The sequence below is a fragment of the Ornithodoros turicata genome, unplaced genomic scaffold, assembly GCF_037126465.1.
Source record: "Ornithodoros turicata isolate Travis unplaced genomic scaffold, ASM3712646v1 Chromosome53, whole genome shotgun sequence".
NCBI lineage: Eukaryota > Metazoa > Arthropoda > Arachnida > Ixodida > Argasidae > Ornithodoros > Ornithodoros turicata.
The window spans coordinates 171,638-243,726 of record NW_026999381.1 but is presented as its reverse complement, the minus strand read 5'-3'; the positions used below and the strand labels follow the sequence as shown (position 1 = coordinate 243,726).

General features: G+C 46.6%; 2 protein-coding genes and 3 long non-coding RNA genes across 5 annotated transcripts; 3 read left to right on the top strand and 2 right to left on the bottom strand.

Annotated features, from left to right (window-relative positions):
- Nucleotides 1–14,469: 14,469 nt before the first annotated feature.
- LOC135374305 (uncharacterized) lies at nucleotides 14,470–15,528 on the bottom strand. The gene has a single exon (XM_064607288.1). The coding sequence runs from the start codon at nucleotides 15,526–15,528 to the stop codon at nucleotides 14,470–14,472; it is 1,059 nt and encodes a 352-aa protein (XP_064463358.1).
- Nucleotides 15,529–24,453: 8,925 nt separating this feature from the next.
- LOC135374332 (uncharacterized) lies at nucleotides 24,454–28,116 on the bottom strand. Its single transcript, XR_010416847.1, has 4 exons — nucleotides 26,189–28,116; nucleotides 25,584–25,656; nucleotides 24,777–24,824; nucleotides 24,454–24,707 (listed from the first exon to the last, which is right to left on the bottom strand). It is a non-coding gene; the product is annotated as an uncharacterized LOC135374332 (long non-coding RNA).
- Nucleotides 28,117–49,132: 21,016 nt separating this feature from the next.
- LOC135374295 (uncharacterized) lies at nucleotides 49,133–50,339 on the top strand. Its single transcript, XR_010416837.1, has 3 exons — nucleotides 49,133–49,242; nucleotides 49,303–49,392; nucleotides 50,268–50,339. It is a non-coding gene; the product is annotated as an uncharacterized LOC135374295 (long non-coding RNA).
- Nucleotides 50,340–50,535: 196 nt separating this feature from the next.
- Nucleotides 50,536–54,751, top strand: LOC135374338 (uncharacterized). The gene is made up of 3 exons (XR_010416851.1): nucleotides 50,536–50,662; nucleotides 54,017–54,126; nucleotides 54,680–54,751. It is a non-coding gene; the product is annotated as an uncharacterized LOC135374338 (long non-coding RNA).
- Nucleotides 54,752–59,389: 4,638 nt separating this feature from the next.
- On the top strand, nucleotides 59,390–63,643 carry LOC135374304 (uncharacterized protein K02A2.6-like). Its single transcript, XM_064607287.1, has one exon. The coding sequence runs from the start codon at nucleotides 59,390–59,392 to the stop codon at nucleotides 63,641–63,643; it is 4,254 nt and encodes a 1,417-aa protein (XP_064463357.1).
- Nucleotides 63,644–72,089: the final 8,446 nt, after the last annotated feature.

Genomic DNA, 72,089 nt, shown 5'->3' with positions numbered 1-72,089 from the left:
CTTCTCTCTGCCCCCATCTGGCCAGAGTAGCTTGAGAACATCGTTTACGAATCTATAGCTACGGTACCATGGTTTGTTTTCTCGAGTGTTCAACTCGCTAGCAGATAAGGACTCTGGACCTTCGATTATTAAGTTTTCCAACAAGAAGATGTGCCACGTAGCGACCGCAATGCGTCCGTCGTCTCATCCGCAGCAGCCCATATTTGGGCCATTAGCAACAGAGCGCCTTCCTTCATTCATGTCTTTCTCGTACACAAGAGACAGGTAATTCTTTCGGAGAGTTGATTCTGCCGGTATCTTCCTGGGAGTATACTTCTCGAGGCATTTTCTTAGTGTTGGGTTTTCGAGCTTCCACCACGGAATATATTAGTTGTGACGAGCGCTTCAGAGAGGTCCTCCGCACAAAATTCGTCAAGCTCAAGACGAGAGCTCACGGCGTGGGGATGTAGATGTTGTGAAGTTCTGCTCCCCTTTGCTTTTTTCAGAATTGTGCGACATCACATGCTGGTCCACTTGAAACTTCCTTTCTGCATTGACCTATAAGAGACAGAAAAAAAAAGGGAAATAACGGAAAAATCGAGTCTCGAAACAGCCGGGACAGTTGAATTTCTGCGAAGTAAATAAATACCAAGGAACGACTTTGATTTTAGCGTCGTTAACAAGCGTCCTTGCGCGTACATTGTATCGCAAGCGAGTCCCCATTTACGCTTATTTGCTCTAAACATTCCCGTTCGTAATCCTCCCCAATGCATGAAAGCCCATGCTTTGTAATGCGTGTTTCTTTCTTACCTTCTCGCAAATCCTCCAGAATAATATCTTTCCGTCGGTGCACAAATCTGGGTTCTCCGTCGTCCATCTCTTGTAGAGGTAGGAAGTTGATGGCTTAGGTCTCGGCATAGTAAGGAAACGACGTAAAAGCGACAGACGAACGGTAGGCGGCTTAGAAAGGAACGCGTCATACTCTCTGTTGCAGATAGAGAGGGCACAGTCTGCATTCAGCGCAACCAGAGTGGCGTGGACACCCGCAGGGACGGAATCTCAAGAAGACGTCACGATGCCGAGTGTCTAATCGGCGGGTTGCAATGCGAAATATGGATTGATACGTCATATGTGACGAGCAGGGGAAATATGCAGCAACGTATGAAATATGCACTTACATGCACTTAAGACTTACTGCAAATCGTTTGGGACAAGTCTCAAATGTGCTTTTTTGTCACCACCAGTGTAAACCATGTTCAGGAAAGAATATGGAGAGCTGAGCGCGGGTGCGGGTATACCCGCGGGTACCCGCAGTTACCCGCATATTGTCACGAATTGCGGGTAGGAATTCGCGAACACTGCGGGTAAAGTGCGGGTTACCCGCAATGCGCGACCGCGGGATGACCCCAACTAAGTGATCCCTCTCTGTCACACGCGAGCTCAGCAGTGCCCTATGTTGTTGGCAATATAAATCAATTTGCCACACAGCAGCAGGCAATTGCTGGCTGGAGAGTTCGATTATTAATGCAGACATACATGGCTCTCCCGTGAATTGCAGTTTGTTGTTGTGATGTTGCGGTCCCAGCATGGAACCTTTAATGGAAAAGTGGTAAGATGTGCTAAATTTTGAGCTCACTTCGGAAAACTATACCATGCTTTGTAAAGGTAGGTTAACTAGATGAGGGCGAGTGGCTTTGATAACCCAATAAACTTCAGTTAATTCGACCTGGGCAGCAAACTTGATAACACAGTGAACTACCATTAATTCGCCCGTGAGAGGAATGCGAAAGTTTATATCAATCTGTATCAAGATCGAATTGAAGAATAGGTTAAAAAATGAGCGAGATCAACTTCCCTTTTATGTATTAGTGTGTGCACTTGAAACGCGCATCTGAAAACATGCCGTCGCATGTTATAGAACCGCAAGGACACAGCAAGTTGACATCCTCCGAGAAACCATCCTGACAAGCGAGCTCTGATCGTATGTAATAACTTCTCCATGACCATTTTATGGCACTTTCAGTTGGCATTCGACTAGCGCTCGAACTCACAGCTGGTGACCCCAATTTTATAACTCCATCTCTGTGTGTATTGCCCATTACTATCATCCGCAGTAACTGATAACATATGTGCACCAGCGTAGTACACAGTAAGCAGTAGTACAGGTTTGAGGTATTCGAGGAATATGAAGATATAATAAAATTGCACAACCGAGTACAGGCATCACTGACCTCAGAAAAATAAGTGTAACCTAATTATATGACACCAAAACAAAAATAGCAAAAATACTCATACGAGAAAAGAAACGAGTCCCGAATCGAGATCAGCTTGTTCCGTCTGAACTACACTTTATCTCTCGGCAAATACTGGAGCATGGTGCAAGCCCAAACAGCACAATGTACTGAAATTCAAGTGCAGGGGGGTGGCCGGGTAGGTGGAGAGCCTTGAACAGACCCGTCAAACTAAAGAACACTGATAAGACACATACCGTCCACCCCCATTGCAGTCGACAGTCAGTACATTGTGCTTGTGCATCGTGCAATCGTGCACAATAGGAATTATTTGTGGAGTTGGAACGCGAACAGTGTGACAAGGCATTGCGAATGTGGTGCCATCTAGTTTTTCAAAGATCGAGAATCAGAGATGCGCCTGGACTGGTATGCCCTCAGAATGTCCTATTTATGTAATTTCAGACGCAATAAGAAGTACTGATACGCACCAGTAGTGCCAGCTTGTCCATGACCCTATATGTTGACGCTGGAGAGGCTAACGACAAACTGCCAGATGAGAACGGCGAGTCTGAGGCGGTGATGGGGGATGATCCTCGTCTCATTTCAGGAAGCCGTGTTGCGCGCCTACTGGAGCCCAGCTTTTCCTCGACTTGACATCCACCTGAGTGAAAGAGCAGGACACGACACGAACACGGAGGCATTACTGTGGAAAGAAGTGGAGCATCACTGTGAAATGAAAGAAACCACCTGCGCTGTATGAATCACAAGAACCACAGCCTTAGTTATAGTTGATTCACCTCTTTCCCCCATAGTCTTTGTTCCACTTCGTGAAATTGTGCCTGACTTCGTGTTTTGCTGGCATCCGCTACCACATCTACTACTCGTACATCTCCCTTGAACGCTTTCGTATTGCATGCTTCTGGCTTATGCCTGTGCTCGCGTTTCAGGTTTCTCGGATGCCTCAGCACTGCGCATCTTGAGGTCAGTGAAGTACGTTGGCCGCGTCGTGAATATTGTTGGAAATTGTGTCAGAGCGTTGTCTGCGAGCACCAGTTAGCATGCAACGCAAAATCAACATCAGTAATAATAAACCTCTACCCGATAAACGTCATCATGACTTTGGTAGACAGACTGAAACCGAAACAGATTGGAAAGGGAGAGCTGGGTTCCACGAATGGGCACATGTTTGCTGCCTCTTATGGAAAGAAAAGTAGGACCGAAGGTAGCTTCCCTTTCAGAGACCATCGTAATCCCCTCAAGACCGAAGCTTTAGTGCGCGACCTTGTTCGCCACTATCTTTGAAAGTAGTTCAATTCTATCAAATTGGTGCCAGTGTCGAACATTATGACGTCATTTGTTTACAAACAAATAGAGGTCTATTATCGAACCCAAGTTTTGCACAGAAAATGCATAAGTATTGCACATTTTACTTTTCAAATTACTCGAAAATTGCTTATTTATAAATAGTGCATAATCTTACTCAATGCAACACTTGTCGTAGATTTTGTTTATAAAACTCGGGTTGTAGAAAAATAATAACTAAAAAGATAGAGAGCAGACACAGAGGAATAATTTATTTGAAAATCGACGACGCCATCTCGAAGAAATCACCCCGGTGCACGAGGGTTGCAGGGACAGACCTGTGGCAAAAGAGTTGCAAGGCATCACACCAGATGGCTCCACCGATGTCGGTACGCATGAAAGAGAGAGACAGAGCAACAAAATACTGGAGGGGAATAAACATGGCAACAAGAAAGACACTGTTGAACAAGTATGAGATCATGTACAAAATATTACTCATTGGGAGGGAAAAGGACGAGCGCGAAGCTAGCCATCGGGGCGCTTAGGCCTAACTACAGTGTTTGGGCTCATTCTGATTTGCTTGGAACACAGAAAAAGTACTAGGTGCGGGTAAAAATTCAAGAAGACACTGCAAATCAACTCTAAACATGGGGCAGTGCATACACTGGTCATGTTCGCATAAAACGAACTCACAGCTAGGCAAAAATGTGCCAAGACCAGACACGTCGGGGAAAAGGTTTAACCACTACGGCAAATGACTCATCCTTTGCCCTGCAGCCATGGAGCGTCCGCTCGCGTCGACAGCCAGACCAGGCTCCCACAGCTCCCCATAGAGCCCATAGTTTGAGATAATTCATGCAACACTGGGCATGCAAGCAGTGAAAAAGCACGGTGATGCGTACCATTCGGCAAATCAGGAGTCAGTTTGGCTCCCCTTTCGGCCGGTCCTGACTACCATCGACTTCTCATCGTTTTCATGTCTATTCGCTCGTTATTCCGCATTTCAAAACAACTAAGACAAGTTTTGAACAAATCACATACGTTTAGTGCACAGTATTAACTGAGAAGTCCCTCAGAGTCCAAAGCTCCTTGCGTTCGTTGACAGACTGCAATCAAACCGTGAAGTGGGCGGAGCTAATAGTGACCAATCAGATGGCCTAGAACTGGATTTTGGCTTAGAATTGAATTAAAATAGGCTTCTCTTGGATTCGAGAGAACTCTTGGCTGTAGGACCTCTCCGTCTACTACTAAGCTCTCTGTGCCGTTCCTTGATTGGCCTTGTCCGTGCCAAAGGACGCTCACCGATTCGCCTTGCCCAAGTGACGTCTACAGGAAGGGTATTCAGGAATGCTCTCAGTATCCGCCATCTGCTGTTGCCATTTCATTACATTAAATTGTAGAGAAGGAACTCCACCAATTTCCCTCGCATTTTCGGCGCCATTGTCTGTGATGAACGAGGAATAGAATGACAGTACTGTTCAGGTACCCACCGCGACGAATGCGATGCTCCCCTTAAGTTACACTCACATGCATTTGTTTACTCACTGTTGCCGCCCACCTTGACACATACCGATTCAGTACAAGCAGTTATCTTATTGGAATGCACTACCTTCAGAATTATTTTCCTTTTACACGGTGCTTTAAATGCATGTGCAACTGCAATTTAACTGCAATTTAATTAACGTCCCTAGCAGAAGACGGGGTGTTTAAGCAAGGTGTACCCTGCCACCAAGTTGCTGGCGGCCTCGGTTGGCGGGTTCGAACCCGCGGTCTCAGGATCAGAAGGCGAAGTTTATGTATTTCCCGTAGTCGATCAACAACCTGTTAGATAAGTTACACTTAAGAAGAATTATATATGTATATCTTGCCCCTAAATTGTTTTTTATTAAACAAAGTTATCAAGTTATGCTTCAAAATACTTTCAAATGACTTTTCGGTAGAACATAGACTATATGAAGGCAGAAAAAATAGGCGATTTCAAGGTGCCGGTGGTGAGAAAATCAGAAAGTGATATTTATACGGTAGGAATGACTGATTTATTTACACACGGTAAACATTACTTTCGTGCACGAGACTGCGCTTCTTCGGGTTACAAAAATATAAACATGGTTTGGTAGAAATCCAGCGAACCGGCAGAGAACTCCCTTCGTGGTTTCAGTAGAAGAGTTTTTTTTTCCTGGCTTTTTTAACGCTTTTGAAGAGAGGATTCGAAAGTTGCGAGATTTGTAACTCTGTCATTTACCAGGGTGAATGATTTTTATTTATGATTGGTCGATTTTCATCATTGATAATGTCGATTTGGAGCGTACGATATATCATACGTTCCTCCTTCCTCATGGCGAGGTATCAGTCTTTGAAGATCCGCTAGTACACAGCGCACACGAAAAATGTCGTCCGTAGATGGTAGGAGTGCCACGAGTATTCGAGTACCCAGTACTGTTAAGTCTGTATATTACGCCAGTCCTATGTGGTTTCTTCTCTCCTCGTCTGCTAGCATCCGTCAAACTGCACACTTCATATATGTTGGTGCCCGGTATTGCAGTTTCCACGTGCATTCGGACCAAGCTATGCGTGCAGCTTGTATATCGCCAGCTGTCCAGCGCTGCTTTCTATCCGTTTCGCGCGGAGGAATTTTTAAAGAAAATTCCTCGTTTGCGCCGCGAAGCGACTGTGGCTATGAGCAGCGTACAGACATGGACAGATGGAAAGAGGACAGCAGGAAGGAGTGAGAGGCAGAGTGGTTGGTATGCGTCCTCGGGAAAACATCAGACAGCAGAGATGGTGCGGGGATTGGAACCCGTTTCACCTCACAGTCTCGGCATTGAAAGCGGCCACCCTAATTACTTGGCCACGCCAGCTGGTCCTCATAGTGGAACATCGTTGCGACCACCTAATTACTTCAGCCCAACACGCAGTAATATATTGTCACGGATGAAAACAGACGAGCGAGACGGCGAATAATAGGCTACCGCTTTATTCTAGCTGCTTAGCTGGCTAACGCGAGAGCGGTAGCTCTTAGACAGGACTAAGGTAAAAGAATAATGCTCCGACTGGGAGCTCACAAACTTTTATGCACAGCGGCGAACATTGTAGAAAGCGCGCGTCGGTGGAGAGGAGGAAATACAGAACCCAGGCAGTACAATGTACTGAAAGTTGAGTACAATAGGGGTGGGCCTTGAACCACCTAGGGGTGGAAGGCCTTGAACAGACTCTTGAAACTAAGGAACATTGATAATACACGTACCGTCCACCCCTATTGCACTCGACTTTTTGTACAATGTGCTGCTTGGGAAGCCTCGTCGGCCGGTCCTTGATTGATGTGAGCGAAGGAGCAGATGCTTCCAGGAGGACCGCTTGCAATGCAGCGCGACGTGTCGCGAGTCCCAGCCCGTCGTTCGACGCCTCGGTGCCTGTTGTTGTTGTTGCGTGTGTCGCCCCAAAGACGATACGTGGCAATGTTACTATGGTTTCCTAGCAACAGGTTCGGCTCTTGTTCTCTATCCTGGGGACATGGAGCCAAGCGAAGTGCCTCTCGTGCAGGTTACTTACGCCCCCTGGTGCCGAGCCGTGGCGCTGGTGGTCTTATGAAAGCGTCGTCCTGCTAGGGAGTATGACACCCTGACGGGTCCGGCTATAGACAAGACTGTAGTCGAAGTCACTTTAAGTGAACGTTGCATCTATTCAAATCAGCCTGATGGTAAAGAGTGCCTGTCACGACCTTAACGTTCACTGTCTCTATTACGCATTATCGATATGTAGTATGTATAATGCACCGACACGCCGAAATAACTATACGGGCTTCAACATCGCCGATGAATTAGTTACATTTCTGTTCCATTAACTTCAATTCTAACAGTTCCACTTCTGAGTAGGTTCGCAACCTCTGACTCTTAATTGCGTGACAGCGAAAATAGGTGAGGATAGTGAAATAGCGAATTAGAAAATGGTGGAATTTTGTGGCAAATATATCGGAATGCATGTGTAATCACATACTGAGGGCACACGATATCGATCCATAGTGTGTAATTCCAAGTGAAGGCTCCGTGCGTTCCTATCGCTTTATCAGTCGTTTTCGTGCCGACGGCGCACAAGAAGAGGCCTTATCTAGCCAAGAGGCCGTCAAATATAGCGTTTGCAACAGGTTCTGAGAATTGATAAGCACCCGCATTGCATTGAACACTTTGGAAGCCGCCGTTTCTTAGTATTATTTCTTGACAACTCCAAAGACAACTGTTGCCCTGTACGGCGAACAGGCCGCAACAACTGGAGAGGAGGATTGCTCGTGATTGGCGGACGAAGTTCTCACGTGATCAACTTAAACCAGACGTCACTAATCCAGTGGCTAAGTTGGAATGGTGAATACGGGCAATTAAGTTTAAGAAGAACAATATGGCTATATTTTCTCCTGAAATTCAAAAATCATTTAATTTGTTTTTCATTAAACAAGGTATCATAGGCTGATTCGAAACAATTTGCTATATATTGTTTTTTCCTGGTTTCTTAAACCTTTTTTTAAAGAAATGATTGGAAAGATTCGAGTTTCGTATGATTCAAAGAACTTTCCTTGGTTTTGGATTCGAATTGGGAACCATCTGGATTCATCCCACCTCTAATATGAATGCGTAGTCCTAAATAGTTTATAGTTACCTATTTATCCTTTCTCACCATTAGTTTGCTTTTTGAGTCTTAAGTTTGGCCCAATATTATCATTCACTCTAATTTACTTGTTATTGTCGTCGTTGTTTCACGTCGTTGTGCGAACTTTGAATGTTGGTGTCTTTTATAAAACATTCATCGATTAGACCACTCTCGAGTGGAATTGTTCTTCATGGCTTCGTGCATTCTTATCGCCTTATCAGTTGTTTTCGTGCTGGCGGGACCCAAGAGGAGACCTTATCTAGCGAAGAGGCCATGAAACACTCCGTTTGCAACAGGTTCTGAGAATAGATAAGCACCATCATTGCATCAAAGTCTTTGGAAGCCGCTGTGTTATTTTTTCTATTATACAACTATATATTACAACGGCTGGCATTACGGGGAACAGACGGCGACAACTAGAGAGGAGGATTGCACAGTTTTCCTGGTTTTAACTAGAGAGAGCACAGTAGGACTGGCTAGAATGTCTGCTCAGTTTATTAATATATCTGCATCGTCGAAGACTTTAGAGCAGCGAGGAATGAATTTACGAAACAAAAGGAAACACATCTTACACGCGCGCATGACACGCATGCATACAGATATAAATGGATGCATGTAAACAAACTCTAGTTGTACGACAACATAATCAGAAAACAAAGCGCTATTCGATTCACAGGCAACACTATTTGACAAACTCTTCCACAGTGACATAGTGCAGTTGAAGGAAGACATCTGTTCCGAAGTCATATTCTCCAAGTTGTCTCGAATGATGGACTACAGAAGACATATTGTAGGGAGAAGCAAATACCCGGAAGGTTTTAAAGCAGTTCCATTATAATACACAATCTACAAACACATTTACCTCGAATATCATCACTTAATCATCATTTCAGGAACATTTCCGTCGTCAGTAATACAGAGACAAGGCAAATATGGCGTCACCATTTCAAACGTTCTCCATTGGAGCATTCTACAAACGAATAACCTTCGTGTGGGTAGCGTTAACTTTACAATTTATAATCTCCTTCGCATTACCGTCTATTTAGGACTTGTGCCTTATGCGTACTTCGTCTCGAGATTTTATCGGCCACATCGAGCACATCGACTGACTCGAATCTTCCCTATAACGCCAGAGGAGCTGCAAAGCTGTTTGCCTTCTGTAGTCCAGGAAGGGTAGAACAGAGTTGCATAAGGTCTGGGAAGACAAGAGGGATTGTACCAAAGAGATTGCGTAATGTCTTCAATCCAGAAATTTAAAGAAAAATGCTTAAAAGGGAATCTCGCCCTCACTGTGGGGGAAAGTGACAACAATATCCTCTCCTCTATTAAATTTCCCCCGCATTAGACCACCTTCATTTACTAAGGTACTCGCTCCAAAGCAACTATATGTGATGACGTCATCTCTGCTCTCTCAAATAAAGCATAGACTATGAATGTGAGTTCACCACTTTCTACACTACTATACTTCAAAGAAGGTGAGGTGAGGTCCCCGATGCGTATATTTTTCACTATTATTTATGCTGCGTTGTAGCGTTTCACTGTGTAGTTGCGATTTTTTTTACTGTTCTCACAGGGTTCGTAAATTATTTTTTATCAACTGTATAGCGTATTTTTAGAAGCGGAATTTTCTTGCGTTTATCTTCCCTGATCCTGCAAGTCCTCTGCGACTCATTGTATATTAATATGTATTGTCACAGTAAATAACGTACGCTGCGTCCGGAAGGTGATTACTTAAAACCCCCAGGGATCACCGCGGAGCGTGCCCTTGCTTCTCCTCGGATTAATGTAAAGCGTCACTCTCACCGATGGTCGCTCAGAATTCCCACCTATTTGTGCCGTCTGACATTTTTTTCCTTTTTCGTTGGGCGTGTTACGGTTAATTCAAATGTTCCTCATTAATGCTACTATCCCTAAATATCTGCGTAGTTTGCCCAGCATTGCCCGCCCTCTTATCGTCTCACGCGATGCGTAGCATCCGCAGTGGGAAACAATCTCACTTGCCATCCCTTCTCGTGTCTGGTGGTGTCTTTCTGAACAATTGCTGTCGTCTTTTTCTCATAGTTCGTTATATAAAGTGTGAGTTTAATGATGTCCTCGCTAGGAAAGGTAACCTTAGGTGGTCCGCAGGTACGAAAACAACTGATAAGACGATGAGAACCCATGAAGGCATCACGTGAAGTATCCTCTCGAACCTTATCTATTTCTTAGTCACCGTGCAGTGAATGTGTGTAAGTGTTGCTCAGATAGGGTATAAGACTTTGTAATATATAATATTTTTCCCTTCTAGATTAATTAATGCAAATTATGATACACATTTTTATATTTGTGTAGTTTTGTTATGTATAAGATATTACAATTGTAACGGTCATTCATGAATATAAACGTAATGTGATGATGATGATGATTGGAGTTTTAATGGCGCATTAACTACATAGGTCATAATGCGCCAACACTGTGATTAAAATAAAACTAGCAAGAAGTAGGTGCAGTACTTAAAAAAGGAGAGAAGTAACATCTAAACTACAAGACTAAAACTACACAAGACTTACAATTCCAGTGTCTTTTAAAAAATTAAAAATTCTGCTGAAGGGGATAATAGCCTCATCGCCAAGCAAGAGCGCTGGATGAAGAGGCAAAAAATGCGTATAAAACTCTGTAAAATGATGCTGGCGATGGATTTCGTGGTGTGGGCAGGTGATAAGAATGTGGATGACAGAGAGGAGTTCGCCACAGTGCTCACACAGTGGCGGCTCTTCTCCACAGAGTAAGAATTTGTGCGTGAGGAAGGTGTGGCCTATCCGCAACCTCGTTCGCAGAACACTCAAGAGACGATTTTCCTGGCGGTCTCCGTAACTTTGGATGTGTTGCTTAACTAAGTGTAGTTTGTTGTGTGTCTGAGTGTTCCAGAAACTCTGCCATTTTGAATACAGTGATTTCCTAAGTGCTGACCTAATATCATGCATCGGTATCTCAAAAGAACTGATGTCTTTTGAAGCTGCGGCAGCAGCAGCGCGGTCAGCAACCTCATTGCCTTGTATGCCTGTGTGGCTAGGCACCCAGCATAAAATAACTGAATATCCTCTCTTTTGTGCCACACTCACTAAGGACTGTGCACGCTGAATCAGAAAATTCTTTGGTTTGCGTATGCAGCAAATAGCATTTACAGAACTTTAAGAATCTGTATATATAACTGCAGACTTGATACAGCCTTGAAGAAAATGCATAAGTGCAAGGATGATTGCATAAATCTCTGCGGTAAAGATAGATGCTATATTGTTTAGACGATGTGACCTCACACATGTGCCACAGGTCATGGCACAGGTCACACCTGCACTAGACTTTGATCCGTCCGTGTAAATTTCTGTGTGAGTCCCAAAACTCTCCCTCAGATGTGCAAATTCTTGCTGTAGTACATGTGTAGAGGTGTTGTGTTTGCTGTATTTAGTCAAAGAGGTATCATGGCTTGGAAGTGGTTCCCAAGGTGGGACCACCTTCCCATATTCAACAACTTGGCAATTATAGGAAGAAAGATTGTGATCCCCAATATCTCGTTCAATTCTCATTGAAAGAGGGGGGACTACTGAAGGCCTGTTAATAAACAGCTGTTTGAAACGTGTACTTTTAACACAAGTCAGTGCGGGGTGTTGTGCATAACTCCTTATTCTTAGAGCATATGATACTCCAAGATAAAATCGTCTTCTGTTCAACGAATATTCATGGGATTCCACGTACAGACTTTCGACTGGAGATGTTCGGAACGCACCAAGGATAAGCCTGAGCCCTTGGTGATGAACAGGGTCTAGGGCTTTCAATACAGATTGGCGGGCTGAGCCGTAGACGATAGACCCATAATCTATCTTGGACCGAATGCAGGCACTATATACACGGCGGAGTGTCTCCTCGTCTGCACCCCAAGATCTATGAGAGATGATTTTCAGTAGATTCAGTGACTTCACACATTTTGCCTTCAGGTTTTGAATATGGGGCTTGAAAGTGAGCTTTGAATCGAACGTAATGCCAAGAAATTTGCATTCTGATTTCACAAGAATGTCCTGTTCATTAAGTTGCAGCGCAGGAGACGGAAACACTCCTCTGATTCTCGAGAAATGAACGCAGATTGTTTTTTCAGGAGAGAATTTAAACCCATTATGTGAGGACCATTTTGCCATTTTATTTATACACAGTTGCATCTGTCGTTCACATCTGGGTAAGCTCGCTGAACAACAAGATATCTCGATGTCATCCACATACAAGGAAAAGGATATAGAGGGTGGGATGACACTGGCTATAGAGTTGATTTTGATAAGGAATAACGTGACGCTCAGAACAGAGCCCTGCGGGACACCATTCTCCTGCACAAACAAACGGGATAAGGTAGTTCCCAGCTGAACTCTGAATGTTCTGTGTTGTAGGAAATCAGCAATACATTTAAAGAGACGACCCCGTATACCGAACGAATGGAGATCCTGTAGGATGCCATATCTCCACGCAGTGTCGTATGCTTTCTCCAAATCAAAGAAAACTGACAAGCAGTGTTGTCTCCTGACAAAGGCTTCACGGATTGTTGTTTCTAGACGAACGAGGTGGTCCATTGTGGAGCACCCCATTCGAAAACCACATTGAAATTCTGATAGGCACTTATTCATTTCAAGAAAATAAACCAGACGGTTATTGACCATTCGCTCAAAGGTTTTGCCTATGCAGCTTGTCAAAGCGATGGGACGATAACTGGCAGGACAAGAAACTTCCTTTCCGGCTTTCAGGAGAGGGATTATGGTGGCAATTTTCCATGCAGACGGTAGTGTCCCCTGTACCCAAACGAGGTTGAAGAACCGAAGTAAACATTTTTTTGATATGTCAGACAAGTTCTGTAGCATTGAGTATGCAACACGGTCTGGGCCAGGAGCAGTCGCTTTTGCTGACAACTAGGAGCGTGACAATTCTATCATAGTGAAAGGCTGATTATATCCAAAACAGTCTCCACCATTTGCTGAAATCTTTTGTTTTTCGGACCTTTGTTTAGTTTTAAGGAATTCACTGCTATAATGGGAGGAACTTGAAATGCTTTGGAAGTGTTCCCCAAGTGCATTAGCCTGTTCTTCTAGGCTTTCGCATACCTGACCGTTAACTTCTAAAAGAGGGACTGAATGACTGATATGTTCTCCTCTGATTTTGCGAAGTCTGTCCCATACAATTTTGGATGGAGTATTGCAAGATAGAGAAGATATGAAGGTTCGCCAAGAGGACCGTTTAGCCTGTTTTCGTGTCCACCTGGCCTTCGCTCTTGCCTTTTTGAAAAGTAAAAGATTTTCTGAGGTGGGGTATCTCCGAAATGTACCCCATGCACGATTTTGAAGTTTGCGAGTTTCCTCGCATTCATTATTCCACCAGGGTTTAGGTCGCTTTGGGAGGCGACCAGATGTCTGGGGAATAGATACTGTTGCTGCATCAAGTATGACGTTGCTGAGAAGACAATTAGCTTCTTCTATCATTATACTATCAAAGGGAATTAAAGATAGGTCACTTCTTTCTGAAAACTGCTTCCAGTCGGCTAGTTGGAGTTTCCATCTAGGGGGGCGTGTTGTTAGAGGGTTCACTGGCGCAAGATATTTTAACACCACAGGGAAGTGGTCGCTCCCAAGTGGGTTTTCATCTACAGTCCATTTTATCTCTTGAAACAAAGATGGACTGCAAAAGGACAGGTCTAAGGCTGAGAGAGATTGACTTGACGAGTGTATGTATGTAGGTGCCCCTGTGTTTAAAATACAGATGGATGTTGATAACAAGAACTTCTCTAACATTTTCCCTCGTGTGTCCGTTCTTGTACTGCCCCAAAGTGGGTTGTGAGCATTGAAGTCACCCAGAAGTATAAAAGGGCTAGGAAGTTGGCTGCACACATTTTCTAAGTCTCTTTGCGTAATTGTGCCTGATGGTGGCAAATAGATTGAGCAGATGGTGACTATCCTGTCTAGACACACCTGCACAGCTACAGCTTCCAAGTTTGTAACTAGGTGAACAGCTTTGGTTGGGAGAGATCCTCGAGTGACGATCGCAACACCACCGGATGCACGGGTGGCGTCAGTTCGATCTCTTCGAAAGACATTGTGTCTACGCAGTGGATTTTGTGTTTGTGTATTCAAATATGTTTCTTGAAGACAAAAACATGATGTGTTATACTTCTCGAAAAGATCGTTGACGTCATCTACATTAGATAGTAACCCACGGCAATTCCATTGGAGAATTGTGTGCTGCATAATGATTGCAGTACTAAGAAGAAGGACATGTGTCAGGAACTTTTGCCGACTAGGAAGAGCTTTCATTACCTATTTTTTGTTGGGGGTGTGACCCGTGGCCTCGTGGGCTTTTTCCGCGCGGCCGCAAGCTCCTTGTCAGATATGTCAGGCAGTGACCCACTCCCCGACAGACTAGCCTTATTCTTTTGGAGGACTTGGGAGCTCGTGCTCGCAAAGGAGCGCTCAGAGCTCGTCTCGTCCTCGCAATCCATGGATGTAACCTCCGTGGACTGTGAGGACAGGAGTGGCGCCGGTGTTAGCGACGCCACAGGAATTTCGGGAGTTGGAGGTGGATCTGCACCTCCTTGGATCTGACTTGCGTTGGTCTGGGTGAATATTGACTGCTCGGTCTGGGTGTACTGTGTGACTAGTTTTACTTTCTGTTTTACAGCTGTGGCAAAAGATTTCTCGAAAAAGATGGGAGCTACTTTTTTCCTGGCTTCTGGGTAAGTGAGGTTCTGCGTGACTTTAACATGTAGGACTTCCTTTTCATATTTCCATTTTGCACAGGATCTCGAGTAGGATGGGTGGTTAGAAGAGCAGTTGACACAACAGTCTGGCCCTTTGCATTCTTTTGTTTCGTGGTCAGGCTTCCCACACCGTGCGCAACAGGCGGAGCCACGGCACGAGTCGGCAGCATGACCGAATCTGTTACAACGGAAGCAGCGCAACGGATTTGGGATGTATGGGCGAACTTCTGCTGACAGATATCCTACTTTTAACTTTTGAGGCAGAGTCGGGCGATCAAAGGTAAGAATAATATTGCGGGTTGTAATGTACTCATTGTTCTTTCTTATTTTTATTTTTCGTACATCTATGACGTCCTGGTCTTTCAGGTTTAGAAGAATTTCCTCAACGGGCACGTCGATGAGTTCAGATAGGGCGATGACGCCACGGCTGGTGTTCAGTGTCTTGTGTAAGGAAGCTGATATTCTTTTTCCCAACATTTCATTTGTGTTCAGAATGACCTCACAGTCTGTTTCAGAAGTGCACTTTACTAACAAGTCGCCAGATCGCATGCGCTTGATCTCAGGTATATGTCTAGACAGAGATGCCACCGCCTTCTCGATGAAGAACGGCGACATCTTACCCAGGGGGACTATCTTTTCTTTGTCATTTCCTGTTGCTGAAAGCACGATGTATTTTGCTATGAAGTTGGTAGACATTCTTGTTTCAGATACTTCGGTCCGGGGACGTTTGCCGCCCCCGATCGTAGAGGAAGAGGAATTTTTAACCATGCGCGGTTTTAGAAAACGGACGCTCCTAAGAGTCGCTCACGTTTCACGTCCATACGCGTGAGAAGGTCCCGGACTTTTAAGGAAAACCCATCGGCCGAGGCTTGACCAAGACCCCGACCGCCACCGTTCAAGGCTTCTACCCTTCGCCTTTCATCCCCTCGGCACGGTACGGATAACACCTTGGGACTGGGGGCTAGGGTCCGTGGTGGCGCCACTCACCAAACATCAGCGTACGCTGATGCCCCCTGCGGGGCAAGAGCAGAGATGACGTCATCGCGTATGGTTGCTTTGGAGCAAGTACCCTACACTCTTAGAAATGAACTACACCACATAGCACGCTCCTAGCCAACCATAATCCCGAATGACAACGTTCTCGACCCTGATTTGTTTAAAACCACAGGAGAGGCCGGTACAAACTATGCTCCTCCTCCCGTTTTCAACAAATCTATGACGAGAACGTTGCCATTCGCGGTGATGGTTGGCTAGGAGCGTGCTATGTGGTGAGGTTCATTTCTAAGAGTGGAGTAAACGAAGAAAGTCACTGAAAAGGTTAGCCAGCTGTAGGACCGGAACTTACGGGCGTGAAGGCGCGCGGCACCCAAGGGGAGGCGGGGCCGGGAGAGGGGGCGGAGTCAAGGGAGGGGGGCGTGGTCACGCTGGATGATCAGGATTGTGAAGCGCCTGAAAGAGAGCCCGGATCTGCAGTGCTAGAGAGCGCTCCGTGATAGCCGGCACGGCTAAACCGCCCCGATCACGCGTGAGATACAGCTGTGACCTCCTGACCCATTCAACTCAACCAGCCCTGACGTGTTGCGAGTTATGGCGACCCGAATGACTGTAGGTGGCAGACATACACTCTTAAAAATGAACTTCACCGCATAGCACGCTCCTAGCCAACCATCATCTCAAATGATATCGTTATCTGCCCTGATTTGTTGAAAACAGGGGGCGGACGCCTTTTTTGTGACAATTATGAACAGCATAAGTGTTACAGAAAAGGCGTGCGCTCCCCGTCCGGCCAACCATTATCTCGAATGATATCGTTATCTGCCCTGATTTGTTGAAACCGGGGGGCGTACGCCATTTCTGTGACACTTATGCTATTCATAATTGTCACAGAAAAGGCGTACGCCCCGTGTTTTCAACAAATCAGGGCAGATAACGATATCATTCGAGATTATGGTTGGCTAGGAGCGTGCTATGAGGTGAAGTACATTTTTAAGAGTGTAAGCTTACCCACATTGTAACTGTTACCGCGGCGATCACCGCAAACGCGAGATCCGAGTTTGGCGACTGTTACATAACCTCAGCGCCAGTCGTTCAACTTTGCTGGTGTGGCGGATGCGTTTATGATAAAAATGTTCGTCACGGGTGCTCCCCTAGCTGAAGGCGATGACGACGACGCATGAGTTAACTGGTGCCGGTGACACAATTCTGTGAAATATTCTGCCTAGGATCATACCTAGGAAGGAACGCGACCATGTGAGGGCGACAACGGCAAGCCCTTTTACCACCACCACCACCACCACCACCACCTAGGAACGCGTGCCTTGCGGTGGCAGTTTGAATCAGTGGTGTCGGCGTGACCACCACTCCTAGGAACCACAAGCCACTGTAGCACCAGGTCACTACCAGGTAAGCGGGAAAGTGGTGGGAAAATCAACGAACTTAAAGGGACCATAATGATTTCCGTGAATAGCGAATACTCTGCAGGACAACGTTCTCACGATGCTTTACTATCGAGTAGATACATCGACCTCTAACTGTATTTAGTACAACTGGGGCGGAGTTATCGGGCAAAAATAGCAGGGCGTGACTGCTGGATAATAATTGGCTTTGAAAAGGGCTTACGTCACAGCTATCCAATTCTCTGAGCCAACTGTGAACGACGAGGATGACCGCGGGACCATGTGGGTGCATGGTTTTGGTTTGGACAACAACGACGTGGTATATCTGCCGTCGAAACCACTCGAAATACGGCGAAAGGCAAATATCATAAACTGAGGAAGAGACTATGCGACACACACAGCGTCTATGAAGCGTTCGGTACTATGGAGCGATCACTGTGAGGCAGTTGTGTGTTGTATGAGAGACTAAATGTGGTTGTGATGTTTGTTACATGAGACAGCGCTGGCTTAATTAATGAATAAATGTTCTCGTGACTGACGCTTCAGGTACAGTTGAGAAACGTTCGTTACGGCAGTTACAACTAGTCCCGCCTTGCGAGGAGAAGGGGCTTTTTAAGAAAGGGCGCAATGATACAGCCGCCGATGGGGCTGTCCGACGTTCTATCGCTGGTGTCCTCAGTCTCGGGGGAACGCTTTTTATGCGAGGGAGTAACTGGACACCACAACTACTCCCCTCTTACTTGACGTTATTGGATTATCCTCAGATCTGTGCAGTGATTGGCCTTGCGTGTGTCGCGCGGTGAAGCTGTATCCGGTTTGTCCTCAATAATCACTCATCAGTTGTATAATTCGTATTTTCTAATATTTTCAGCTCAACGTAATACATTTACTCGAAATAAATCAGACCTGTTAACTGCATCGCCTCTGTTAGGGATGCACTCGCAGATGAGGACGCAGGAAGGAGTTGACAGTATGTGTCGCAGGTAGTAGTCATCCATTTTGTCCCACGCTATCGTCGAATGAGACTCGAAGCAGTCTGCAGTCAGGAGTACAACATGTCCGTGCTTATTATACTCCGCAGATAAGTGTGATTGAGATGAGGACTGTATGGGGATCACTCCTGTGCCGAGATGAAATCACTGAGACTTCCTCTGCTCCAGCCGCGCACCATCGTTGCTTCGTGAGCTTGCGCCGAGTGTCGTTGAAACACGTATGGTTCGTTACCGAAAATGGAAATTGATCCGAGGGACCAAATGCTTCTTTAGGATGTCGTTCATGTCATTGTCCTGGTGGATCTTTACTCCTGGACCCACGAGCTCTCCAGCACATCTGACGCTTCTATTCCATCATCGCCGATCAGGACTCGAGTTCCAGTTGAGTTTCAGGCGTCTACATCTCTTTAACGCTGGGGCAGTATCCATCGAAGAAGGAAACGCAAGGAGCGGCTCTTCCTTCCAGACTGGCATAGCCGCCCTCTAGCGGTCGCTCGGGTCAAAATCGCCATTACGTCTGTAGAGCGAGAAATGAGGCGACCAGGCTCTACTGAGGTTGATGGGTTTAATGTCGGTTAATGGCGATGAACCGAAAACGAAAGCTCGGGTCACGCGCAGTGCTGCGCGTAACCGATGGCGGTGCTGGTGATGATTATGACGCTGCTGCTACAGGGCTCCCCCCCGTGGCGGATGACAAGGCTGACGAGGAGGGCCGAGGTTGGCGGAAAGGTCGGGCGCCGAGGCCAAGGAGTGCAGGAGCCGGACCCGAGGCGGCGGGCGGCTCGTAGTGTGCGAGCTGCGGCGCCCAATGCACTCGACGTGGAGGGGGAGGAATGCTGGAGACAGGAGCTGAGCACGGACGTAGGGAGGGCTGGTCGGGCGATACCAGAGGTGCCGACTCTAGGAATGCGGGCTTGAGCCTGTCGATGGCCACAGTGTCAGGTCCCCGCGGAAGATCGAGGCGAAAAAACTTCGCGGCTCGCGAGAGGACCCTGTAGGGGCCGTCATAGGGAGGCTGCAAGCTGGAGCGCACAGAGTCCCGGCGGACGAAGACGTGGGTGGCTTGATGAAGGTCGGGGCTCACGAACACGCGTGTTGCGGGAGCGGAGCGGGTAGGCGTGGGCTTGAGGTCCCGGAAGAGCTGGCGGAGACGGTCGATGTAGGAGGAAGGTCGTGCACGAGCGGGGCCGATGGGGTGAAGAATGCTCCGGGAAGGCGGAGCGGGCAGCCGTAAACCATGTGGGCCGCGCTGCAGTCATCCTGGCGGATCGCGGCGCGAAGGCCAAGCAGGACGAAGGGTAGACGCTCGGGCCAGGTTGTGTCGCCGTGGTCAGTGGCGCGGAGGGAAGCCTTGAGCTGCCGATGAAGGCGCTCGACCAGGCCGTTGGCAGCCGGATGGTAGGCCGTGGTTCGGATGTGATGGGTTCCGAGGGCGCTGCACAGGTGACCGAAGAGGGCCGATTCAAACTGGCGTCCTCTGTCCGTGGTTACAGTGGACGGGACGCCGAATCGGGAAACCCAGGAGAAGAGGAATGCGTGGGCCACCGTCTCTGCCGTGATGTCAGGGATCGGCGTTACCTCCGGCCAGCGGGTAAAGCGGTCGATGCACGAGAGCAGGTAGCGGTAGCCTTTGGCCGGAGGAAGCGGGCCGACCAAGTCGATGTGGACCTGGTCGAAACGTGCATCTGGCGGAAGGAACCGCGATGGAGGCGAGATGGTGTGGCGGTAGATTTTGGACCGCTGGCAGGCCAGGCAGGCCCGCGCCCAGTCACGGACATCGGCATTCATGCGAGGCCATATGTAGCGCTCTGCGACGATCTTTTGCGTGCCGCGCACGCCAGGGTGGGACAGTGAGTGGAGGGCGTTGAAAACATGCCGGCGGAAGGCCAGGGGAACGAAAGGGCGCGGGGTACCAGTAGAGGTGTCGCACCATAGACTTGCCGTCGAACCGGGGAGCGAGATCTCCCGAAAAGTGGTGGATGAGGCGGGGGATGAACGAAGGGCGGCGAGCTCTTCATCTGCCTGTTGCGCCTGGGCGATGCCGTCCAAATCGACCGCGGGGGGCGGATGGAGAGCATTGACGTCCGGCCTCGAGAGTGCGTCGGCAGCGGCATTGTCTTCGCCTGCGACGTGTCGCACATCGGTCGTGAACTCCAAGAGGTAGCACATGTGGCGGGTTTCACGAGGCGAGTGGTTGAGGGAGGCCGATCGCAGGGCGAACATGAGAGGCTTGTGGTCGGTGTACAGCACAAACGGGCGGCCCTCGAGAAAATGGCGGTAGTGTCTGCATGCCAGGTAGGCGGCGAGGAGCTCACGCCCGAAGGTGCTGTAGCGTGTTTCGGCTGGCGAGAGGCGTTGGGAAAAGAAACCGAGAGGTTTCCAGTGGCCATCCTGACGCTGCTGCAAGACTGCGCCGACAGCAGCAGTGGAGGCGTCGACGAACAAAGCTGTCTCGGCGTCAGGACGAGGATGGTGGAGCAGCACAGCATCTGCCAGGGCCTGCTTGACCTCTTCGAACGCGCGTTCTGCTGCCGGTGTCCACTCCAGAGTGGCAGCACGGGCCTCTTCCGGATGGTCAGCGCCGAGAGCTGCGTAGAGAGGCTGGAGCAAGGCAGCACAGCGAGGCACAAAACGTCGGTAGAAAGTCACGAGGCCGAGGAATGAACGAAGTCCTTTGCGAGAAGTGGGGGCAGGAAAGTCTCGGATGGCCTGGACCTTGGATGCGAGTGGCCGGATGCCTTGCGGGGTGATGGTGTGTCCCAGGAAGGTAAGGGTGGTAACGCCAAACTCGCACTTCGCTGCATTGATGGAGACTCCGTAGTCCTCCAGGCGCGAGAACAGGGCGCGCAGATGGGCGCGATGAGCCTCCGGAGATGGACTTGCGACGAGGATGTCATCCATGTATGCGAATGCGAAGTCCAGGCCGCGGAGCACTTCGTTGATGAATCGTTGGAATGTCTGCGCAGCATTACGCAGGCCAAAGGGCATCCGCACGTATTCAAAGAGGCCAAAAGGGGTGGTTATAGCAGTCTTCGGGATGTCAGGGGGATGGACGGGAATTTGGTGATAGGCTTTGATGAGGTCTATCTTGGAGAAGATGGTCGCTCCGTCAAGATTCGCGGTGAAGTCCTGAATATGGGGAAGCGGGTATCTGTCCGGTACCGTGACGATGTTGAGTGCACGGTAGTCCCCACATGGGCGCCAATCACCAGGTGTTGCTTTGGGCACCATGTGGAGAGCGGAAGACCATGGGCTGGAGGAAGGCCGAATGATCCCCAGTTCGAGCATGTGCTCAAATTCCCTCTTGGCAATGACGAGGCGCTCCGGAGCCAGCCGTCTGGGGCGAGCGAAGACAGGGGGGCCCCGTGTCACGATGTGGTGAGTGACGCTGTGGCGAGGTGGGCAAGAGGCGTGCGATTGGCGCAGGACAGCGGGGAACTCCGTGACAATGTCGGCGAAAGCAGTGGGCAACGGTAGCCGTATGGTGGGACTAATGGCGGCTATATGCGCTGGGGCTCCATAAACGTGCAAAGAAGTAGTGTTGTCGACGAGGCGCTGGCGTCTAATATCCACAAGAAGGTCGAAATGGTGGAGGAAGTCGGCGCCAAGGATTGCGAAGGGGAGGTCGGCGATGGTAAAAACCCAACGAAATACTCTGCGCAGGCCGAGGTCAAGGGTGACGGAGCGTTGACCGTAAGTTAAGATGGTGGACTTGTTGACGGCCTGCAAAGCCAAGTCTGGTTGTCGGTGTCGTTTTTCTGCGGGGGTTGGTGGAACGACGCTCACGTCAGCCCCGGTATCCACCAGGAAGCGACAGCCGGACACGCGGTCCGTGATCCGGAAGAGCCGGCTGTTGTCGCCCCCAGCCATGCCAGCCGTTAATGGTTGGGGGGAGCGTTTCCCGGCCACGAGCAAGGGGCCTGGCAGTTCCTTGCGGCATCGCCGAATTTTCGATGATACCAGCAGAAGTGGTGCTGAGAGGGCGAAGGAGACCGTTGACGGGATGGCGAGCAGCGACGGCAAAACGGGCGCCGAGGGGAACGTGGTCGCTGCGGGGGAATGGCGTCCACCCGGTTCACCAGGGCCGCCACCGTAGTCTGGAGTTGCTGGAGCGACGTGCTGATGGCATTGATTGCAACGTCCACCGGTGGAGGGGAGGTGCGGGGGGCCAGGGCGGCAACGGCTCTTGGTGATGGAAGGCCAGCAAAATCCAGAATACGGTCCGCCATCTTCGCCAAGTCATCCAGGCGGGAATTTTCGCCGGCGGCCAGGATCATGCGTACGTTGTGGGGCAAACGTTGTAGGAAGAGCTCGCGTAGTAGTGAGTCGTCCGTGGTAGGGTTGCCCGCGAGGTCGCGCATGCGGCGTAGTAGCTGTGTGGGCCGTCGATCGCCGAGCTCTTCCCTGTTCAGAAGCTGCTGCAATCGCCGCTCCTCCGAAGCAGACGTGCGGCGAATTAACTCGTCCCTTAGGGTGTCGTAGGGTAATTCGGGGTGAGGGCGGATGATTAGGTCGCGGACTTCCGCCGCAGCTTCGGGAGGAAGGTTTGCGATGGCGTGGCCAAACCTTGAGGCTTGATAAGTGACGCGGCGTCCGTCGAAGAGAACCTCCGCCTGCGCGAACCACAGCTGAGGATCGGAGATGGAGAAAGGCGGCAGGCGGAGCGGTGCCACAGAAGCCTCGAGCGGTGGAAGTGGCGGTGGCCGGCTGGGAGGCGAAGAGCTGGTGGAGTGCTGGTCACCGTTCATGATGGTGGAACGCTAAGACATCACGTCCGGGTCACCAGTTGTAGAGCGAGAAATGAGGCGACCAGGCTCTACTGAGGTTGATGGGTTTAATGTCGGGAACCGAAAACGAAAGCTCGGGTCACGCGCAGTGCTGCGCGTAACCGATGGCGGTGCTGGTGATGATTATGACGCTGCTGCTACACGTCCTGTCCACCACGTGATCCTCTCTAAAGTTTCGGTTTTGCGAGACTTTGTTTCTCGCGCTGCTCTCCGTGTGATTTCGCTTTTCGAAAGTCATTTATTGTGGAAATGTGAGCACCTTCGTAGAAACGACGTATATGGTAACGTGTTTCTGTCCCGATTTCGGCTCTCGTCGAACAGAAAGCAGCTCTGTCATGGGAACACGTTTTATTCGTAAGTACACGATCAGTTATTTTAGTCGCCTGTGTGTGTTCGAGTCATGTTGAATCGGGACCTGGCACTGTGCCGCAGATTCATTTCATATGCTCTGTTGTTGTACAGCTTTGTGGCAAAAGTTTACGGAACACGGCGCCTGCCCATTTCTTCATAGGAGCGGCCCCATGTGAGCTATCACGAAGAGATCGAATAAGAAATGGGTGGCCGGCTATTCCTTCCATCTCTCAGTATGTGTGCCCGCTCCAGCTTGCTGCTAGGTTGTCGCTCCATTGGAGAAATACTGCACACCGGTGTTGCGTAAACTTTTGTCCCAAGCTGTAGGAATCTGATTAATGGTGTGCTGGGCTGTTAGTTACACGTGTGGTAGTGGGTCAGTTCGTGTAGAGCCTTTCAGAGCCTTTTGTGTATTTCAGACGTCGTGGAGATGGTCAGTTCACGTAGAATATGCACCCGTCTAGACTGACCAGGGGTAGGTTACTAGAGCCTTCTATATTTTTCATGCGTTGTAGATTGAGTCACTTCACGTGGGATATGCACCCGTTGAGACTGACCAAGTTTAGGCCTCTACACCCTGTTACGTATTTCACACTTGGGGTGGGTCGGTTCATGTAGAACATGCACCCGTCGAGACTGGCCAGGGTCAGGTAAGGACTGCCTTTTATGAATTTTTTACACTTTGGCGAGTGGGTCAGTTTATGTATAGATATGAACACGTAGAGACTGACCAAGGTTAGGTCAGGTGAAGATTTTCCTGACCTTACCTTGGTCAGTCTCTACGTGTTCGAGTAAATGTATACGATAATCCTTAGAAAAAGGATCCACTCTTCTGTGAACCGATAAATGTATCGTTCGGCAAAATGGTTGATGGCGAGAGTGTTACGCAGTAAAGCTGGGCTTTCAGACGGCATGTGTTGTTATCGCTGCACGGCGTGCAGTTGTGCAGGCGCACGGGATCCGATGAAAATGCAGTCGTAGAGAAAGTCGAAAGAGAAATAAACGAACGCAACGTCTGCTGCTTAGTACAATTTATTGCCCTCAAAAGTTCCCGCCACCCATGATCATGTTGGTGAAAGAGAATGCCAGGGACTCTTATTTCATATACGTGCAGTTGATCGTTTCGTTGTTAAGGGTTGCCGGTCAGTCATGTTTTAGTCCACCGAGAACGAAGCATTTCTTACACTCGCTAAACTTTGTGCAAGGGATGTTATGAGGGCATGTAATACCCTGAACACAAGTGCAGACACCGAAGTCATCGTCACGACCTGCAAAGGGAAACGTCCTCACAATGATGGCTATACGGTAACATCGTTAATAATTCCAAAGGAACTTACGTTCAAGCTCGTGTCCTTCAGGTGCAGCTTCACTGGCGACAAATACACCTTAAAAAGAAAGGGAAGTTTTCGAGTTTCTCGCACTCTCAAGTTCCCCGCAACTTGGATCGCACCAGGTGAGCTGTTACGTCACGCGCTTTCGACAGCTTGTTACGCGTCCTGGGCACCTGTTCACGTGACTACCTCATCTCTCTGAACGTGTTACCGAATGACGAGGAAAGCCTTCGTGTAGAAAACTTTCTGCTGTCTTAGGGCGAAGGACATGTTCAAGGAAAAAGGAAAGGATAGGGGGGGTGTATATCGGTGTTTTTCAGTCAGTTTCGCCATACTTTTCAACCTAACTAAAGCTGAATTATCCTGGAGCAATCCGCTAGGGGTAAAAGACGGGGACAAAAACCCTAGTTCGGAACCCGCCAATGTTTCCAACACCGTGTGTTCTTTTCAGTGGTTTACCCAGAATTCTAAGCGTGGAGGGGTGTTGGAAAAAATGGGGGGTGCGTCATTATTATGGTTACGTTATCATAACATATCATCACTGTGATGTATCTAAACCAGAATCCTAAGGGCACTCTCTGTAGGGGATACACACGTCGAAAATGTAGGGGGCGTCACAGAACATTTGGGGAGTTTTAGGGGGGTGCAGAGGGTCTGGATAAATTACTGGTTCTTGTACTATCCTAGGACATCCCCACATAGTAGACATGGTAGAATAATTGTCGGTTGCAAACTACCGCAGCTCTCGAAGTGGAACTTTTGGTTTGATCAAACTTTCACAACATCCTATATTAGATCCCATATTAGTGTTACCAAAGAGGAGGACGAAGACAACAGCGAAACGTAGAGGCGTCATTGTGTCCACGAAGAGATCGTTGAAACTTTCCTGGAGAAAGAGAATAAAAGAGCTTGTTTGTTTGAAGTCCTCAGAAATAGTTTCGGTAGAAACCTCGCTTCCTCCGTGAAAGTGAAAAATGATTAAAGAAATGATGAACACGTTTGTGTTTGTCCTTCTAGACATGTGTTCCAGCCTCAGAACATGAACTGTCTCGTGTGGAGAATGAGTTGCGAGTTTAGCATTTAAGGTTAGGCTTCTAAAACTTTGACGTTGACGCTGAGAATACGCTTTTCTGGCGATAAATGGATACTATTACAGGAGTCTTTTTTTCCAACGCCCTCGTTTTTCAGAGTCATCTTTGAGTCGAGATATTTTGAAGGAGGAACAGACCGACATCTTATCATATCACAAACGTGGTAGGGTTAGAACTGTGCCAAAGGAGCCGTGGTTACGAAGTGATTAGATGTATTCAATTGCATTACACCACATAATAGTCAACGCACAGCACTGCAAACAGAGAACCATGCTAGTCCAGTACAGGAAGTAATAAAGAGCGGTTATCTCTCAAAGAAGTGCTTACCTGTATAGAGAGGATATTTCAGATGTATGTACACTATCGGAACTGCCTGGCTTTTATAGGACACTCCATACAGGTGTACGTGATTCCTTCATAAATATCTGTATCAATGAGATTTCTGAAAAGTCCCCGACGAGAATTGACTTTCCAGTAAGTACCTTGTACATGGCATTTCCTTTGCAAGCACGCGTTCACAACCACATGTGCACGTAAAATACAAAAACTAACCTACCTTGTACAACTACAACTAACCTACCTGTGCCTTGTACATGGCATTTCCTTTGCAAGCACGCGTTCACAACCACATGTGCACGTAAAATACAAAAACTAACCTACCTCGTACAACTACAACTAACCTACCTGTACCTTGTACATTGCATTTCCTTTGCAAGCACGCGTTCACAGCCACGTGTGCACGTGGGATATCAAAAATAAAACAAAATTCGACATCAACCGTAAACAAGATGACAAGGTTATGGCCATGAACGAGACGAGAGGGATTCAGATTATACAGCGCGTGGAAATTGTTGCGTGGTGCATTGATTCGCTGAATACGCACGTACAAGGGGATGTATTTATTAGAACCAAAAAAAGAAAAAAGAAAGGATGAAACACAGCATGTTATATCAGACAGAAAAAAAAGACGCGTGTTGCTTACTACGTATTCCAAGGAGAAGAAGTAGAAAGAAACAAGGATGGCAAAGTGTAAAATACGAAGCGACGCCGTGCACAACTATGCGCTATGCGGTAACCTCATAAGTGCGGTTTCTCGTTTCCTGTTGTTTTACTTTCCGATGCATTCCCCATTCAAATCAGGGAGAAGAAAGAAAGAAGGGTGTGAAAAGGGGGTAACTTCTATAGTTGACACCGTGGTCAACATGGCGTCTAATAAAGGGTGTAAAATGTGGTGGTAAATGAAATCATCATTTATCCAAATCACTACAGAAAGGCGTACGCCCCCGTGGTTGACCGAATCAGAAGCGGGAAAACGTGTTACGCGTGGAAGTTCTGTTTTGAGAGTGAGGTAGCAGATAGAACTTCGCAACCTTTTAGTCACAACATACAGTGACAACCATTAACAGGTGTAACTGATCCACCCATTTTTCTAAGGGTGTAGGGAGAAAAATTAACCATCTCCCTTGTGGTGCAACGAGAGATAACATATCAACGTGGAACAAAATGCTGGGATAATTTTAAATTCGGAGTTTACGGTTTTCACGTTCGGGTCAAATGTAGGAGCATAACAGCAATGAGTTATCATGTAATGCTAGAGGAGAGGACAACGCGCTTTGGAGTTTGGCCTAAGAACAACTATTTTGGTGACACAATGCGTTTTGGTCAGATTCCTTCCCTGAAATAAGGCAACTTTCTCGAGGGACTGCACCGCTCATACGGTGTATCTCCCTGGACACAGACAAAAGCTCACCGGACAAACGCTTACGCTCGTAACTTTCAAGGCGAACATGAGGTCACCGTTTTACTTGCTTCTTGTTTTCCAGCTGCTTTATTTATACATTGGGCACTAATAAAAATATTTAAACTTTTGCAGCACTTTTGCAAAAGGCTCCCCACAGGGGAGCCTTTTACGTATTTGATGGGTGTCGGACCGGTAAGTTCATGTAGAATATGCACCCCTCGGGACTGACCAAGGTTAAGTCAGGAGAGCCTGCTTTGTATTTCAATTGTTGGGGAGTGTATCAGTTTATGTAGAATATGCACCCGTTGAGACTGACCAAGGTTATGTTAGGGGAGCCTTTTACGTCTGTGACAGCATTGGGGCCCGGTGTGAAGAAGGACGACGAAGGGGAAGGAGGAGGAAGGAAGACGATGAAGAGTATATGATGATCATTATTGTGCGAGCTACTAAAGGCTGAGGTGGTCAAAATAAAACCTTTGGTAAAGTCTATTACGTGACATCGTCTTTGATGGTCTGTGGAGCGGGTCAGTTCATGTAGAATATGCACCCCTCGGGATTGACCAAGGTTAAGTCAGGAGAGCCTGCTTTGTATTTCAATTGTTGGGGAGTGTATCAGTTTATGTAGAATATGCACCCGTTGAGACTGACCAAGGTTATGTTAGGGGAGCCTTTTACGTCTGTGACAGCATTGGGGCCCGGTGTGAAGAAGGACGACGAAGGGGAAGGAGGAGGAAGGAAGACGATGAAGAGTATATGATGATCATTATTGTGCGAGCTACTAAAGGCTGAGGTGGTCAAAATAAAACCTTTGGTAAAGTCTATTACGTGACATCGTCTTTGATGGTGTGTGGAGCGGGTCAGTTCATGTAGAATATGCACCCCTCGGGATTGACCAAGGTTAAGTCAGGAGAGCCTGCTTTGTATTTCAATTGTTGGGGAGTGTATCAGTTTATGTAGAATATGCACCCGTTGAGACTGACCAAGGTTATGTTAGGGGAGCCTTTTACGTCTGTGACAGCATTGGGGCCCGGTGTGAAGAAGGACGACGAAGGGGAAGGAGGAGGAAGGAAGACGATGAAGAGTATATGATGATCATTATTGTGCGAGCTACTAAAGGCTGAGGTGGTCAAAATAAAACCTTTGGTAAAGTCTATTACGTGACATCGTCTTTGATGGTGTGTGGAGCGGGTCAGTTCATGTAGAATATGCACCCCTCGGGATTGACCAAGGTTAAGTCAGGAGAGCCTGCTTTGTATTTCAATTGTTGGGGAGTGTATCAGTTTATGTAGAATATGCACCCGTTGAGACTGACCAAGGTTATGTTAGGGGAGCCTTTTACGTCTGTGACAGCATTGGGGCCCGGTGTGAAGAAGGACGACGAAGGGGAAGGAGGAGGAAGGAAGACGATGAAGAGTATATGATGATCATTATTGTGCGAGCTACTAAAGGCTGAGGTGGTCAAAATAAAACCTCTGGTAAAGGCTATTACGTGACATCGTCTTTGATGGTGTGTGGAGCGGGTCAGTTCATGTAGAATATGCACCCCTCGGGATTGACCAAGGTTAAGTCAGGAGAGCCTGCTTTGTATTTCAATTGTTGGGGAGTGTATCAGTTTATGTAGAATATGCACCCGTTGAGACTGACCAAGGTTATGTTAGGGGAGCCTTTTACGTCTGTGATGGCATTGGGGTCCGGTGTGAAGAAGGGCGACGAAGGGGAAAAAGGAGGAAGGAAGACGATGAAGAGTATATGATGATCATTATTGTGCGAGCTACTAAAGGCTGAGGTGGTCAAAATAAAACCTCTGGTAAAGGCTATTACGTGACATCGTCTTTGATGGTGTGTGGAGCGGGTCAGTTCATGTAGAATATGCACCCCTCGGGATTGACCAAGGTTAAGTCAGGAGAGCCTGCTTTGTATTTCAATTGTTGGGGAGTGTATCAGTTTATGTAGAATATGCACCCGTTGAGACTGACCAAGGTTATGTTAGGGGAGCCTTTTACGTCTGTGATGGCATTGGGGTCCGGTGTGAAGAAGGGCGACGAAGGGGAAAAAGGAGGAAGGAAGACGATGAAGAGTATATGATGATCATTATTGTGCGAGCTACTAAAGGCTGAGGTGGTCAAAATAAAACCTCTGGTAAAGGCTATTACGTGACATCGTCTTTGATGGTGTGTGGAGCGGGTCAGTTCATGTAGAATATGCACCCCTCGGGATTGACCAAGGTTAAGTCAGGAGAGCCTGCTTTGTATTTCAATTGTTGGGGAGTGTATCAGTTTATGTAGAATATGCACCCGTTGAGACTGACCAAGGTTATGTTAGGGGAGCCTTTTACGTCTGTGATGGCATTGGGGTCCGGTGTGAAGAAGGGCGACGAAGGGGAAAAAGGAGGAAGGAAGACGATGAAGAGTATATGATGATCATTATTGTGCGAGCTACTAAAGGCTGAGGTGGTCAAAATAAAACCTCTGGTAAAGGCTATTACGTGACATCGTCTTTGATGGTGTGTGGAGCGGGTCAGTTCATGTAGAATATGCACCCCTCGGGATTGACCAAGGTTAAGTCAGGAGAGCCTGCTTTGTATTTCAATTGTTGGGGAGTGTATCAGTTTATGTAGAATATGCACCCGTTGAGACTGACCAAGGTTATGTTAGGGGAGCCTTTTACGTCTGTGATGGCATTGGGGTCCGGTGTGAAGAAGGGCGACAAAGGGGAAAAAGGAGGAAGGAAGACGATGAAGAGTATATGATGATCATTATTGTGCGAGCTACTAAAGGCTGAGGTGGTCAAAATAAAACCTTTGGTAAAGTCTATTACGTGACATCGTCTTTGATGGTGTGTGGAGCGGGTCAGTTCATGTAGAATATGCACCCCTCGGGATTGACCAAGGTTAAGTCAGGAGAGCCTGCTTTGTATTTCAATTGTTGGGGAGTGTATCAGTTTATGTAGAATATGCACCCGTTGAGACTGACCAAGGTTATGTTAGGGGAGCCTTTTACGTCTGTGATGGCATTGGGGTCCGGTGTGAAGAAGGGCGACAAAGGGGAAAAAGGAGGAAGGAAGACGATGAAGAGTATATGATGATCATTATTGTGCGAGCTACTAAAGGCTGAGGTGGTCAAAATAAAACCTTTGGTAAAGTCTATTACGTGACATCGTCTTTGATGGTGTGTGGAGCGGGTCAGTTCATGTAGAATATGCACCCCTCGGGATTGACCAAGGTTAAGTCAGGAGAGCCTGCTTTGTATTTCAATTGTTGGGGAGTGTATCAGTTTATGTAGAATATGCACCCGTTGAGACTGACCAAGGTTATGTTAGGGGAGCCTTTTACGTCTGTGATGGCATTGGGGTCCGGTGTGAAGAAGGGCGACAAAGGGGAAAAAGGAGGAAGGAAGACGATGAAGAGTATATGATGATCATTATTGTGCGAGCTACTAAAGGCTGAGGTGGTCAAAATAAAACCTTTGGTAAAGTCTATTACGTGACATCGTCTTTGATGGTGTGTGGAGCGGGTCAGTTCATGTAGAATATGCACCCCTCGGGATTGACCAAGGTTAAGTCAGGAGAGCCTGCTTTGTATTTCAATTGTTGGGGAGTGTATCAGTTTATGTAGAATATGCACCCGTTGAGACTGACCAAGGTTATGTTAGGGGAGCCTTTTACGTCTGTGATGGCATTGGGGTCCGGTGTGAAGAAGGGCGACAAAGGGGAAAAGGAGGAAGGAAGACGATGAAGAGTATATGATGATCATTATTGTGCGAGCTACTAAAGGCTGAGGTGGTCAAAATAAAACCTTTGGTAAAGTCTATTACGTGACATCGTCTTTGATGGTGTGTGGAGCGGGTCAGTTCATGTAGAATATGCACCCCTCGGGATTGACCAAGGTTAAGTCAGGAGAGCCTGCTTTGTATTTCAATTGTTGGGGAGTGTATCAGTTTATGTAGAATATGCACCCGTTGAGACTGACCAAGGTTATGTTAGGGGAGCCTTTTACGTCTGTGATGGCATTGGGGTCCGGTGTGAAGAAGGGCGACAAAGGGGAAAAAGGAGGAAGGAAGACGATGAAGAGTATATGATGATCATTATTGTGCGAGCTACTAAAGGCTGAGGTGGTCAAAATAAAACCTTTGGTAAAGTCTATTACGTGACATCGTCTTTGATGGTGTGTGGAGCGGGTCAGTTCATGTAGAATATGCACCCCTCGGGATTGACCAAGGTTAAGTCAGGAGAGCCTGCTTTGTATTTCAATTGTTGGGGAGTGTATCAGTTTATGTAGAATATGCACCCGTTGAGACTGACCAAGGTTATGTTAGGGGAGCCTTTTACGTCTGTGATGGCATTGGGGTCCGGTGTGAAGAAGGGCGACGAAGGGGAAAAAGGAGGAAGGAAGACGATGAAGAGTATATGATGATCATTATTGTGCGAGCTACTAAAGGCTGAGGTGGTCAAAATAAAACCTCTGGTAAAGGCTATTACGTGACATCGTCTTTGATGGTGTGTGGAGCGGGTCAGTTCATGTAGAATATGCACCCCTCGGGATTGACCAAGGTTAAGTCAGGAGAGCCTGCTTTGTATTTCAATTGTTGGGGAGTGTATCAGTTTATGTAGAATATGCACCCGTTGAGACTGACCAAGGTTATGTTAGGGGAGCCTTTTACGTCTGTGATGGCATTGGGGTCCGGTGTGAAGAAGGGCGACGAAGGGGAAAAAGGAGGAAGGAAGACGATGAAGAGTATATGATGATCATTATTGTGCGAGCTACTAAAGGCTGAGGTGGTCAAAATAAAACCTCTGGTAAAGGCTATTACGTGACATCGTCTTTGATGGTGTGTGGAGCGGGTCAGTTCATGTAGAATATGCACCCCTCGGGATTGACCAAGGTTAAGTCAGGAGAGCCTGCTTTGTATTTCAATTGTTGGGGAGTGTATCAGTTTATGTAGAATATGCACCCGTTGAGACTGACCAAGGTTATGTTAGGGGAGCCTTTTACGTCTGTGACGGCATTGGGACCCGGTGTGAAGAAGGACGACGAAGGGGAAGGAGGAGGAAGGAAGACGATGAAGAGTATATGATGATCATTATTGTGCGAGCTACTAAAGGCTGAGGTGGTCAAAATAAAACCTCTGGTAAAGGCTATTACGTGACATCGTCTTTGATGGTGTGTGGAGCGGGTCAGTTCATGTAGAATATGCACCCCTCGGGATTGACCAAGGTTAAGTCAGGAGAGCCTGCTTTGTATTTCAATTGTTGGGGAGTGTATCAGTTTATGTAGAATATGCACCCGTTGAGACTGACCAAGGTTATGTTAGGGGAGCCTTTTACGTCTGTGATGGCATTGGGGTCCGGTGTGAAGAAGGGCGACGAAGGGGAAAAAGGAGGAAGGAAGACGATGAAGAGTATATGATGATCATTATTGTGCGAGCTACTAAAGGCTGAGGTGGTCAAAATAAAACCTCTGGTAAAGGCTATTACGTGACATCGTCTTTGATGGTGTGTGGAGCGGGTCAGTTCATGTAGAATATGCACCCCTCGGGATTGACCAAGGTTAAGTCAGGAGAGCCTGCTTTGTATTTCAATTGTTGGGGAGTGTATCAGTTTATGTAGAATATGCACCCGTTGAGACTGACCAAGGTTATGTTAGGGGAGCCTTTTACGTCTGTGACGGCATTGGGACCCGGTGTGAAGAAGGACGACGAAGGGGAAGGAGGAGGAAGGAAGACGATGAAGAGTATATGATGATCATTATTGTGCGAGCTACTAAAGGCTGAGGTGGTCAAAATAAAACCTCTGGTAAAGGCTATTACGTGACATCGTCTTTGATGGTGTGTGGAGCGGGTCAGTTCATGTAGAATATGCACCCCTCGGGATTGACCAAGGTTAAGTCAGGAGAGCCTGCTTTGTATTTCAATTGTTGGGGAGTGTATCAGTTTATGTAGAATATGCACCCGTTGAGACTGACCAAGGTTATGTTAGGGGAGCCTTTTACGTCTGTGATGGCATTGGGGTCCGGTGTGAAGAAGGGCGACGAAGGGGAAAAAGGAGGAAGGAAGACGATGAAGAGTATATGATGATCATTATTGTGCGAGCTACTAAAGGCTGAGGTGGTCAAAATAAAACCTCTGGTAAAGGCTATTACGTGACATCGTCTTTGATGGTGTGTGGAGCGGGTCAGTTCATGTAGAATATGCACCCCTCGGGATTGACCAAGGTTAAGTCAGGAGAGCCTGCTTTGTATTTCAATTGTTGGGGAGTGTATCAGTTTATGTAGAATATGCACCCGTTGAGACTGACCAAGGTTATGTTAGGGGAGCCTTTTACGTCTGTGACGGCATTGGGACCCGGTGTGAAGAAGGACGACGAAGGGGAAGGAGGAGGAAGGAAGACGATGAAGAGTATATGATGATCATTATTGTGCGAGCTACTAAAGGCTGAGGTGGTCAAAATAAAACCTCTGGTAAAGGCTATTACGTGACATCGTCTTTGATGGTGTGTGGAGCGGGTCAGTTCATGTAGAATATGCACCCCTCGGGATTGACCAAGGTTAAGTCAGGAGAGCCTGCTTTGTATTTCAATTGTTGGGGAGTGTATCAGTTTATGTAGAATATGCACCCGTTGAGACTGACCAAGGTTATGTTAGGGGAGCCTTTTACGTCTGTGATGGCATTGGGGTCCGGTGTGAAGAAGGGCGACGAAGGGGAAAAAGGAGGAAGGAAGACGATGAAGAGTATATGATGATCATTATTGTGCGAGCTACTAAAGGCTGAGGTGGTCAAAATAAAACCTCTGGTAAAGGCTATTACGTGACATCGTCTTTGATGGTGTGTGGAGCGGGTCAGTTCATGTAGAATATGCACCCCTCGGGATTGACCAAGGTTAAGTCAGGAGAGCCTGCTTTGTATTTCAATTGTTGGGGAGTGTATCAGTTTATGTAGAATATGCACCCGTTGAGACTGACCAAGGTTATGTTAGGGGAGCCTTTTACGTCTGTGACGGCATTGGGACCCGGTGTGAAGAAGGACGACGAAGGGGAAGGAGGAGGAAGGAAGACGATGAAGAGTATATGATGATCATTATTGTGCGAGCTACTAAAGGCTGAGGTGGTCAAAATAAAACCTCTGGTAAAGGCTATTACGTGACATCGTCTTTGATGGTGTGTGGAGCGGGTCAGTTCATGTAGAATATGCACCCCTCGGGATTGACCAAGGTTAAGTCAGGAGAGCCTGCTTTGTATTTCAATTGTTGGGGAGTGTATCAGTTTATGTAGAATATGCACCCGTTGAGACTGACCAAGGTTATGTTAGGGGAGCCTTTTACGTCTGTGATGGCATTGGGGTCCGGTGTGAAGAAGGGCGACGAAGGGGAAAAAGGAGGAAGGAAGACGATGAAGAGTATATGATGATCATTATTGTGCGAGCTACTAAAGGCTGAGGTGGTCAAAATAAAACCTCTGGTAAAGGCTATTACGTGACATCGTCTTTGATGGTGTGTGGAGCGGGTCAGTTCATGTAGAATATGCACCCCTCGGGATTGACCAAGGTTAAGTCAGGAGAGCCTGCTTTGTATTTCAATTGTTGGGGAGTGTATCAGTTTATGTAGAATATGCACCCGTTGAGACTGACCAAGGTTATGTTAGGGGAGCCTTTTACGTCTGTGACGGCATTGGGACCCGGTGTGAAGAAGGACGACGAAGGGGAAGGAGGAGGAAGGAAGACGATGAAGAGTATATGATGATCATTATTGTGCGAGCTACTAAAGGCTGAGGTGGTCAAAATAAAACCTCTGGTAAAGTCTATTACGTGACATCGTCTTTGATGGTGTGTGGAGCGGGTCAGTTCATGTAGAATATGCACCCCTCGGGATTGACCAAGGTTAAGTCAGGAGAGCCTGCTTTGTATTTCAATTGTTGGGGAGTGTATCAGTTTATGTAGAATATGCACCCGTGGAGACTGACCAAGGTTATGTTAGGGGAGCCTTTTACGTCTGTGACGGCATTGGGACCCGGTGTGAAGAAGGACGACGAAGGGGAAGGAGGAGGAAGGAAGACGATGAAGAGTATATGATGATCATTATTGTGCGAGCTACTAAAGGCTGAGGTGGTCAAAATAAAACCTCTGGTAAAGTCTATTACGTGACATCGTCTTTGATGGTGTGTGGAGCGGGTCAGTTCATGTAGAATATGCACCCCTCGGGATTGACCAAGGTTAAGTCAGGAGAGCCTGCTTTGTATTTCAATTGTTGGGGAGTGTATCAGTTTATGTAGAATATGCACCCGTGGAGACTGACCAAGGTTATGTTAGGGGAGCCTTTTACGTCTGTGACGGCATTGGGACCCGGTGTGAAGAAGGACGACGAAGGGGAAGGAGGAGGAAGGAAGACGATGAAGAGTATATGATGATCATTATTGTGCGAGCTACTAAAGGCTGAGGTGGTCAAAATAAAACCTCTGGTAAAGTCTATTACGTGACATCGCATGCCCAAGAATTAGGGACAAAACGTAAAGCAGGCTTCACCTAAAACGGCTCCCATAGAGCCTGTGTATTCTGGAACGAAAAGCGCGTGCTACATATTCTGCTGGCAGCGCTTTGCATTCGTTCTCTAATGGCATCTTGCCTCTGCCAGGACAATACTTTTGAGCAATTTTTTGGGCATGAATAGTGGCATCTTCAAGGTTCCATTCGGGTTCCAAATTTTGAACCTGTAAAGGAGCCTTCAATCGCCGCACGAACGCGTAGCGGCGAAGCCTACGTTCAAGGCCACGCGCAACCACAGGTTTGGGAAATGGCTCGCCTCAGAATAGACTACAACAGATAAAGAGGACAAACAAGAAATAACAATACGAGGAGCAAAGATTTGTGTGTTACTTCACGTGGTAAGAGTATAGAATATAAAAAAACTAAAAACTTAACAGGTGTTAGGAGAACTAACATCGTTGAGGTTGTCATAAAGAGCAAACGTGTGTACATTATGGCTGTTACGAAGTCTGTTGGTATCTGCTAAACTGTGAGCAATCAAACAAAACATAAAATAAAGGTGTGGTCGGAGTGAACGGCACAACAAAAACAACAATAAATGATGACGATTAGATGGGGTGTTTCACCGCGGAGGTGCGCACCCTACCCCACTGCACGTGGAACATTATGTGAAAATGATGAAGGAAGGATGCAAATACAAGAAAGAACTAAAATGAACGGCAGAAAATAGACCAACGACAGCTTAAGACGACATGTACTACTTTGCACAGGAAAATGTGATATCTGAGGTTCTACGATGTGCTAAGGTTGCCAAACCAAGTTTATCGAGGATAGGTTCATAATTATAGACAGCAATGTGTCGGTCATAGGGAATGTACAATGACTCCAAGGCATTCGATGCTGTCATTGGGTCAATCTCTTATCTTTGAAAATTAGTGAAGCTAATTAAGTATACCATTTTAGTTAGCCATCGAACACTGATGCGACCGGCTAGGAAAGATATCCGAGAGGCCAGGTATGTTAGGCGCCATAACGGCACGTCCGGGGCTCTCATAAATTTTTAATAACTGTGGCCCCTAACAAAGGACAACCTGTATATCCTCATGTGTTTCCATACTGACTCCCGGAAGAATTCGAGGCTCGCTCGAGTAGACCGAATGTACAATCGTATTTATGAAATAGCGCGCACACACACATACACAAAAACGGACACTGTTACAAAATTTGAGACATACACAAATAAAAGATGTGACTAAAATTGGCGGGCTAAAGTGTGCCTAACGAACGACCAACATTCAGTTTGCTTGTAGAAACAAGCTATTTTGAGGCACGATATAAGTTGAGTGAATGTTGGCGTGGATATATCGCGGTGACGTAGATGGTGTCGTCTAGACGAAAAAAATGCTGAAGGCTGAATGCTCGGCAGTGCAGAGAACCTACGGATACGCATGTAAAATGAGGGAAGTAGGACAACCATGCACGCACGCGCATGATGCTGAACTATAAAACCGATCTATATATTGAGAAACTCCGAGTGGCTCAACACGGTTTCGTTTTCGTTTCTTCTTTCTCGCTCTCTCCTTTTCTCTTTTTTTTTGGGGGGGTGGGGGTGGGTGGGGTGGGGGGCGAGGAGCTTATTAATACCTGAAGACAATTTATGGTACAGCTATAGGATGTCACGCTGCCTCGCGAACGCAGGAGAATCTCTAGCGAGGAAAACGCAATTGTAAAAGGCGGTCACGTGACCCATTTGTATTATAACACATTACTCTGCTCTCTTTTGATCACAATAATGTTCGTTGCCTTGTCAATGTCATCTGCGTTTTTTAGATACTGTAGATTTGTCGTTCACCTCGAAACTACAAAAAAAAAAAAGGTTAAGAAATCACGACTTTCTGTTGTTTGAGTTTGATTTGCGATTTTCTGGCGACTTTCTGTTGTTATCTCTCAAATTCCATCTATCAAAATTCATCAAAATAAGCACAATTTCAGACAACGAAAAAAAGGGAAATATCGTTCTGCGTTCCTGTCTTTTATTTCCCATACTTAATACAGCTAACGCCGTAGTGAAAAAAATCTGTCCATATTGCAGCCTAATGCCGCGTGTTTTTCGACAGCCGTACTCCAGGCTTTTCTTTTCGTCAGTGGAGAGGGTGCTAGCAGGTGTGTTGTCTTATCAGCGTTCTTCTGAAGATTTACAATCTTGATCCAGCCGTACATGCTCGCGCTTTCATCAGACTGCTTGGGACTGTGTTGTTCGCTATCGCGTCTTTTTTTCGTTCGTACATCTTTGTTTCTGTAGGTGTGAAGAAAAGTTTATTGACTGGTTGATAAGCAACTGCGTGCACCACGTAAAACTCAGTTGTGTAGCATCGATTGCTAGTACGTATGAGTAATAAATGAATAAATACGAATGAAGCACGTTGAACATTTGATTTACACATAAGAGTTAGTGTCCTCTTCATGGTGGGAAAAACTTCGCATGGCTGCATATGCGATCACAATGTCCTCCTTTTAACGTTGAAGCCAAAATAAACGGGGGCAATTCAAACCACCTTACTCGAACTGTGACGCAACATTTGCCTCAGCTGGATCGGGTCGTCTGGATCTTTGGACGTCGTTCCCGATTTTCGTTCTCAGCTCACCTCGCGTCATAGAGTCCACATCTAACATGCGTGACACGCGCTGTTCGAGTTCGAGTTCGACACTTAAACGTGGCCTCTCTCCTCTTGTCTCTTGGATGCCACTTTCTTCCCAGTACGTGACGTCACGTTTCTGATATCTCCTAGCCTGTAGCGCTGGTGAATTTTCTTCTATCCTTTAACATATATTTTAGCCCATCCCATGCTGCGTCCCATTTGTTTGTTCGCCGATGATGTAGGTTCTCTACGACACAATTTTTCTTTTCTAGTCCTTGGCTAGAAACCATCCTAGTCAGCGCTGCTGCATGTGGCTCATCGCGGCGTGATGCGAAAAAACATGTATATACGGGGTCACGCTCTCCTGTCCGTACCCCTTGCATTTGGTTCCCAGATCTAGAAACATAGTTAGGACGTTTAACGTCCCCTGACGCAGATCTTTCCCTGCAGTATCTTGCTCAAGTTCTTTTACCACACCTCTGGAAAGATCCCATAACTGTGCTCGTTCATCTCTGGTGTTCGAGGCGAGGACTAGGGTCACAAGGCGTGGTAGATTCTCAAGAAGTAAATCGACATTCTTTCCTGTTAATGATGTGAATTTAGCAACTCTCGTTTTGCTGTCTGTGAGCAGTCTGACATTCGCACCAGATCCCTTTATAATGTCCACCAGCTTTCTCACGTGTAATATATTCCCATACAGATTATCGATTACCGTTTTAGGAATTATTCGTTCTACGGCGTACAGGCAGTCTGAAGACATATAGGAAAGCCCATCTGTTCGTACTCCCGTCGCAGACTCCCTGAATTCTAAGTCGCAGAGCTATACGGGCACAAAAGCTCTTGCATACAAGAACAATAGCAAGAACGCGCGCAGAACGAATAAGCTTGGGCAACGTCCTAGCATACTTCCTACTCAAGACAAGACCGCAGTGCTATCTGCTCCAGTAGATGTATTGATGAACAAGGAATGATTTCATTGGATGAAGTATGGAAGGAAAAAAAAGTCACTAAAATCAAACAAAACAATAAGTCGGTCGTTACTTTTGTGCACGGGTTTCGTTGATAGCTGCTGTAATCGCCCTCGCCTTTCTGTCTGTCATGTGGTTAATGCAGAAGCCGTGATGAAGCGGGCAACTCTACAAGATACAGATAAAATAATAATTCCGCGCTTTATGCCCTGGTACGAGTACATCATGAGCTGTGCAGCAGTGAGTAGCCGGTCTGCGGCCGCTGTAAGAAGGGGAAAAAAATATAAAGGAAACAGAGAGCGAGAGAAAAAAACTTGAGTAGCCGCGTGGGCATCGGCGGGTCACGCAAAAGAAGCTGATTTATCGCTCTCAGAGAATTTGTACGCGGAAGGTGGACGGTTGTTGTGCTGTGAGACATACAGACTCGTTTATTTATTTACCCTCGCGGCCATGAGGCAATACAAACGGGAGGTTAACATTTGGTAGAATAATGTTAACATAGCAGCGTACATGATTTACAACCACATGAAAAAAATGCGCAGATACGTGGAGGCAAATAAACAAGTACATGAAACATTTTGGTCAACAGGAGCAAACAATGACAACACGCACGACGTGGAAATTGAAAAATGACTATGCAGCGCAACGGTCATGTCAGCCAGACGCGTGAGCCTTCCTCTTCATCTCCCCCTCTTCGTCCCTTCACCGAGCAAAGTGCCGCCAGTGTAGGCATGCAGATCGCTCGAATTTCCACGTCACCCCCCAAGAGGTCGCATAAACATTTCTTAAATTGTTTGGCATCGATAATGGAATGCATATAAGCTCTTGGATTAGCGATCCCCTTAGGTATTATTATGATAATCAATTTTGTGAAACAAACACTCACAAGTTATTATTCGGCGAGTGGAAAGCAGATTGAGGTTATGTATGGCAACATGAAAAACTCAGTGCGGCACCCCCCATTGTTCTCACTAGAACCCCGCTTCATTGTCCATGACGTTTTGCATATGAAGGTACGAATAGTCGAGCGGCTTCTTGAAAACCTGCTCTCGGAAATGCAGGACGTATACACTGCTAACAAGTGCGCCACCCGAAAGGAAAACACACATCCGTGAGAAAGCTGGTGGACATTATAAAGGGATCTGGTGCGAATGTCAGACTGCTCACTGACAGCAAAACGAGAGTTGCTAAATTCACATCATTAACAGGAAAGAATGTCGATTTACTTCTTGAGAATCTACCACGCCTTGTGACCCTAGTCCTCGCCTCGAACACCAGAGATGAACGAGCACAGTTATGGGATCTTTTCAGAGGTGTGGTAAAAGAACTTGAGCAAGATACTGCAGGGAAAGATCTGCGTCAGGAGACGTTAAACGTCCTAACTATGTTTCTAGATCTGGGAACCAAATGCAAGGGGTACGGACAGGAGAGCGTGACCCCGTATATACATGTTTTTTCACATCACGCCGCGATGAGCCACATGCAGCAGCGCTGACTAGGATGGTTTCTAGCCAAGGACTAGAAAAGAAAAATGGTGTCGTAGAGAACCTACATCATCGGCGAACAAACAAATGGGACGCAGCATGGAATTGCTTATCAACCAGTCAATAAACTTTTCTTCACACCTACAGAAACAAAGATGTACGAATGAAAAAAGACGCGATAGCGAACAACACAGTCCCAAGCAGTCTGCTGAAAGCGCGAGCATGTACGGCCGGATCAAGATTGTAAATCTTCAGAAGAACGCTGATAAGACAGCACACCTGCTAGCACCCTCTCCACAGACGAAAAGAAAAGCCAGGAGTACGGCTGTCGAAAAACACGCGGCATTAGGCTGCAATAGGGATAGATTTGATCCACTACGGCGTTAGCTGTATTAAGTATGGAAAATAAAAGACAGGAACGCAGAACGATATTTCCCTTTTTTTCGTTGTCTGAAATTGTGCTTATTTTGATGGATTTTGATAGATAGATTTTGAGAGATAACAACAGAAATGCGCCAGAAAATCGCAAATCAAACTCAAACTCAAACAACAGAAAGTCGTGATTTCTTAACTTTTTTTTTCTTTGTAGTTTCGAGGTGAACGACAAATCTACAGTATCTAAAAAACGCAGACAAGGCAACGAACATTATTGTGATCAAAAGAGAGCAGAGTAATGTGTTATAATACAAATGGGTCACGTGACCGCCTTTTACAATTGCGTTTTCCTCGCTAGAGATTCTCCTGCGTTCGCGAGGCAGCGTGACATCCTATAGCTGTACCATAAATTGTCTTCAGGTATTAATAAGCTCCACGCCCCCCACCCCACCCACCCCCCCCCCACCCCCAAAAAAAAGAGAAAAGGAGAGAGCGAGAAAGAAGAAACGAAAACGAAACCGCAGTCTACACAAACGGTGTGTTGAGCCACTCGGAGTTTCTCAATATATAGATCGGTTTTATAGTTCACACGATTTTCAAAAGCCATGAACTCATAGTACTAACTCTTGAGTCATAACTAAATGTAACTCTTGATAGGACCACTCTCGGAAGAGTCCAAGAATACAAATATCTAGGCGTCATTTTTTGTAGCAACCTCAGGTGGAAGAACCACATTAGATATACGGTTGGGAAAGCAAGTCGCATGTTAAGAGGGCATACCAGCTCTCCGTCCCAATGTATTTCATATGAAACAGTTTTTATGCTTTTTCTCGGTAACCACCGCACAGATTTTGACGCGGGTGGTTTCATCATAAAGAGGAATACGAGATGAAGATATTTACGCTACAGGATTTCTCATACATGTCGTATGTATTTTACGGCGACGTCACGAACACGAAAAAAATACAAAATTTTTCTCCTCCCTCTTTGAACTGGTTTTATTAAACTTCTATAGACATTTCGAGAAAAAACTTTCCATTTACTTTCTCTTGAAATATTTCAGGAATCGATAGACATAAAAGCTATATGTCTACCACTTTCCGTTTTTATAAAAAAGCATGAAACGTGAGTACGGATAAATACCTTCTCAAAGCCCCGTAAACAGCGTCATTCTGTGTCGCCCTCTAGCCGTAGCACAGGAAAAACCGCGCGGAACATTTTGACCGTATCCATGCCGACCATGCGGCGCGCACGCGCACTGGAGTGGTCCCTCTCTCCTCTTTACTTTCATGGACAGCGGACTTAGGGCATGGCCTTGGAGACCAGAACAAAAGCTTACTTAGCTGCTCGTAAAGGGATTATCGTCAGTCAGCATTGTCGGGGAGAGGGGGGGGGACGTGTTGGTTAGACGAGCCAGCATTGTCACGGCCCGTGTAAGAGACCAGCGAGACCAATAAACCTCTTCTTTTTTCGGTGCGCTTATAGAGAAGTGAGATGAGTTCATTTTTATTTTTATCTTTTTTTTTTTTCATGAACGCTCCATGTGAACCAATAAGAAAAATCGATCAAGCGGCCACTGCACAATCCGCCACTTGCGTAGAAACTGGCGCCGTCTGTTGGACGCAGAATGAACTATAGGGCTTCCTTCGTTCGAGGGTGTTCGGTTAGAACGCTCTTGAAATATCGCAGTGGTTTCGCTTGTTTCTTGACGTCCGTCTCATTGTTTCCTTGGGTGTTTGTCGGTCAGATTGAGAATTTCTGTCCATGATCCAAGGGAAACAAAAAAATTGAAAAGAATATAGCTGTGTTGCCAGAAATGTCTTTGTTCAATTCATGGTAGACTGGCAGTATCCCTTTTTGGACTCCAAAAACTGAAACAACAAAATGCTGACACCAGTATAGGAAAAAAAGAAAAGGTGAAAGTCAAGGGCATTGGCTCATTTTGGGTATTTTCGATACAAAGATGGACTGAGATTGAGATAATTTTGCCAGGCTTCTGTCCGACTTAGGCCCGGTTTCACCAACGCTGGTTAACTATGAACCGAGATCAAGCGTTGCTAAAACTTGAAGTTAACGCTCAATTCTTTTTTACAAACGTTAGTTGGTGACGCGATGAATGTTTCAGTAAAAATAACTCTCTGTACAGAAGCAGAGCTAAGCATTAAATTCAAGTTAAGGAACCGTTGATCTCGGTTCAAGTGTTAATCGGCATTGGTGAAACCGGGCCTTACTAGGGGAAATCCTGTCCTACCTCCAGGATAGGGAGGTGCCCGACATATAGAGAATTTCGTCCCCATGTATTTTCAGTGAGAGCCCGCCAGTGCAATGAAATCTTGTCCGACATGGGGAGCTGTCCGAGCTAGGGAGGTTTTACTGTAACAGCAACAGACTTAAATTTATATTTGAGACTGCCATGATGTGACCAGCATTTGTGTCCTTTTATCTGTCAGCGTTACCCTAGAATGTAGCAATGAAACCTCCACCAAGTCTGGATCTTGGAGCAGCGGAAGCAGTGCTGCTTCTATCAGCAGAAATGCAACTAGTGTCTGGGCATCTGACGAGCAGACTGTGCTGCTGAGTGCCGTAGAAGAACAAGTTGAAGAAACCAACCATGTGACCACAGGATGGTAAACATTCAGTGCACAGTAGTGATAATCACGGTCAAATAATAATGTGTGTCTCCCTCTACAGCAACAGTCGGGCTGATGAAAGTATCCATCTTTCTTCCGCACCTTTAAACCCATATGATAAAGATGTACAAAATGCCTTCATGGCTCACTTGGAAGTCCCCCCAAAAGACCATCCAGGGTTCAGTTACTTGGACCACAATGTGCCACCGTTGCGTCCCGGCAGCAGCATTACGATTGGTAACGCTATGTCCTTTATATGGATGCTTTCTTTCACGAATTTTATCTATTTATTTATATACGTCAAGGGCATTACATGACGGAGGGGTAAAAATTAACTTTTCATACACAATTCATACTACACAAGATTATATACAACACGTTAAAAACGAAATACGCGGCAATAAACCCGAGAAACGTCATCGTGACGTTGGTAGACAGACCGAAAGACTCGGAAGGGGAGAGCTGGGTTCCACGAATGGGCATTTCTTCGCTGCTTCCTATTGAAAGAAAAGTAGTCCCTTTCAGAGACCATTGTAATCCCCTCAAGACCGTGGCTTTCGGGCGCGACCTTGTTCGCCACTAGATTTGAACGTAGTTCAACTCTACCAAACTCGCGCCGTTGTCGAACATTATGACGTCATTTGTTTATAAACAGGTAGAGGTCTATACACATTGAACAGTACAATAAATGTTTGTTCAAGACAATAGATGTATGATAGATGCTCTGACGCGTGTGTGCGGACATTTTCAGGAAGGTTACCGTATTTACTCGCGTAATTTGCGCACTCCTACTTTCGTGCGCAACAGAGGTCGTTCCCCCGTGACGCTGGGGCACATGCTGCTCCTTCTTTCGAAAAGGGAGGGAGATCCTCACCACGAATTTCCAAATCATGTTGCGTAACAATGATTCTCCCTTGGTGGAGGAGATCAGATCAAAGGGATTACACTGTACGGAATCTTATCTCTGTTTTGACCCTTTACCCCCTCACAACAATAAACCGCAAAGCTGTGTGACATCGCACTGGCTTAGGAAAGAACGACCAGAACACGTGGAAGGAACATATCCGGAAAACTGCTGGCAACATACGCGTCAGCATTCCGCAAGCTGGCTTCACCTAACGCACGCGTGCTTTAGGAGAAGCTCGCTTTAGAAAAAGCGTGGAAAGCACGTGCTGGGCCTTTTTGAATCATCTCGCAAATTTCGGCAGCATTGGCCAAAAACGAAGAGAGAAAATCCTTACGACCGACTTCTTTCACCAGCTCCCGTGGCTCAGTGGTTAGCGTGCTGGCCATGTCACGTCGAGACTGGGAGGTACCCGGGTTCGAATCCCGGTGCCGGCTGTGCTGTCTGGGGTTTTTCCTGGGTTTTCCTCAGACGCTTTCTGACATATGTCGGCACAGTTCCCTTAGAAGTCGGCCCAGGACGCACATTCCCCCAGGGCGTGAGTCGTGACGTTGCCCACATACGTGAGGCCGACAACGGCAAGCCACCACACCACCACCGACTTCTTTCACTGACAGTTATGGAAAATAAACAGCCACTGTCTATTTTCTTGCCTAACTTTTTATTTTGGTGTAATTCTTTTGATACGAATGTTTTCCGCTACTCTGTGAGATTCCTATCACCGAGATTGTATAGTATTATTCACCTAAAGGACCATCTTTTAACAGAAACATAACATATTTTAAGATTTTGCACATTGTTCAAGTCTTCTTGTTAATGCCTCGCGTAATTAGCACACCCCCAAACTTGGCGTCATTTTTCGGTAAAAAAAGTGCGCAAATTATGCGAGTAAATACGGTATTCCACTCTGATATTGTACGGGGGAAATTGATCTAGAAGATGATGAGCGGGAATGAGGGCGTTCAATCTTTAGTAGGTGATCTAAGCGAGGAGAGATATGAGATGCAGTAAATGGGGAAGATTTGACAGTTTGTGCAGGAGACAAATTGTGTAGTCCTAGCCGGTTCTTGAGCCCAGATACACTAGTCAGAACAAATGAACCTGCTTGTACCGTTCTGTATGCCTTCCAACTTTTTGGTGAGAAAATCTTGAAAAGGATTTCAAATAGATGAGGCGTATTCTAGTTTTGGACGTACAAGACTGATGTAGGCAAGGTACCTCAAATTGGGGGTGCGAGTTTGAGGTCACGGTGCAACGTACAGGGGGGGGGGGGGGTGCAGATAAAGTAGCCTACATTCACGAACGAATGGCGTTGTGGGGCTACTTTATCTGCAGCCACCCTGTACATCCAAATGGCGGGTACGACGCAATTGTGTGTACATTAAAATAGTACAATGTATTTTTTGTTTACCTCTACAGGCAGTCAAGGTGACCAGTATTATGTGTCAAAGCAGGTGGGCCAAGGGGCATACGGCAAAGTGTACCACGCAAAATTGCTTCCAGAGGTAGGTTGCACACTAACAAATTGGGCATTGTTGGGAGTTCTCCATAGATCATAAACATAGGAACATGACTGTTCCTGCTTTTGTGTTCCGTGGCACCTTGTGTTGTGTTGGCCTGTTTTTGTGTTCTAGCCTCAGCACAGTTACTTCCCATCATGTTCACCAGATGCTGCTGCCTCGTCCTGTGTTGCGTGCGTGTGTGAGTGAGAGAAAAAACATGTGGGAGGCAATGTGCCCTGGAGCACAAATGTTTCAGACTCTACTCACTTAACGCGACGCAAGCGCCACTCGCGCATCCGTGAATGCGAGACTCGGAGCCACTTCCCTCGCACCCGTTTTGAAATGGGGACTTATAAGCAGACGACAAGCGCCCGGGTGCTTGAGGTTTTTTGTGACGTACTTCATCTTGGGCGCCGGCAAGACGGCCTTCGAAGGGTGGGCTTGGAAGCGACATGCAGACTTACTACAGTTGCCGTCCGATTTCTCGGACTCCAAATAACTCTCCGAATAATCGAGCAGTCCGAAAAAACGAATTTTGCTTCAAAATAAACTTTACTAAGCACTAATAGGCTGGAAAAGTTTGTCGATGCTTTCCTAACGCGCTTCCAGCTCTGCCTGATAACATCAGCTTCTATTTCCCGAAGTGACATTTCGTCACTGCACACTCACTGACAGAGGCACCGCCGTCATCAACTCCGCAAGTCGGCTTCACCTAACGCATGTGTGCTTTAGGTGAAGCCCGCTTTACAGCGCTGTCGCACGACTCGCGGGCCAAAAACGAAGACGCAAAAGCTTTACAACAGACCTATTCTACTCAGAGGAAAGAAAAATGAACAATCGTTGCCCAAATTTTTTCTTCAATATTTTAGTTTGTTGATTTTTTTAATGCGAATTTTAGAACGATACCAATATTTTCTATCACTCCAAGAGAAAAATTCGCTGGTTAGGCAAACAGAGTTGGAAATATCGAGCGACGGGGCTGCATGGTGTCCGAAGTTTTGGACGTTCTTATACATCGACTCTATGGGGCCCGCGAACGAGTCCGAATAATCGAGCATGTCCGAAATATCGGTCGGCGACTGTATATTACTCAGTGCTCTCATTTCGGGAAACTGTAGTATTTTTATAACTGTTATCATGTTTTTCTATTAGCTGACAACTTGCACATGGCTATTGGCGGTTATTTGTGGGAAAATGCAGTGCTTTAATGCAGACATCTTCATGCCATGCAGTCATCTTCACAGTAAACAGCTTACAAATTCCCATCATTTCCATTTCATTACAAGGAAAAGTTTTCACAACCGCCGTCGTCGCTTCCAGCGTTGCCAGAGGTTCAAACTAAGCGTCCTCTGGCTATGCACTGCATGAGCAGACAACAGGAAGCAGCATTAGCGCTCCAAAGTTGCTTTTCGCCTCCTGTTTAGTGGCTGCTCCGGGTGTCTCATACTCCCGATTTGAGTGCGCCAAAAGAGGGGTGCCTACTTAATGCAGCCAATGTGAAGAGAGTGTTTGCATTGAATGGGGTTCCATAGCAAGTTGTCAGAAAGGAAATGCCAGCGTAGCGTGCTGGTTAGCGTGCTCGACCGGCAGTCGAGAGGCATGTGGTTCAAACTTGTGTTTGCAGAAGAAAACACACTGCTTGTTTCGCTGCAAAAGCCATTTTGGACTCTCTATTTCTGGCATTGTGGTCTTGCATGGATAAATCGCTTAATACAGACCAGAAGTGATGTTAATTTTCTGTTGGGTTTTTTATTAATAACGATAGTACATACATCCCAACAAACTTGTGCAAACCAGCAGCAGAGTGCGATGATAAAGAAAAAAGAAATTGAATTTTAAATCTTGGAACAAAGAACTTGTTAGAGTCAAGTCAGATCATACTCAGATGTATCTGCTAACTCTCCAAATCTACTAGATGACCTTGTCTGATTTGCTGAAAAATGATAGGGCCGAATAATTTCCCTCTCTACAATATGTGAGGGCTTTTGGTTGCAGCTTCAGTGCTTATGAAGACACATGCCTCGTTACCTTTCAGCGTACACGGATAACTGGATCAGCTAAATGTAATGGCGTGGCTAAGAGAAGGTTCCTTCAGCTCACTGTTGAGCGTTCAGTAGAGAGAAGAACTGCTGGATTCTGAGTAGTGGACTAGAGATTCTGCTGTAGTCATTGGCTAGGAGTCTGAAATCTCCCCCATCTCCAGTGACTGGAATGCAGCTTTGCTACACATGCGAGACGTGTGACGTAGGTGCTCTCCGAGTAGGAAGGAGAGACTCTCGAGGATTATGCTCTTTCAATGGCATTGTTTCGTTGTAAAGACACTCGCAAGAAGTAAATTGATTTCATAATTGGATATCGTGAGCGACGTTCTTTCGTACAGCATAATAATTGGAGAATATTCGTGGAGCTGTTTAGTGCCCCTTAAAGTAACTAACACCACAAAGTGCACTTAAATGCAACTTCTGAGCTGGCTTGCACAAATGTTCAAGAAATTCTTCCGTGCCATCCTCGGTGCAGAAAGTGACTGCATGTTTGTTTTGCCTTTCAAATTAGGAGGCTGTCACAGACGTAGTTCTGAAGGTGGTCAAGCTATGTGATAATTTGTGGGAGTTCTGCATCATGGCAGAACTAGCGGCGCGACTAACTGCTTCAGAGTTGCCATCTGTGGTGAGTTTAGAGTCGAGTGTCTTCTGTGTGCCACTAAGTGCAGCTGTGCTGTGCTTCCAGACCAGGTCAGTGGCTTGTGCTTACGTTGGAGCCTTCTACAAGAATGGTAGCGTCCTGGTCATGCCCTACTGCCAATATGGGACACTGCTTGTAAGTACATTGAGTAGGGAAGTAGCTCTTTCGTGCACACCTTCAAGCATGGATAGGAAAGACTGGAATTCCTCATTTGTGAACATGACTCACAAGGTCTCCTGAATTACTGTGACATCAAACGTCGCCTGCCTGCGCACTGCTCACGATGGCCCAATAAAGCCCGAATCCCATAACAAGCGACACGCGGCAGATACACGCGAGAAGCGACAAAATCAACGCCGCCACACGAGCGTCAAAAAAGCTTTGTCGCGGCTCAATATTTCTGCATCTACTCCCAGTAGATATTTGTAGCATGTCACTGAGTTCGTTGCCTGTTGTTTGACAAAACCAGCTAGATTTGGCGGCGTGAAACAAGAACTGAACGCGTGGGCAAGGGAGAGGGTGGAGAGGGCAACCAACAAAACTAGCAGACGAAGAAGTGGGCGGGGCGTTGGGTACTTGAACCGCAGCGCCACTGCGTTACGGCGAATATTACATAGCACCTTCATTACAATTTCTCCTCGTTTTGACGAATGAAATACTATTTTTGGTATATTTATGGCAATTTACAACTTAGCTCGAATAAAATAAGCATTGCTTCTCCAAAAACATCATTTCTCGGTGACGAAATGTCGCTGCTCAAATGGACCAGGAAGTCGCGCCATGACCAGACGCGACAGCGACAAATTCTGCAGCGTGTCGCTTGTTATGGGGTCCGCGCTTAAGGCCGAAACATCTGTCCACTGCTGGTATGGCAATGTTGAGCACTTACCCATATGTGTGACAAATATTGATACTGCAAGCAATACTCTTGGATTAGGCACAGCAAAACCATGCTATATGAAACCACCCTATGTGAAACTCCATATGGAAACGTATTATAAATGATACAGGACCTGGTCAACGTGTTCAAGCATCGTGGAGAGTCAGTCCCAGAGTGCCTCGTGCTGTACTTTACACTCGAGATGCTGATAGTGCTTGCAAAAATACACAGCGTCCAGATCATTCATGGAGACGTGAAACCTGACAACATTCTGATAGTGGACTTGTAAGTACAGTCTCGTAGCATTTTCTGGGATGCTGGTGAATGACGTTATGCCTATTCAGCCCAGATGATTCTGAATCCACCAGCAATCTGGTTAAGGAGACGTCCTGCATCTACTTGACTGACTTCGGGCGAGGCATCGATATGAAACAGTATGAACGTGGAACAACTTTCAATTGTGTTGTAGACACTGATGGCTTCCAGTGTGTCGAAATGAAAGAAGGGCGGCCTTGGACATACCAGGTTTGTTGATAGGGCGTCTAAAAGGACACGGAGCACGTAATCTGTTTCAGTTTTCTTCACAAATAAAATATGCTTTTCCCTTCTACCTCCATTATCATCTGTTATGTTATGCATGGCCACTGCTTTCTACTTTCTTTATTGCATGCCACAACTTTGCATTACAAATATTTAAAAAAAATAAAAAAAACCTTTGCTGGTTCTGGAATTTTCCCCACGTAACCACTAACCTCCTTATCTTTCGCTATGCTTGCCAATTCTTGCCTGTTGTCCCGTTTCGTCCACGTGTTCGTGAACCTTTCATTTTTCTGTAACCGGTCTGTAGCCTAGATCACTACGTTCACATAATCCCCTCCACACTCTAACAAAGCAGCCATTCACTCCGGCCGTAAAAACCCGTACGGACCCTTTCTTCCCTCCGGGCTGTTGACCCACAATTCGCATGAACCTTTAAACACGTCACATCTAACCCTTTAAATACCATGCCAATGATGAGGACGGTGCCCAGAAGACGAACAGTCTCTGTTCGAAATATCGGCGGCTTCTGTCCTGAGGCAACTCCCTTCCTATAATCTGTTTCAGTCTCTCATGGCACATATCTACGAATGCTGCTCAGTGAGGTCGGCAGCTTTGGGTTTCTCTGTGGTTGCATGATTTTTACAGCTTGGAACTTTGCAGCTGGTAATTAGATCCGACATAAACAATACCGCATGAATTGATACCATAAGTAATGTCACCTGAATGCCAAACAGCCTTGACTTGCCTGAGCACAGGTGCTCATCTGTAGTTGGAGAGTAAATTTTTTGGTTGGGAATGGTTTCATTGTCCCATCCTGCCCTACCACCTCCTCACTCAAAAAACCGTCCCAGATGACAGGGTGATAACGTTACTGGACCAAGTGCACCTTCACTGACTTGATGTCGAATCACAGTATGTCACCGTGTGCATCAGTGGAGCCAGCCATTTATTTTCAAGAACCACAAAAACAAAGGATAGACGAGCCGGCGTGAACGTATAATATCCACACCTACCACTCTCTCCTAAAGAGAGGGAAATCCGGCAGTGCTGTCTGAGGCTTTTGCCTAGGTTTTCTGAAGACTTTCCAGAGGAATGTTGGCAGAGTTCCCCCTGAAAGTCAGCCCAGGACGCATACTAACCCCCATTTCCCCCACTCCTTCCTGCTGTCCTCTCTCCATCTGTCCACCTCTGTATGCCGCTCATAGCCACAGTTGCTTCACGGTGCTAATGCAGAAATATAAAAATATATATATGTATAAAGAGGGAAGCCACATTGAGGCATTTTACCTGATACAGTGCAATCCCGTTAATTCAAACTCGAAGGTTTTTCCGAATTAAGCTGAGTTACAACTAAAGGCTCTGAATAAGGACGTTGGCAATGCGTACTAGCTGCATCGGAGGCACGTCATGGCTCGTCGGACCTTTCCGCGCATTCCCGGTCGCGTGACGGTAGAAATGTGAGAGGCTCCTTCATTACAAAATATCTCGGGGGCAGAAAGCAATCTTATATGCGCTTGCATTCGTTTTTTCAGCCGCGACTGACTTCCATATTTCAGTCTGACAACATCATTTGCGATGTTGAGCCCAATTGTGATCCTGCAATTGTGAATATCATGAACCCAAATACCTGCTGTCATCCGCGCCTTTCTGTTGGCTGTCACAAGTAAGCGGAATTGTTCCGCACGTTTGCGCACAATCACGGTGCTTTGTTACTCTTTCCTTTGGTACAAGCACTTTTGTAAGCAATGGCCTTATAAGCAATACGTACACTTCATAAGGAAACGTGTCCTTGACATGGCATCAGCGCACTGCCTGGCGCACGGCCGGGCGATCTTGTTCGAATAAACTGTCGCGCACATTCATATGTTGGAATTACCGGGAGCTTTCCCCCATCGAAAGGTATGTGACTTTGACAGGGACCCAAGCATCAGTTCGAATTAAGAGATTTCCAATTAACGCGATTGCCCTGTACATGGAGACATTTTACAAATATTTTTGCTGAAGAAATGGAGTATCAGTAAGATGCGTAGTGACTAAACCGCATCACGTATGCTACTGCTTTCATGGTGGAAAAAATGTGAGGCATTGGAATACTCGCACCTCGTGATTTCTTACTAGTGTTAAATTAGCATAGGTGACAGTGAGTGACGACGAACACTGTTGATGAGATGACTGTTCAATTGTAGTGCCGAAAGAGCTCGTGTCCTGCATACACTACAATGAGTGCAGCATGCATTACATGTATGTCATTGTACCATCTGAGCAACAGAATGGCAAAACCATTTAACTGCAGTGCAGTTCATGTGCCTGTTGCAGCAGTTACAGGGCAGGTAGTTTTCCAATTGAAAACGTTTACTTATTGCTTCCAGCATTCTGCAACTGTCCCTAACCGTCATATTCTCACTCAGCCTGAGGGATCCCTGTGCTTCGAGGGACCCTTCCTGTAGCTTTGGCAATGCATTGGGCTCACGCTCGCTGCGTATGCAGGATATGCTGCAAGAGCTACAGAAACAGTCCCTGGAAGTGCAGGGATCCCTCAGGGCTGAGTGAGAATACGACGGTTAGTGTCTTCACATTCAGCACAACCTAATCCTCACTATCTTTGTGCTAGTAAATTTCAAATCGATGAGTGTTCACTGGTCATTCAAACCACAACTTACTAGATTATAACGACCATGTCATAGGTGCCAGCGCCGCATTTGGAAGCTAGCGGTGACGCTAGTCATCGACCCAGTTATTGCTTACTCAACTTGTACAATACTTTGTACTTCTGCTTACCGTAGTATTTTTCTACAAGCAGTGGATATCCCACAGAAGATGTTTAATTCTAAAGTTGATTATCATCATCATTCTACATGTTTTCATAGGGGCTGTTGTCTGCTACGGGAGTCGTACGTCCGCTTCTGCGCATTCAAAATTCAAATTTCCATTGTCCAATCATGATGTAGGTCTCGCGGGCCGATGAGTAGCGCCCCTAGTGGATCGTGCGGACGGACTCCTCATCGTGGTTGCCGATTATGACATGGTAGTTATAATCTAGTAGGTCATGGTTCAAACACACACAAATGTGAATCATGGGGGGGGATTTCACACGCTGTTCATTCCTTCAATAACTTGGAATGGCACGACAAAAAATTGCTCTTCTAGGGATGCAAATAGAAGCACATATATTTGCTCATGTGGTTCCATTGGTTACGCACAACCCCTGTACACAAAAACCTTGTATGAAATTATTTACTTGCTCAGGTATTTACTACATTATCATGAGCATGACCAGAGATAAACAGTACTCACATCTCGTACATCTGTTAACATTTTGTTATTTATTCATTGCTTCAGACTGATTGGTATGGGTTTCTGGGATGTGTCCACACCCTACTATTCGGCAGTTACATGGAGACTCAGAAGAAGGCTGACGGAACTTGGGACATCAAACAGAGGCTGAAAAGGTGAGAATATGTCGAGGGGAACAATTGAGTGGCCAGTAGTGACACCAGCCACTAACATTGCCTCCAAGTGGCATTAGACAATCAACTCTAGCTATTGATAGAAAGAAAAACAAAGTACAGTACTATTGAAAGTCAATTCTTGTAAAACTATCGATAGTTCTATCCATAGCTTTTACACTATTGGTAGTGTTTCGACACCATCACTGACCATCAATTTTGCATCACTGACATACACACAATGATGTTGTGCACACAAATGTAGCATGTTATGTGACTTGTGTTATTGGTTGGTGGTTACTAATGCATTCACGTGTCGTGATGCGTGCATTATCACGTGGAACCTTTATCTATTAGCTATACCATGCTTTGTGATTCATTATGATATTGAGCAGTTCTGAGATTGAACAGTTTAAATTCCAGTTTTGTGATGCAGCCTCACCAGTCATGACACTGCAAAGGGAGACTTAGTTCTACGTCAAAAATATTCATAGAAAACATCTGGCTCATACCCCGTGAACTATAGTGGAGGAACTCACAAACTGTAACCTTGCAGGTACTGGAAGCAAGACATATGGGGCAACCTGTTCACTACCCTGCTCAACATCCCAAGCTGTTCTGAAATCCCTGACGTCACACCTTTCATTTCGGCCATTTATGCAGCACTCCAAGAGGGCAAGGCTGTGCAGGAGCTTATGATACATGTGAAGAAGGCCAAGTACTGGATGAACAAAAATCTTTGAATCAGTTCTCATTTACTAGACTGTACATTCTATATTAAAGATCTTTCATGTGCTGTGCACAGCATATTTGCTTGTGCTGCACTTCATCAAAGAAATTTAGTTCATTCAAGTGTTAGTAGCATAAATACAACTCTTATCGACAGAACATTCTTGTGTTGGGAAAAAAAAAAAACGCTGAAGAGACGTTGGAGAGCCTGGGTCACTGCTGGTAGTTTCCAAAAATGAATGGGTTTAGTATATTGGTCTGTTGGTAACTCTGCGCCTGTATTTCTGAAAGGAAAATGTGACCAAAGGTGGTGATCAGAGATGGGGTCTACAATGAAATGAACAAAATGTGTACTCACGTCCTTTCTAATATTGCTGAAGAGCATTCTTACGTTCCTCAGAATCAAAGTACCAGACAGTAATGGCAAATCTGCAGAAATAATCATGTGTTGAATGCAGTCCTGGTATTTTTATGTTATCAGACTACGTTTGCAAATCCAAAGAAACAGAAAGCTCTGTTGGAAACAGTAAAAAAAAAGACAGAAAATCATGCATCGAGGGAAGTGCGGATAACACTGACAGCATCTACATCCGCATGGTTTGCGCGCTTCTAGTACTAATATGCTGTAGGCTTCAAGCTGCACAGTTGCAGATACTAGTAGTGTCTACAACAGTGCAGCTTAAAATAGGTGCATCGACATCTTCATAGATAGGGCCTGACTTTTTAGGGTTAAACCTGTATCCGCCCGATATTTACCCCCCGAACGAAATCTGTAAAATTCGGGTTTAACCCGAATCTACCCGAAAACATCCGGGTCGCGTGGCACACTCATAAGCGTGCATTAAAATAAAGTTTGATAACATTGCTAAACATTAGTTCCTTGTTAAGACAAATTTTTATTAAACAAAAAAAAATCACCCGAATACACCCGAATTTCTGACGACAGAATATGCCGTAACGGGATTTAACCCGAATACACCCGAATTTTCAAATGAAAATATCACCCGATATTTACCCCCCGAATTTGGCCAAAAATAAAACCCGAAAAAGTCAGGCCCTATTCATAGAGTACATCCTCAGTCACACCAGATGAACAGAAAGAAATCTACATGTTATGTGATGAACACTTTTACTTCAAGGCCAGGGGTGTGACCGGAGAAGGTTAACCACTCGCCCCCACCAAAAAAAGAAAATTTGGGAAAGGGAAGCAAGGGAGAAATCCTCCTCTCCCATGTAAAATTTGCATAGATGTGGTGTTAATATGAAACGCGAGGCTTTTGCACCAGACTTTCAAAAGACAAAGCCCAAAAACATAACTGTCTAACTATGTACCAGGAATAAAGTGGCTCAGATTTCAGGCAATAATAGGTACACAACTGTCCTTGACCTTGAAATGGAATCATCACGAGGAGCAAATTGAAAGCGGGGATAAACAAGGTCCGTTGTGGGTGGCGAGACAAGACAATTGACAAACACAAGCAAGGACAGCTGCCAACGTTAATAGTTTTGCCGCCCACAACACATGCATGTATCAACCTGCCCAGATTTTGTTAAGGATGAACAATGTACAGTCAACCCTCGTTTTATGAACCCTCGGTTTATGAACGGCGTCACAAATTTCTCCTTCGGTTTATGAACCCTTGATATCTGAACTGTGAATGGACTTTCAAGGGATGAAACGCAAAAACACATGTGTTCTAACCTCGATTTATGAACGGGGACAGCCAGAAGTTGACACGGGGAAGTACTGGGATCGCGTCAATGAAGAGGAACAACGAATGAAAGTCAAGCACCTGAGCAGTGTCCCCAGAGAATTCTCCAAGGGTACACGAAGGGTTGACGAAATCCATAACTTGGACGAAACTGCATTATTTTACAAGCTAGGTCATAGCAGGACATTATCCGCAAACCCCGTTTCTAGTACTAAGCGCGGCTCACTGTCGGCCTTTTATGCAATGCTTCTGGGACTAAGTGAAAACCAGTGATCATAGGCAAATTAAAACGGCCAAGAGACTGGGGAGAAATTTTCGTCAGAGTCACTGCCGTGCGAATCGAAAGGCATGGATGACGTCTGATATTTTTGTGGAGAGTTTGTGACGATGAGTACTCGAGCACGGAGGATGACTTGCCCCTAACCGAATTGCGAACACCCTTCGCTTCCGCCGCAGAGGAGTGGATTTCCTGTGCTGATGGCGAACACACATGTGAACCATTTGATGATGGTGCTTTAATGCAGTTGTCAAATGATGCTGACAAGATAGGCCATATTGATAGTGATGATAACCAGCAGGACTGTTCGGAAGCTGTAACAGCTCGCACAGCGTGGAATCACATCCACATTGCGATGTGGTGTACTTCGATGACCAGGCGGACGAGTCAAGTGTGCCAGACTTCTATTTAGTCTCTTCTGAACAGGATAAATTTACAGCGAATGTATGGTGCAGAGCATAATTTTGGAGTGTTTTAAAAAATAAGCACAATCTAGTGCATATCCTCTTGTGTTTCAGTCCATTTCTCTTCGGCGCTCCTTGTACCTCGATTTATGAACCATTTTTTGAGACACGAAGGGTGTTCATAAATCGAGGGTTGACTTGACTGTATCTGCTTTTGGTAGTCAGAGTCCATCTTCTACCGAAATGATAACAACAGTAATAGATGAGCTGAAAATGTCACAGATTGATCCACCTACAACCACATCCAAGCTATAGTGATCATTAAAATGATTACACAAGATTAAGCTTGACAGGAGGAAGAAATATGGAATGCATGTCAAACGTTAATGTATTAACATAATGTATCCTGAGCAAGATGGGTCAACGTAATTTGGAAGGTAAATGACGACAAAGCTTGCCTTTCATTGCAATGCGCTCCATCCCATCCATTCATGAACTACTATTTGAAACTGTGGCTACTCTTATACTGAGGGTTGCCTGACTGCATTACCTGACTGCATAGGATGGTAGAACCTCGTGTGGGTTGCACCTGTCTGACCAGAAGAACAGCATGCGGTCAAACAGGCTCGATGTTGGCAACTTGGTTTTCTTGGCCGAGTGGGAACATCCTGAGTAATCCTCCATGGACCTTTGAAGACAGTTCATTTCACTACATTGCACTACATTTACACACATACACTACATTTCACTACATTACTTTAAATCAAAGTTCACATCTCTCGTTTCGTTATGGGACCCCAGAAACTTGTTTAAATGAAGTGTTGGCGTTTAAGTATTTGGGGGTAACAATTACAAGTAGAATGGACCGGGGAAGTCGCATTGACGCTATTTGTTCATCTGCAATGCGCAAGTTATTTGTTAAGGCGAAAGCTCTCTAACTCGATTGTCTTCTAATGTTAAATTATTGGCGTACAAGTCAATACTTAGACCGTCGTTAGAATATGCCAGCAACGTGTGGGACCCACACACAAAAAAAAGCACATTGATAAATTAGAAAGCGTACAAAATAAGGCGTTAAGATTTATATTTTCTGCTTACAGTAGGCTTACATCCGTAACTCAATTGAATCGTGCAAATCGTGAATTGAATTGAATCGTGCAAACCTTATACCCTCGAGAAACGTAGGAAACTAAATCGACTTAAAATGTTTTATGTGATTTATACTGGTCAGCTGGGTGTTGATGCTCGCTATATGTCTCCAAAGCTACAAGAAAGACTGACGGTCAGTTCATCAGTATACATTAAAGCCATATCAGAGTAGAGTAGACGTATTCAAGTTCTCTTTCTTTGTGAGAACGCTGGAGGAGTGTGTAGCGCCACCGCCATCTATCGATGGTCACGGTCCTCGAGGACTGCTTCTTTCTCTCTCGAGCTGTCTGTTCCTTTCGGGCAGTGCTGAAGTGGCACCGCGCAGTAAACACTGTTTTTCCCCTTCTGTTGGAGTCTAGTGTGGACTAGTTTACTCAGGCTTCCACATCTCTGGTGACCCGGACGGCGAATGCCCTGCTTTTTCTCGCCGCTTCGAATGCCAACGCTTCGCTCCGGCCTGACTACTACTGCTATTGAACTTGGTATGAACACTCCGATTCAGCAGCAAACTGACCTGACCCCGCCCACGTCAGGCCCCTTGCCCACCACTCCCCTACCTTCCGTAGAAGGATCTCTGTCCCTGCGTCTACCACCTTATTGGGCTCACGACCCGCAGCTATGGTTCGCCCAGGCCGATGCTCAATTTTCCGCCCTATCCGCGATATTATTCTCCAACTACCCCTCGACAAGCCCTACGACACCCTCATGACAGAATTAATCGCCCGAACGACAATGTCTTCCCAACGTCGCCTGCAGCAGCTTCTCACCAACGAAGAGCTCGGCGACCAGAAGCCAACCCAGCTTGTCAGAGGCTGAGATAGACCGGACAAGGAGGACGACAACGAAGTGTTTGCGCTCGCGCACTGTTCTGTTCGAAGCGAAGCTTGGCCAAAGCATGTGACGGGCTTTCGCTAAGATGTACTGTCTTTAACTGAATAAATGGGAAGTTATATTACTGGCGACGAGGGAAGTACGAACTCCACGGACACTACAAGATGAATCAGGCAAGGCTTCCTGAATTCGTACCAGGCTCCAGTTGGAACTCGTGGCGTGAACGCCTAGAATTTTTTCTCTTCGAGGCGAATAACGTGCAGGACGCAGCTAAGAAAAGGGCTCTGTTGTTCACGTTTTGCGGCGAACAGACCTACGACAAGGTGCGAGACTTGCTGCATCCGTTCACACCGGCGCAAGTTCCGTATGACGACATAATCGAACGTCTGAGCAGCCATTTCGAAACAGGTCCTTCTGAACTTCTAGGGCGCTGGCGTTTTCACAAAAGGGATCAACTTCCTCAAGAGACAATCTCTGAATATGTCGACGCTTTGAGAGCTCTAGCTAAAGACTGCAATTTCGGTAATGTTGCCGTTCCATTACCGCTACCACTTGCACCAACCACACGATCGCCTCCCACGGCGCACGGTGATTCCCCAGCGACCCAAACTGCAACCATGGCTTCAGCGATCGCTTCACCGTCACAAGCAACGGTCTCACAGGCTCCGACGACCGCTGTTCCGGCTTCGGCGAAAACAATTTTACCCTTGGAAGTGATGCTACGAGACAGATTCATCTGTGGTCCGAGGGACGTGCACCTGCAGCAGCGTCTACTCTCCGAAAGGAATATCACATTCCAAATGGCGGGCGACACTGCGAAAGCCATGGAATCCACGGTCTCACAACAGGCAAGCATGCGCAGCAGGGAAGAAAACAAAGTACTTCAAACTTCAGCAACCAGAAGCCCAAAGAAGAATAAGCTCCCTAAGCCGTCCAAAAAGTGCTACCGCTGTGACGGTGCGCACAACCAGAAAAGCTGCCCTCACCGAAATTCCACATGCCAGTTCTACAAGAAACTGGGGCATATTGAAAAAGCATGCATAACGAAGAAAAAGAAGCAGGCTTCCGGCACGCGCTCATCTGGACGTCAACAAGCGAATAGTCTAACTGCCGACGAAGCAGATTCGTGGAACAGCTTATTCACGGTCAACTCCATGAGCCAATCGACTGAGAGCTTAACCGTATGGGTTACGGTAAACGAACGCCCTTGCTGCTTCGAAGTCGATTCCGGTGCATCATTTTCAATAATGAGTGAGAACACCTTCAACCAGCAATGGGACAGCAACAGACCACGTCTACTGAAAGCAGCATTGAAATTGAGGACGTCGACCGGCACACCGCTTCAAGTCCGGGGCAAAGCACGAGTCACCGTTCAGCTACACAGGAAGCAAGCAAAACTCGATCTGTACATCGTCGCGGGAACTGGAACAAGCCTCCTAGGTCGAGACTGGTTTGAGCCACTGGGAATTTCACTGTCTGGCATTCACCGAGTCATGGAGTCACAGTGCCAACCACTACTCGATCAGTTCAGCACCCTTTTTAATGGCAATATATCAGGCCATGTAGGCGACCCTATACACATCGAGCTGCAGCCAAACGCAGTCCCTAGGTTCTTGAAGTCCAGCACAGTGCCACTGGCATTGAGGACAGCAGTCGACAAAGAGTTAGACAAGTTAAAAGAGCAAGGCATTCTGAAACCCGTTTCTTCTTCGACATGGGCTACGCCGCTAGTAACAGTACGGAAGCAGAACGGCACCTTACGTCTATGCGGAGACTACCGTAGCACGGTGAACCAAGCTGTAGCGAAGGCAGCGTATCCGCTTCCCACAGTAGATGATATGCTGGCTCTAGTTCAAGGAGGCAGGATCTTTTCCAGGATCGACCTTCAGCAAGCGTATCAGCAGTTACGAGTGGATGACGCATCCTCCGAGCTACTTACGGTGAACACGCCACGTGGCCTATTTCGTGTCAAACGCTTACCTTTTGGTGTATCTGTCTCGCCTCTGGTATTCCAGAAATACATGGACAGCCTTCTGGCAGGGTTAGAAGGTGTCGGGGCGTACCTCGACGACATTCTCATTTCTGGCAGTACCCTCGACGAGCATAACAAGCGTCTGCGCTCTGTGCTTAAGCGCTTGACTGATGCCGGGCTCAAGGTTCGTCTGGAGAAATGCCTTTTCGGCGTACAAGAACTTGAGTACCTTGGGTATCATATCAGCGCAGCTGGCATCAGACCCACACAAGTCAAGGTCAAAGCTATCCTTCAGGCACCCAACCCAAGGAACAAGAAAGAGCTGCAGTCCTTCTTAGGATTGCTGAGCTTTTACAACCGTTTTCTAAAGGACCGAGCGTCTGTTGCAGAACCCTTGTATCGGTTGCTGCACAAGGACACACCATGGTTTTGGGGATCCCAAGAACAAGACGCTATCGACAAGCTCAAGCAGTTGCTAGCTGCAGCACCAGTATTGGCACATTTCGACGTTAACCGGCCCGTTTTGCTGGCATGTGATGCCTCACCATACGGCATAGGCGCAGTCCTTTCGCAAAGGACACAGAACCACTTGGAGGTTCCAGTGGCGTTCGCCTCACGGACACTCAGCAAAGCCGAGCAGAACTACGCGCAGCTAGACAAGGAAGGCTTAGCGGTGGCATTTGGTATGAAGCACTTTCATCACTTCGTGGCTGGTAGGCATATAACCGTGGTCACAGATCACAAACCGCTACTTGGCATCTTCAGTCAAGAAAAACAGATACCAGCAGTACTATCGCCTCGGATGCTGCGCTGGTGTCTCTTGTTAAGCGCTTACGATTATACACTGATATATCGTCTGGCTCATCGGCATCAGAACGCAGATGCGTTGAGTCGTCTTCCGCTTCCAACCACAGCTAATGAGGACACTGCTACTGGAGACATTTTAATGCTGGAATCAGTCGAGTGTGAACCACTCACACCAAGACACATTGCAAGCTTAACCAAAGAAGACCCTATTTTGTCCAAGGTTTTTCAGGCTGTACAAACCGGCGACTTTTCCAGTTGGAGAGAACAAGCGTTCACACCGTATAGAAGGCGTACCAGTGAGCTTTCCACGTGTAAAGGATGCGTGATTTTGGGCTCACGTGTAATTTTACCCAAGAAAGCACAATCGCTAGCGTTAAGAATGCTCCACGCCAACCACCCGGGTATCGCAGCCATGAAAAGTACAGCAAGAAGCCATTTCTGGTGGCCCAAGCTGGATCATGATATTGAGATCACGGTGAAGAGCTGTCCGATGTGTCAGACTTGGGCTCGCGCTTCTTCGCCACTCGTGGACATAGAGTTCGAGCGTCCCCACACGCCATGGCACACGTTACACATGGACTTCGCGGGACCTATCGACGGTTGGTCGTACCTTATCGTCATAGACTCATTTTCCAAATGGCTCGAAGTCAAGCGCATGCGAAGCACAACGTCAGCACGCATAATAGAACAGTTACGCAACATTTTTGCGACGTTGGGCATCCCTAGGGTAATCGTCACAGACAATGCGCCCAATTTTGTTTCGGCGGCGATGGCGAATTTCTACACAAGGAATGGAATCAAGCAACGAACAAGCGCTCCGTTCCACCCATCCACGAACGGACAAGCAGAAAGGATGGTCGGAGAAACCAAACGTGCTCTCACGAAATTAACTGACGGCACCATCGAGTGTCGGTTAGCACGTTTCTTGTTCAAACAACACACCACAGTGTCTACAAGTACAGGGAAGACCCCGGCGGAGCTCCTCTTCGGGCGGCGCTTCACTACGCCCCTGGATTGGATGCACCCAGAAAATGACTCGTCCAGTCACGAGATTCCCCAAGTTCTTCCACGGTCCCACGACTTTGAACCTGACCGGTTAGTCTTCATTCGCAACTTCGCGGGAGAGCAGCCGTGGATACCGGCCGTTATAATCAAAAAGATCGGTCGTTGTTCATTTTCTGCGAAAACTGCAGACGGCAGAGTTCACCGTCGGCACGTGGACCACATCAAGCCACGTTTGCTGAAGAGCGACCATGTAGCGACATGGGAAACAGCCAAAGCAAGCTTACTCAACTTTCCCCTCGACATGCAGCATACTCCGCAAGTGACTCAGTCACACGGCCATTCAACTCAGGAAGGTCAGTCAGCTGAGAGTAATGAAAGTCTCCGGCCCCAGAGTCAGACCCCAGGTGACTTGGCCCCTCAACAGGAATCTTCAAGCAAGGATCACCAGCCTCCAGAACCAGCTGGCCTCTCTGAGCAGGCAGAGCACAATAGCGAGGAAGTGAACCAGCCGGCAAACCTTTCATCGCAAGAGCAGACAAGAAACGACTCTACAGCACAAAGTGCTCAGAAGAGAGGACGTTTTGGCAGGGAAGTTAAGACGCCTAAGCGCTACAAAGGCTTTCACTTAAATTAGTTAAATTAGTTTTCCTTAAGGCATGGGTATTTCTTTACTTAGCCGGGGGGAGTGTCAGAGGCTGAGATAGACCTGACAAGGAGGACGACAACGAAGTGTTTGCGCTCGCGCACTGTTCTGTTCGAAGCGAAGCTTGGCCGAAGCATGTGGCGGGCTTTCGCTAAGCTGTACTAAGTTTTGTCTTTAACTGAATAAATGGGAAGTTATATTAGTGTCCTTGCTACATCTTCCAGGTACTACATGTGCAACACTTGGCATCTTCTTGACCTAACAGGTTCTCCAAGTCGATTCTGAGTGCTCCAAAAGTACCCATCAGTTCAATGCTTCCGCTCGGGTCCACACAGTGTCCTTGCTGCATGTTCTAGGTGCTACGTGCACAACACAGTCCCCTTGAGCTAACATGTTCTGCACGTCCGTTCTGAATCCTCCAAAAGTAGACACTTCCATTATCAGTCCAATAGACTGTGAACGAAAGAGAGATGCTCCTGCATCAGGGTGGCATATCTTTTAGTGATCGAGCGAACGACTGAGCGCGTGATTGACAGTGATATCAGTGATGTCGTTGAGGATGGTTGGCCAGATGGCTTCCTCTTCTTTATTTCCACAACACACTCCCGGCGACAGCAATGATAAAACAATTTGATGAAGGCATGCGAATTTAGACACACGGTAATCATTTTGATGGTCATTTGGTGATGAAGTTCATGAGGCAGCCATGCTAAATGCGAACATATCTTTTATATATATATATATATAATGCAGGGAAAAAGCTATTAAAGAAACAAGTAGATGACACTAGACGTGTTTGAAATTCAAAATTACATATTAAGATGGCTTCTATGGCTGCACGCAGAGAAACATACTCATGGAACGATGCGACAGCACCAGAGGGCACACGTTTCGCCGTGTTTGCGGCTCGTCAGCTCTGGGTAGCTGCGCATCGTTCGAAATTGGTAAACCAGGGGTCACTCAGCGAGCGATCTTCACCTGGGAGGGTGACTGAGCACTCCTCAGTACCACAGAGCAAGCCAGTGAATTATAATGCAGGGAAAAAAGCCATTAAAGAAACAAGTAAATGATACTAGCCGTGTTTGAAATTCAAACGTACAGATTAAGATGGCTTCTATGGCTGCACGCAGAGAAACAGATACTCATGGAACGATGCGACAGCACCTGAGGACACGTGTTTCGCCGTGTTTGCGGCTCTTCAGCTCTGGGTACCTGCGCATCGCTCGGAATCGGCAAAAGAGGGGTCGCTCAGCGAGCGATATCCACATGGGATGGTGACTGAGCACTCCTCAATGCCACAGTGCAAGCCAATGAATTATAATGAGGGGGAAAAGCCATTAAAGAAACAGGTAAATGACACTAGACGTGTTTCAATTTCAAAATTACAGATTAAGATGGCTTCTATGGCTGCACGCAGAGAAACAGACACTCATGGAACGATGCGACAGCACCTGAGGACACGTGTTTCGCCGTGTTTGCGGCTCTTCAGCTCTGGGTACCTGCGCATCGCTCGGAATCGGCAAAAGAGGGGTCGCTCAGCGAGCGATATCCACATGGGATGGTGACTGAGCACTCCTCAATGCCACAGTGCAAGCCAATGAATTATAATGAGGGGAAAAAGCCATTAAAGAAACAGGTAAATGATACTAGCCGTGTTTGAAATTCAAACGTACAGATTAAGATGGCTTCTATGGCTGCACGCAGAGAAACAGATACTCATGGAACGATGCGACAGCACCTGAGGACACGTGTTTCGCCGTGTTTGCGGCTCTTCAGCTCTGGGTACCTGCGCATCGCTCGGAATCGGCAAAAGAGGGATCGCTCAGCGAGCGATATCCACATGGGATGGTGACTGAGCACTCCTCAATGCCACAGTGCAAGCCAATGAATTATAATGAGGGGGAAAAGCCATTAAAGAAACAGGTAAATGACACTAGAAGTGTTTCAATTTCAAAATTACAGATTAAGATGGCTTCTATGGCTGCACGCAGAGAAACAGATACTCATGGAACGATGCGACAGCACCTGAGGACACGTGTTTCGCCGTGTTTGCGGCTCTTCAGCTCTGGGTACCTGCGCATCGCTCGGAATCGGCAAAAGAGGGCTCGCTCAGCGAGCGATATCCACATGGGATGGTGACTGAGCACTCCTCAATGCCACAGTGCAAGCCAATGAATTATAATGAGGGGAAAAGCCATTAAAGAAACAGGTAAATGACACTAGAAGTGTTTCAATTTCAAAATTACAGATTAAGATGGCTTCTATGGCTGCACGCAGAGAAACAGATACTCATGGAACGGTACGACAGCACCAGAGGACACGTGTTTCGCCGTGTTTGCGGCTCGTCAGCTCCGGGTAGCTGCGCATCGTTCGGAATTGGCAAACCAGGGGTCGCTCAGCGAGCGATATACACCTGTGAGAGTAGGGCGACTGAGCACTCCTCAATGCCGCAATTTCAAACACGTTTAGTGTCATTTACTTGTTTCTTTAATGTCTCTTTAATGAATTTATAATTCACTTTCTTGCACTGTGGTATTCAGGAGTGCTCAGTCACCCTCCCAGGTAATAAAGATATTCAATAAGGATGAGAAGCGGAGACAGGGCTTTTACACGACAAAGTATAAAGGGGCCGTTATTAAAAACTATGAGGGGTATTCGACGTTTCGACAGCAGCGCTGCCTTCAACAGGAATGGAATATTATGGTGATGCAAGACAATTCCAAAGAATGAGAGGGGAATATGTACAAGGGGAGAGGGCAGCACACGTGCTTTGCAAACAAAGGTAAAAGGGTACAATGAATCGCTCCATGTCCCGTCAGACGGCTATTATATCAGACGGCTACGAAGTTGAATGAAAGTGAAATAATAAGACGTGGACTACAGAACAGGATTACAGGAACGTTAACAAAGACTAATTTATTTAATGGGTAATTTAGCACATAGATTAAAAAAAGAGAATGGTCGACGTTTCGACAGTGGCACTGTCTTCGTCAGGACAAACTTTTGTCCCGACGAAGATGTCTGCGTTTTTGTCTGAGGCCCTACTGGTCTTCACAACATTGCCATTTACATTATTCTCACTTCAGAGTTAATACATTACAACTAGGGAGCAGGCCCGGTGCTAGGGGTGAGCGGGGCCTGTTTCACACCAGCAGTAATGAGAAGATAAGAAATGATAAGATTTTCGCAGTGGGATATTTTAGCAGTACGGGAAATGGTAGCAGGAGAGAAGGGTCTGGGAGGGTCACGTGACGCTGATCGAAAGAGGGGGAAATGGGAGAGGTGGCTTCTCCCTTCTTGTGTTCTCAAGTTTTCTCCAAGGTCGGAGCGGTCGGTTGGGTATGTCACGCGGGGCTCCGCTAACGGAGTGCAAAAAGTGAGCCCTCCGGAAGACGCGAAGGGCAACAACGTTGCCAGGTGAGGGCCGGACGCTCCGTCGGAGCATAACATGACTTCACAAACGATGAAAGAAGAAAGTCACTGAAAAGGTTAGCCAACTGTAGGGCTGTAGGAACCCACGTCTTCTGGATTGGCGGTCCAAGGCTCTACCACTTGAGCTAAGCTAACACAGCACCCCCAGCGACTTCCAAGGGAGCGTCATCTGAAGGGACAATTCTGCCACTTTCTCCTCACTTATTCTGCTTTCACTCTTACATTTTTGCTCACCCATACACACATTTATAAGACGGGTCGACGCAAGCCCCAACTGTTGAACATGAGAGAACTGATGTCCTAGAGCCCTGGACCGGTAATCCAGAAGCTGTGGGTTCGAGTCCTGCAGCTGGTTAACCTTTTCAGTGACTTCCTTCCTTCATCGTTAATTCCTTAGGCAATTTGAGGCTTTGTATGTATTTGTCCCTTCTGTGTTGTTCCCTGCCACATCGGTTCTCTCATGTTATGACGTCACAGTTCTCAAAAATAAAAAATTACTTTACTCTAGCTTTTGCAATACGTAGAGCCAAAATATTTTGCAGGAATGTAAAGTGAGACGAGAAGATCTTAGTAACAGGACTTTGGTAGGATTCTGAAGACACGAGATTTAGTCCGTAGTGGCACTTTAACGTTGTCTTCGTGTCACCCGTTTTGTCGTCAGGGGGAGGGGAATATGTTTATTAAGAAAAAGAAAGGAAAGGTCGGCTTGCTATTCCAACGAAAAAGGAAAAGAAGGGAAGAAGGCAAGAAAAAGAGACGAAAAGGAAATGAAAAGAAGAAAAGGGAAAGGGAAGAAGAAAGGATCAAAGGCGAACAGGAAGGAAAAGGAGAAGAAAAGAAAATGCGAAGAAAAGGGAGAAAAGGGGAAGGACAAGAAGAAAAAATGGTAAATAGTTAAAGAAAAGGAAAGGTCAGCCAGAGGATGTCGGCTTGCTATTTCGAAGAAAAACGAAAAGAAGGGAAGAAGGCAAGAAAAGGAAAGGAAAAGAAGAAAAGGGAAAGGGAAGAAAGGAGAAAAGGCAAACAGGAAGGAAAAGAAGAAGAAAAGAAAATGCGAAGAAAAGGGAGAAAAGGGGAAGGACAAGAAGAAAAAATGGTAAATAGTTAAAGAAAAGGAAAGGTCAGCCAGAGGATGTCGGCTTGCTATTTCGAAGAAAAACGAAAAGAAGGGAAGAAGGCAAGAAAAGGAAAGGAAAAGAAGAAAAGGGAAAGGGAAGAAAGGAGAAAAGGCAAACAGGAAGGAAAAGAAGAAGAAAAGAAAATGCGAAGAAAAGGGAGAAAAGGGGAAGGACAAGAAGAAAAAATGGTAAATAGTTAAAGAAAAGGAAAGGTCAGCCAGAGGATGTCGGCTTGGTATTCCAAAGAAAAAGGAAAAGAAGGGAAGAAGGGAAGAAAAGGAGACGAAAAGGAAAGGAAAAGAAGAAAAGGGAAAGGGAAGAAAGGAGAAAAGGCAAACAGGAAGGGAAAGAAGAAGAAAAGAAAATGCGAAGAAAAGGGAGAAAAGGGGAAGGACAAGAAGAAAAAATGGTAAATAGTTAAAGAAAAGGAAAGGTCAGCCAGAGGATGTCGGCTTGCTATTCCAAAGAAAAAGGAAAAGAAGGGAAGAAGGCAAGAAAAGGAGACAAAAAGGAAAGGAAAAGAAGAAAAGGAAAGGGGAAGAAGAAAGGAGAAAAGGGGAACAGGAGGGAAAAGGAGAAAAAGAAAAGGTAAAGAGAAAGGAAAGGGGAAGAAAGGAGAAAAGGGGAACAGGAAGGAAAAGGAGAAAAAGAAAAGGTAAACAGAAAGGAAAGGAAAGGGGAAGAAAGGAGAAAAGGGGACTAAAGAAAGGGCAGAAAAGGAAAAGAAGCAAAGAAAGGAAAAGAAGAAGAAGAAAAGGAAAGGAGAAAATAAGGAAGATAAGGAAAGGAAATGCAGAAAACAAAACTGAAACTGAAAAGTCACACGCACAGTCACACAATCAGAAGACGTTGACAAAGTTCGAAGCGGCGAGAAAGGTCTGTTTGTCGTCATGGTTCTGAATCGTGGTTACGGGAGAGTGGCTTATGGTTCTGCAAACTTGACAGAGTCGAGCTTGCCTTATGGATTCCTACAAAAGGTACACACGAGTCTTCGTGGTGTTGGGGTACTTGGGGTTAGGTTCCTTGAGGTTGCGCCAACAAGGTCAGGGGTTCGTCTACGCTGTTTCTGTGCTTTTTTTTTCACATGTCCTGCTCCCCTCAATAATGATTCTGCCCTGAGGGTAATAAAAATCATGATTGATCGGCCATTGGTGGATTTAACAGAAGTGCGTTCATTAAAACTTGAGAACCCTTTGGGGACTCCCCTTCACCACGCTACACAACCCTTCACACGACCGTGCACAACGCTAACGCAAGACAGCATCCGCAGGCAAACGAGCCTTTCGGGCTTCCTCCGATTCAACTTGGCGGCGCCGCCTCGCAGCGTCAGGCTTCTTTCGCCGCCGCTCCTCCGCACAGCTTTCATGACCCATGGCACGCCCACGCAGACACGTCTGAACTTGTCGACCACTACAGCTGCACTGCCGACGCGTCGCGTGTCGTGTTCTCCACGCGCCCTCTCCTTCCCTCCATCCCTCTCCACTCACCGCGCTTGCGCACCGCGGCTTGGCTACAGACAGACCACGCCGCGATTCTTTCGTAGCGAGGACTCTAATGCTATCATTAATAGGTAATTTCTTAGTGGGCAGTCAAGTTCCCGGGGTAGTCAGAGACAAGCGATGTGGTATCGGAGGGTTTCCGCCGTCCACACTGTCAGAGGCTGCTGAGGTATACCGCAGGTAGTTCAGAAGCTCTGCAGTAATATCACGGCTGTAATTTTAACGCGTTCCTTCAAAGAGAGAGAGAGCAACATTTATTTAGCAATCGGACAGCAGCGAGGAGTCGTATTTCTTCTGTTGTTCCCTGACGACTTCTTCAGAACCTGAAGAGCGGAACGTCGCGACCTGTGAGAGGACGATTCAGATTTCTCTGCATTGACCTCTTTTGACGAGTTCAAGCTACTGACATTGTAATATGAAGTATAGTTCCTCTCAATTACCAGTTTCCAGAGTGAATAACCGTGTGAGTAACCGGGTTCGATGACCATTTCAAGTGCCGACGAATTCAGGGATTTCCCTACGCCCCCCCTCAGGGCGGTGTCCACCCTCCCTGCATTTTTGCAACACCCTCCCCCCGAAATTTCTCAGGTGACCTCAACCAGCTCGGGCACCAGCACGTTCTAGCTTGTAGTGAGCCCGGCGGAGCAAATTACATCCTGTACTGTCAAACTTGGGCTGTAGGACCACAGCCATGCAGATGATCGTACCGTGCATTTGTCCAAAATCATTTGAAAGGGACTGTTTCATTGCATATATTGTGCGCATATACTAGCAAAAATCTGTGCTGGTACGCAAACTCAATGTAGATCATCAAGAACCATTTGCGCCCAACTCAATCGAGCGAGGTATTCTGCTTTTTTTCGTCTAAGGTTTTCACCGTTGGTTGCTACGTATTCATTGAGCTTCGTGAGACAGGGTGCCAGTACTTTTTCTTTGTCGATCGTGTCATTATGCATCTTAATGTTGAAATGCCGTTCATAATGAATATGTATTCTAATGTACTGTGTTCTAACATGTACAAATAAAACGGGAAAGCTGTACATATATATCACCATTATGCCACGATTCTTTCCGTGTCTAAGAAAAATTCCGTAAATGGAACCTATACCAAGCATACCCCCCCCCCCCCCCCCCTTGAAAGCTTGGCACTCCCCTCCAGCAGTGAATTTCTGGGAAAATTACTGCCGACGATGAGCAGTCCCAGGGAACAACCGAGGCCAGGCAAGTCACCTCACTCACTTGTCGGTGTATTCGCACGAGTAACATTCCCCCAGAAGCGGAAGATGCGAGAAGCGGTATAACTTTCTGCTGTCACGTGATCGTGAGCGCTCAACGTCGTGTCTAAATGTACACCGCTAGCAGTGGGGAACATCTTGCTACACAGCCACAAGATGTTCCGTAGCAGACGACAGGAAAACATGCTGGCGGTGTCGTCTGCTAAGCGTCGTCTGCTAAATGCGCAGTTCGCCACTCCCGATATTCCGCACCGTGTGAATGCTCAAAATAACGCAGGTCGGAACTTGGCCTATGTGAGCAGTGTTTTCGTTTTTTCTTCCACTAGAATATTCCGTGGGGGTGTCGCTCGTACGGTATGTGCAGGAATTCGTGCCACTGGCTATAAAACACACGTACATCTCCGAAAAGAAAGAAAAGTAATAGGAACGTGTGGGATCAAATCCGCAGCGGGAACCATGGTCGTTGGATGTGCTTAAAGGATTGAAAGGTTAGCGCTCCGCCTCACAAAGTTCTATTCATACCCATGCAGTGGCGAATACAGGGGTCGCACGCCAGTGGCGCTGCTATGGGTTACCAGACCTCGGCAAAAAAAAAAAAAACTCATGAGTGCGACAAATCGCGATATCCACACTCACAATCACCGAAGCGAAGAGTCTAACGTGGTTGTAATCATTTTGACAAGGCACTTGCGATTATCTTAAACAAGGTAGATGGAACATGAATGAGGTGGGAAGTTCTTACGGTTGCGCCCAGCTGTCATCTTATCTCGCTGGTTCGAGTATTACGATCACACTGTGGCGCCCCACGGCGGTGCGAAAAAAGCAATCTCAATACAACCGGACTACGTGATGGCGCGCTTCATGTAATGATTTCGTGAGTGCGCCATCACAAGCTGCGACGCTTTGAAGGCCGGTGCTCTTTGCTTGAAACTGAAACAGCTCGGGCTTACTTTATTTTCTTTTTTTTAAATCTTTTTGTGGCATGGTCTATTCTTCTGCATTGTATCCCGTATCGATGCCGATGCGCATTTGTTGTACTGGGGGTACAATTGTACAATTGGTTCTTCGTTAGATCTACATTGTTATGTAGCCTCACGTTTTTATTATAACGGCTTTCACCAGACCTTCAAGCAAATCACAATTTGTCCTGTTG

Coding starts and splice junctions, on each gene's coding strand:
- LOC135374305 (XM_064607288.1), bottom strand. CDS start 15,528: ATGTCGCCGTTCTTCATCGAGAAGGCGGTGGCATCTCTGTCTAGACAT.
- LOC135374304 (XM_064607287.1), top strand. CDS start 59,390: ATGAATCAGGCAAGGCTTCCTGAATTCGTACCAGGCTCCAGTTGGAAC.